The sequence below is a fragment of the Oratosquilla oratoria genome, chromosome 12 (genome assembly GCF_046742065.1).
Source record: "Oratosquilla oratoria isolate Oo_2021 chromosome 12, ASM4674206v1, whole genome shotgun sequence".
Lineage (NCBI taxonomy): Eukaryota > Metazoa > Arthropoda > Malacostraca > Stomatopoda > Squillidae > Oratosquilla > Oratosquilla oratoria.
This window is the reverse complement of record NC_134788.1, coordinates 69998686-70070774: the sequence shown is the minus strand read 5'-3', so window position 1 is coordinate 70070774 and position 72089 is coordinate 69998686. Positions and strand designations below refer to the sequence as shown.

Genomic DNA, 72089 nt, shown 5'->3' with positions numbered 1-72089 from the left:
GTCCAACGTCCGCACTATTACACTTTTCCATCAACACCTCGTTCACGTAAGCACCGCCGGATCGTGCATTCTCGCGTTACTGTCACTCGTTCGCTTGCACGCAACTGATTAACAAACCGTGCTTGTGTTTCACTCTGGTATATTGCCAGGGTGCTTGTAATTGCAGGTAATTGCAAGTATCGTACTCACTGCGCCATGTTTGGAAGCACATTTGCCTGAGGCACCAGTGAAACAGGTTGTACGATTCGTGGGTTTTGTAATCGGTGGGTTATGCGTATAGAGGACGCAAGACATGTCCCCCAAGGAGTCTAAAGTGTAACTGACCCGTGGGCAAAGGTGCTAGATGCTGTGTACTACTGCAATTGAAATAATCTTTTCATTATTATTATTATTATTATTATTATTATTATTATTATTATTATTATTATTATTATTATTATTATTATTATTATTATTATTATTATTATTATTATTATTATTATTATTATTATTATTATTATTATTATTATTATTATTATTATTATTATAATCATCATTATTATTATTATTATTACACACACCTACACACACACACACCTACACACACACACACACACACACACACACACACATACACATACACATACATGCACACAAACAAACATGCAAACGCACACTATTACGAACTGGGTAATTCAGGCTATACACCTCCACGACTCCCACTTAATACACCATGTATATATAAAAGAGATGGCAGTTGAGGACACCACATTCCATCACTAATTTTAGTTGAGGAACTTAGTTGAAAATTAAAGAAACGAATGGATAAACATAGATAAATTATACACAATAAGCGTTCGACCATTACGAACAGGGAGATTCAGCACGTCTACTATCTAGTACAGCTTCTGTATATGGAGTAAAACAACAGTTGAATGCATTGCATCCCAATGTTGGTACTAGATTAGGACAAACTGGGAGGTTGGGTGATTATTGTTGCGAGAAATGACACAACGTTTAAGAAAACTATTCTAAGCCACAGTAAGGCTGAACCAGTCAATCTGAAAATTACAGACAGTGGGCTACAAAAAAGACACCTCATGACATCGGAGAGTGCATGCATCTTGGAAGCAACCTCGTGTATCATGTGGACAACCTACAACCACATATCAGTTAGGACTCTTGTTTCCTATAGTGTAGACACAAGTACCACCAAATCTCAATCAAAGATGATAGAACACAAGTATTGAACATAGTAACATCTTAGTCAGGTACTTCGTACTTAGTATACTTGCTTTGCAAACGGGATCAAAGTAAAGCTGTAGTCGCGCTTAAGTAAAATCTTATATTGATAACTGATTAACCTCTTGCCAGAGTGTGAGACAAAGACACCCTGCGCTAAACGTCAAGGAGTATGCCTACCCTTGGAAGTAGGTTGCAGCACGGAGGTCATCGGCAGAGGCAGACCGTTCTGCGCCGATGATACATGTCAGTGTTGTTTGGGTAAGTTTCTTCAGGCCAGCGTCTTCTCTTTCTCCCATAAGATATCTGGAAGGCTGCTTTCACCACACATGACGTCAAAAGTTATTTCAAGTCCTTTCAAATATGATTACTTTGGCATCATTTCCAGCTTGTCTATATTGTCTTCAATAAATATATAATACAAACTATCAATATTAGTACTGGTACCAACAGCGCCCTTATAGATATGTTTTCAGGTGCCATGATATCCTGCATGCAATTTAAGATTACATAAAGTCCATCATTTATCCTGTATATCTGTGGATTTGCAACCACACTTAAAATAATTAAGTCATAATTTTTTGTGTATATCAACAAAGACATTATAACAAAGTTCAACTCGTATGCGTTAATATAGACTTGTAGTAAAGTGTAACGTAAAAAGAAAGAGATCAGCCTTTACAAAATTAGGTGTCGAGATTTTGTTCTAACATAGACATTTCATAATTGGCTCTAATCCGTAAGGGTACCCCCAACACAGTCCCTAAAGCCTTAGCTGAATGCTACTATGCTACTATACCTCTGTTGAAGGTAAGAATAGAAAGCCTTTTCTCTATACCAAATACACCCACCTATCCACACAGTTTTCTTCTTCATAAACATAACATCCCAGTCTATTTCTTCAGAGAATTTCTTCATTGAATGAACAATGATCATAACAACATTTATTTTTACAGAACTATCCACCTCCACAGAATCGTCTACCTCTGTAACCACATCACCCTCAACCACCACAGCTACGACGTCGACCCCTGTTGAAGGTAGGGATAGAAAGCCTTTTCCTTGTACGAGTGTCACCTACACCGATGTATCCACACAAATTTATCTCACCTCAAACATATTTTACATCTTTTAAATGAACATTACAGTGAGCACCCTGTACTTTCAATATTGGCTTGGACTTCCAAATAGGAGTTTACGAATAATACAATTGATGATTTGCTTCCCATGTCAGAATGCGAGACAAAGAACAAATGCCAAAGGGAAGGTGGAACTTGTCGACACCGCTCGAAAGATTGTGGCACAAAAGTCTTGGGTGTAGGCCAACCTTTCTGCACCCACGATAAATGCATCTGTTGCGAGAGTGAGTACACTATATGGAAGATGTTATATAGAGATGCTTTAGGATACTATTTTCTTATATCACGCTCGTACTCCTTGATCGATTCTTTACCTTCAACTTGATTAGTCTGATTTTAACGCAATGTTAAGCACAATATCAAACCAATTCTTACTGATGGTAAGACACAGGAAAAGGGCATTTCTTTTAATCTATGTCTATATACCAATAGTTTTAACTTTTTCATAAAGAAGGTAGCTAATTCAGAGGCACGTACCTATTCCCACCCATTTGACTACTCCCCTCCACCACCCTTTCTACCTCTCACATCTCAGTTCCTCATGGATGAGGGGTCACCCCTGCATCCGCCAACTGTGTCATCCATCTCATCCTCGGTCGTCCCCTCAACTTCACTTTCCGCACTTCTGCCTTCCACACCTCTTTTACTAATCTTTCATCTCTCATTCTTTCTATGTGTCCAAATATCCCAATAATCTTTCACCAGCTCTATCTACCATTTCCTTTTCCCCTCCCGTTCACATTATCACTTCCTCGTTTCCAACCTAGTAACTCCTACCATATCTCTCAGACATTTAATCTAAAACACATTAAAAAAATTCTTCTCTGCCTCTCTTAAGTTCCAAGTCTCTTCATATTCAATAGCTCTCTGAAATACTCCACCCATCTTCCCCTTACCGCTTCCTCTTCCGTCAAGATCTGTCCATCTACAACTTTTACTTCTTCTCGTCTATTGTCTCACCTCCCCTTCCTCCCTTGATTTCCTTCCTAAACATCTTTTTATTTCTTTCTGTTCGCAAGCAAAGTTGCTTGGGTCAGCAGTGAAGCAGGTTGTACGATTCGTGGGTTTATCAATCGGTAGGTTATGCGTACAGAGAAGGCACGACATGTTTCACAGGAGTCTAAAGAGTAACTAGCCCGTGGGCGAAGGTGCTAGATGCTGTAAGCACACAAAAGAGAAGGAAGCCTTTGTTGGAAGTATGAAAGGTCTTTTTGTCCGGTGTCGTCGCTGTTGGTCAGAGCACGCCACACAGCATGGCAAACCATTGCAAAGTGTGTTACTTTCCTATGTCAATGACACTTTACCACACCTGGTATCCGTGAGTCGAGGCGAGCGGCGGTGGGCGGGTGGGTTCTCGCACGATGGCGACATGAAAGAAGTCGGCAGACACGGACTCGAAGGGCTGGGTGGGGTTGTCGTCGCACAGCAGAGGTTCTTGCTGATGGCTGGGGTGCAGCACCTGGCATGGCTCGCAGTCCTCCACCGTGCTCTTGATGTCGGAGTCAATGCCGGGCAGGAATATGGCTTTTTGAGCTAGTCGCATAGAGGCTTCCACGCCGCGGTGGCTGTCGTGGAGGAAGGCAAGCGTATTCTTCCGTAGAGCGGCGGGGACAAAAATACGCTGGCCGTAGAGCATCAGGTCCCCGTCGGCAGAGAGGACGTCTCGGAACACCAGTATAGGACGACGGAGCTGGGTAGGGCGAGGCGGTTGAACGGGAACCCGGAGGACACGCAGGTAAGCAGGTAGCCGTCGGCGGTGTCCACTCGACCCGCGGCCCGGAGTTCTGGAGCGTCCTGTTGGTGTTCAGCGACGAGCCATCACCGCGAGCGCCGTCGTTGCAGGCGACAACGCTCCTGACATGCGCGGCGTCCTTGTTGCAGGCGGTCTCGTCCTCCGGCGTAGAGCGGGAGACCGGGTCTTGTGAGAGGACGTCAGGTATGCAGAGCTGCTTCCCGGGGCACCACATCGCCGTGAAGACGAAGAGCGAGAGCCTCTCCTTGAGCCGCTGTAAGCGGGGGTTCTCGACGGCGTCCAGGGTGTATGTGTTAAGGATGGGGATGAGCGGACGATGGTCCAATGTGCCATGGACCGGGCTTGGCAGTGCGATCTACGTCAGTCAGCTGGAGTGTTGCGTGACGTCAGTGTCGTTCTTTAAGTTGGTCGCGGTCGTGTCGAGGAACGCTCTACCAAGAGGCAGTGTATCCGATGGGTTGGGATGAAAGGACTCTGTTCGCTCCTCTACTGGCCCGCCAAAGCGCGTCACACGGTAGGGCTCCACTGAACTGCATTGCGCTGCACACTCCAACGTGGGCACTATTACACTTTTCATTCAACACCTCGTTCACATAAGCACCGCCGGATCGTGCATCCTCGCGTTACTGTCACTCGTTCGCTTGCACGCAACTGATTAACAAACCGTGCTTGTGTTTCACTCTGGTATATTGCCAGGGTGCTTGTAATTGCAGGCAATTGCAAGTATCCTACTCACTGCGCCATGTTTGGAAGCAAAGTTGCCTGGGGCACATGTGAAACAGGTTGTACGATTCGTGGGTTTTGTAATCGGTGGGTTATGCGTATAGAGGACGCAAGATATGTCCCCCAAGGAGTCTAAAGTGTAACTGACCCGTGGGCAAAGGTGCTAGATGCTGTAAGCATACGAAAGAGAAGGTAGCCTTTGTTGGTTGTATGAAAGGGCTTTTTGACCGGGAGCCCCGCTGTTGGTCAGCACACTATTGCATGCTCTGCTCGTCTCCAACGCCAATTACAGTATATCACACTTTACCATTTTTTTCATACTCTTCCCCCGTTTTACATCTGCCTTCTTTTTTATGCATCCTTTATCTTCTGATTTGCTTCTCTTCGTTTTTTATAATTCTCATAGTTTTCTCTCATCTTTATAACCAGTCTCTCAATGCTCGCTTCTTCTCTTCTATTGGCTTCTTCACTTCATCATCCACCACTCACTACCATTCTTTTTAATAGATTATGAAATATTAAGTAATATGTATATACGAAAGGTATTGGAAGAATTGATTATTTCTCCTTTTATACTGCTATCCCCTACTTATATATAAACCTTTATGCAGACTGCACAACGTCCGAAAGTTGCCTAAAGAAGGACGGGGAATGCGTGCACGAAGACGAGGTCGACCGCACTATGAAAGTGGTCAAAGCCAAGTGCATGGAAGGCTGTGTCTGCGTCAAACGTACTTACACTACACAAATATTAGCAGTGCTTTTCTTGAAATCTCTTTGAAGAAAATGTGCATATAAAATATAAATAGACTTTTCTTGTACATTTAACTATAATCAAATAGCTCACCATGATAATGTGTTACGTTTTCTTTTATCAGAATGTTTCCAAGACAACAAATGTCTCAGAAAGGACGGAATGTGCGTGGATCATGTCGATAATCCCCGAGACATAATCGATACTAACCTGTGTGGTAGTAATTGCACGTGCGTTAAAGGTATGTAGGGTTGACAGTTTCATACCTTTAATATGACCCACCACAATTTGTTAGTCTTGCATAAACTAACGTCGCCGACGGGGTCATGTCTACATATCTTAACTATAGATACTTCCATACATGCTATTCCAAGGGGGAATTGATTGGCCGAATACACTTTCATTAGATCCATATCAGTAACAAGGAAACCAACATGACGACATGCTTTTCTCTACTACCACCAGACTTCAGAAGCTGTCCTCAGGAAAAACCGTGTACACAAGTGGGAGGGCGATGCATAAACCGGCGTAAAGAAAAATGCAGGTTGGACGAGTATCGTGACTCGAGTCTATGCCCCAGCAGGCCCGTCTGCGTCTGCTGCATAAGTAAGAACATTTGTGTGCTCATTCGTGATGTCAATGACTTCAATTTAGTCTTGTGTTAAGTGGCCGTCACTGAGTGTCCATGATTGCAGTGATCCTTGGTATAAATGAATGAGGTATAGATTGTCATATTTTTTTTTTTGGCAGAGTGCATCCAAGACAGGAGATGCCAAGAAAGATCCGGAATGTGCGTGGGCGAGGTTGCAGATCAAGCAGATGTAATCCCTGGCGAATGGTGTCGGACCGGCTGCACATGCGTAAGAGGTATGTAGCTTTGTAAAGATTGCACATTTATTACTGTTCCGTGTTTGGAGAGCCGTGCTATGGACGAGAGTTAGAACACCACTTCTAGAAGTAATGGTCAAAACCCGATCAGGGCATTGTAGTAGTAAGGTCAAATGGTCTTAAATCTAGGTCCGCGTCCACTGTTATTTTCTTTTCCCTGTAGATCAATCCCTCCCTCCGGCTAACACTAATCCTGTTAAATTGGGTGATTTACCTAGATGAGCCAATGACCCCATTCCTCCAGCAGTTATCATGACTATACATCAAAATGAAATAAGATAGATTCATGTCTCCCTCTGAATTTCTTTTACCACTATCGTTCAACTTGTCTAGAAGAATTGTAATAGAAATATCTACTTCGACAGTACTTTCTACCACGACACAATCGTCTACTACTGTCACATCATCAACCTCTACTGCTACGAGAACCACAACGTCGACTCCTGTTGAAGGTAAGAATAGAAATACTTCTTCCTGGTTGAATAAGTGTCGACAGAAGACCTTATGGTCCATAACTAGGTCGGTTGCGAAAAAATCATCATGACAAATAGATAAATGAATAAACAAATAAAAATTGTAATGATATGAATAGTAATAGATAAATAGGTAAAGTTAGATAATAAACAAACAGGTAAGTAGTAAATAATAAGAAATTGAGAGATAATAATAAATGATAATCAAGTATATAATAATAAACATATATATAATAATAAACATATATATAATAATAAACATATATATAATAAAAAATAATATAAAATAAATGGCAAGCATTAAAGCATCTTGCATAGGTGCTTATCTAAACGAATATTAAAGATTCGAACTGAATACATTACACTGCCTCTGCAGGAAGTTTATTCCATTCATTAACTACACGGAAGTTATTTTTACCCACTTCCAAATTATATCTATTTGCTGACAGTTTGAAACCATTAATTCTTGTCGGATTTTCATTCAGTTTGAAATTTTGTCACTTTTGATGTTTTCAATTCCCTTTAGAATCTTAAAGACCTGTATCAAATCACCTCTGAGTCTACGCATGTACATGAAAATGCACACACACACACACACACACACAAACACACACACACGCACGCACGCACACACACACACACACACACACAGCAATATCTTGGCCAGGGACTTTGCACTCAGTATACTTATTCTGCTGCAAATGGGATCAAGGTAAAACTGTAGTCACGCTTAAATCATATTTTGTATTGATAATTGATTAACCTCTTGCCAGAGTGTGAGACAAAGACACCCTGCGCTAAACGAAAAGGTATTTGCCAACCCTTGGAGGCAAGTTGCAGCACAGAGGTGATCGGCATAGGCAGACCGTTCTGTGGCGATGACACATGTCACTGTTGTCTGGGTAAGTTTTCGCAGGCCTGGGCCAACGTCTTGTCTTCTTTTAAAAGATATCTGGAAGGCTACTTTCATTAGAACATTCTCTAGGCCGTTTCAAACATTAATGGCTTGGCAATATTAAAATTTTCCTATAAAGTATGTATTCTGTATTCTGTATTCTGTATTCTGTATTCATATATCGAATATTACGTCATGTCAGGTTTAGTGCATATCAACGCACACAAATGATCACAAAATTGAATTAGATTTCATTAATGCAGACTTGTAGTAAAGTGTAGAGCAAAACAGAGGAGAAAAAGATTTTGAAAAAAGAAAACTAGATAAGCCTGATTCACTTTTTGTCCAATTGATTATATTTTCTTATATGTGCCACATCTCTGGTTTTCTTCTAATTTCATAATTTTCTTCCTACAATGGAGTATACTTTTTATTGCAAGAGGGATCTTGTATTACATAATATCTACTAAATTGTCCATTGCACCAACACCAAATGATTCTATTAAATCATCCAGTATACCATGAACTAAGTCAAGGTTGTCCACATCCCACAGAAGAACTACCAACCACCTCCACGACCACGACAACGTCGACCCCTGTTGTAGGTAAGAATAGAAAGCCTTTTCTCTATATCAAATACACCCATCTATCTACACGGATTTTTTATGAACATCACATCCCAGTCTATTTCTTCAGAGAATTTCTTCAACGAATGAACAATGATCATATCAACATTTATTTTTACAGAATCATCCACCTCCACAGAATCGTCTACCTCTGTCACCACATCAACCTCAACCACCACAGCTACGACGTCGACCCCTGTTGAAGGTAGGGATAGAAAGCCTTTTCCTTGTACGAGTGTCACCTACACCGATGTATCCACATAAACTTATCTCACCTCAAACATATCTTACATCTTTCAAATGAACACTGCAGTGACCACCCTGTACTTTCAACATTAGCTTGAACTTCCAAATAGGAGTTCACGAATAATACAATTTATGATTTGCTTCCCATGTCAGAATGCGAGACAAAGAACAAATGCCAAAGGGAAGGTGGAACTTGTCGACACCGCTCGAAAGATTGTGGCACAAAAGTCTTGGGTGTTGGCCAACCTTTCTGCAGCCACGATAAATGCATCTGTTGCGAGAGTAAGTACAGTATATGGGATATGTTATATGGAGATGCTTTAGGATACTCCTTCCTCGGTTCTTTACCTTCAACTTGATAAGTCTGTTTTAACACAATATCAAACATAATATCAAGCTAATTCTTAGTGATGGAAAGACACAGCAAAATGCAACGTCTTTTCATCTGTGTCTATATACCTAGAGTTTTAGCCCTCTTATAAGGGAGGTAGATAATTCAGAGGCACATAGTACCTATTCCCACCCATTTGACTCCCCCTATTCCACCACCCTTTCTACCCCTCCCATCTCAGTTCCTGATAGATAACGGGTCACCCCTGCATCCGCCAACTGTTCTGGGTCAAACGCAATGCAGCAAGACACACTACAATCACAGCAAGGAGGCTTCACTTAATCGTCGACCCCCTCACCGTCTCCTCATGCAGAAAAAGAGAAGACAGCGAGAAATCCCTTCGGGCTGCGTCAAAATATCATTCACACATTAACACTCCCTAATCCCCATCCCCCATACCTCCTTCCCTTCCATAACAGTATGTTTCATACACAGTCATTCTCCACTCATTCCTATCTCTTGCCTTCTCCTTTCCTTGCTTAACAAATATTCCCGTCGTACTCAACGCCCTTTTAACACCATCCATCCATCTCATCCTTAGTCGTCCCCTCAACTTCACTTTCCGCACCTCTGCCTTCCACACCTCTTTTACTAATCTTTCACCTCTCATTCTTTCTATGTATCCAGATATCCTAATAATCTTTCACCAGCTCTATCTACCACTTCCTTTTCCCCTCCCGTTCTCATTATCACCTCCTCGTTTCTCACTCTATCCAACCTAGTAACTCCTACCATATCTCTCAGACATTTCGTCTCAAACACATTTAAACTTTTCTTCTCTGCTTCTCTTAAGTTCCAAGTCTCTGGCCCATACAATGCCGTCAGCACAATCACCCCTTCATACAATCTCCTCTTTGCATCCATTCCCACTTGCCTATTTCTCATAACACTTTTTAATATCCCCAAAGCATTTACTTACTTCTCTCAATCTACAATTTACCTCCACCTTCATTTCTCCCTTTCCTGCCAAACACCTAAAGCTTCTTTCTCTAACCTCTCTCTTTTTAGATTTCCTTCCAATTAACAGCCTTCCTCTAACCTTGTACACCTCATCACCTTGCTTTTACCCACATTTCCCTTCAACTTTCTCCTATCACATACCTTTCTAAACCCCATCACTAATTTCCTTAATTCCTCCTCCGACTCTGCCACGAACGCAGTGTCGTCAGCAAACAACAACTTGATCACTTCCAACTCTTCTCCACTTTCTTTAACAGTCTTCAGTTCCCTGCCCATTGCCTTGCCTTTAGCTCCCGCAGCACTCCATCCATGTACACATTGAACGGCCATGGCGACATGACACAGCTCTGACGCAGTCCCACCTTTACCTCACACCATTGGCTCTCTCCATTTTCCATTCTAACACAGCCTGTACTACTCTCGTCAAAACTGCTACACACATATTTGTCCCCTTTTCCCATGTAAAGCGAAACTATACAAGCACTTCACCAGTCCTATGAGACTCTACTCTCCCTTACACATACATTAAACAACCTCACAGCCAGTCAATTATTACTGTAACTACCTTCCTCAGACACTTCGCATGGCACCCATCTAATCCAGGAGCTTTACCTGTTTTCATCATTTTCAGAGCTACTTGCACCTTATGTCCTCCCTTTTCTTCTTCCATCACCGTCATTTTCATAGCGCCTCCCACTGCTACCACCAATCCCTCCCCATCCTCCTTCACATTCAATAGCTCTCTGAAATACTCCACCCATCTTCCCCTTACCGCTTCCTCTTCCGTCAAGATCTGTCCATCTACAACTTTTACTTTTTCTCCTCTACTTGACTCACCTCCCCTTCCTCCCTTCATTTCTTTCCTAAACATCTTTTTATTGTTTTCTGTTCGCAAGCAAAGTTGCTTGGGCCAGCAGTGAAACAGGTTTTACGATTCGTGGGTTTATCAATCGGTAGGTTATGCGTACAGAGAAGGCACGACATGTTTCACAGGTTTCTAAAGAGTAACTAGCCCGTGGGCGAAGGTGCTAGATGATGTAAGCACACAAAAGAGAAGGGAGCCTTTGTTGGATGTATGAAAGGGCTTTTCGTCCGGTGTCGTCGCTGTTGGTCAGAGCACGCCATACAGCATTGCACACCATTGCAAAGTGTGTTAGTTTCCTATGCCAATTACACTTTACCACACCTGGTATCCGTGAGGCTAGGCGAGCGGCGGTGGGCGAGTGGATTCGCGCACGAGGGCCGCAGGTCCACCATCGAGGGATGTGGCGTGACAGTGGCGGCGTCGCAGAGGGGCGGGGCCACCGGGCGGAGGTGTCGCCGATTACGCCACCAGATTCTCCCGGAGAGGGGCCGGGCGTTCTTGTCGTATCGCCGGAGCGTCTGGGTGACCCGAGCTGCGGGCGGCGATCGTACTCCTCCAAGCGCGCTTGCCATTCCACCGAGAAGGACTCCGAGTGGGCCGGGACGCATGTGCGGAAGGATCGACCGTACAGGACCTGGGCGGGTGAGTGGCTGGCCTGGGACGGAGACCGCGGTCGAACTCCTCGCAGTGGTTCTTGCCGGAAGGTGCGGTCTTAAGGATGAGGTGCTAAAACCAGGAAGGACTTTCCTGCGACGTGAAAGAAGTCGGCAGACACGGACTCGAAGGGCCCGGTGGGGTGGTCGTCACACAGCAGAGGCTCATGCTGATGGCTGAGGCGCAGCACCTGGCATGGCTCGCAGGCCTCCACCGTGCTCTTGATGTCGGAGTCAATGCTGGGCAGGAATATCGCTTCTTCAGCCCGTCGCTTGGTGGCTTCCACGCCGCGGTGGCTGCCGTGGAGGCGGGTAAGCGCGTTCTTCGTAGAGCGTCGGGGACAACGATATGCTGGCCGTAGAGTAACAGGTCCCCATCGGCAGAGAGGGCGTCCCGGAGCACCAGTACAGGAGGACGGAGCTGGGCAAGGCGAGGCGGTTGGACGGGAACCCGGAGGACACGCAGGTAACCAGGTGGCCGTAGGCTGGGTCCACCCGTGCCCGCGGCCCAGGGTTCTGGACCGTCTTGTTGGCGTTGGACGACGGGCCATCACCACGAGCGCTATCGTTGCCGGCGACATCGCTCCTGACATGCGCGACGTCCTTGTGGCAGTCGGTGTCGTCCTCCGGCGTAAGGCGGGAGACCGGGTCTTGTGAGAGGACGTCAGGTATGCAGAACTGCTTCCCGCCGCACCACATCGCCGTGAAGACGAAGGGCGAGAGCCTCTCCTTGGGCTGCTGTATGTGGGGGTTCTCGACGGTGTCCAGGGTGTATGAGTTAAGGTTGGGAATGAGCGGGCGATGGTCCGTCAGCAACCGAATGGCACACTGGACGAGATGCAGGTGCCCCTGACTTTGGTCCTAGCGGATAGCGTACCCCATGCTGTATAGGCGCGACGCATCCGGCTGCAGTACCACTAGCAGGATGGGGTAAAAGGGCGCCAGTACAGAGCTCGCTTGCCGTCGGCGAAAGCCTTGTCGTGATCCGTGGTCCAAGTGAATGAGCGCTTGGGACTCAGCAGAGGCCATAAAAGTTGAGCCGCCGCTGTTATGGCCGGAGTGAAGTCCGCCAGTTGGTTCGCCAAGCCTATGAAAGAATGTACATCGGTCAAGTATAGCCCTTACCTTGTCCTCGTCGGCGGATATACCGTCGGCGGAGAGGCGGTAGCCACAGAACCTGACGCTGGGGTTGACGACCGTGAATTTCTTCTTGTTAAGGGTGATGCCGTGGCTGCGGCATCTGGTAAGCATGTGGTGGATCCTCCGGAACTGGGCGGGGAGGCCTTCGTCGAACAGGAGGATACCATCCACCACTTTAACACAGTTAGCCACGCCTTGCAGAGCCGCGTCTCTCTGGAGGCAGTAGGTGTCACCAGGTCGTAAGGAGGGCGCGGGAGGCGGCTGACGTGGGGGTGCGCACGCCTGGCGTTGAGCACTTTTATATGCTCAGACGGTGCACACATGCGAGTTGCCCTGGTGCTCCAAAACTGTCCCCCTCGCCGACTCGTTCGAGCGCCAGTTGGTCACTACTTCCTGCAGTGACCCGGTTACGGGGAGGAAGCTGATGCGTTGTACGAGTTCCTCTTCCCCGACGGCCATGAGTATGACCGTTTTCATCTGGGCCTCCGCGCAAGCGACGGCGCCTACGGCGCACAGGTCTACCTACTAGGCCTTGTGCTTGGCGCGGCCGTAGAAGTCGTCGAAGGACTCGCCTTGCGGTTGCCTGCATTACAATAGATCACGGCGGCGAAGGACCTCGACTCGCGCGTCTCGGAGGTGGAGTTGCAGCCGGTCCAGCACTTCGTCGGCCGAGAGCAGGGTATCGTGGGGGGTGTCAAGTGAGTTCCGCAAAACCCCCTGTACGCCGAGAGACAAGCACAATCTGACTTGTGTAAGCTGTAAGTCGTGCGGCATCCTATTGACGCTGGCCATAGCGGCGTAGTCGGCCCAGCCGCGGCGCCACGACAGGAACGACTGGAAATGGGCGTCGGACTGCAACGGCGGCGAGCACGGAACCGTCAGGTTACCCGGCGGCTGAGGGGCGGGCGGCGCTCCGGTTACAGGCGAGGCCGGGACGAATAGAATCGGCTGAGGCCTCGATGGAGGGGACGTCGAGCGGGTGACGAGGGCTAGGACTTGTTGCAGGGTCTTCGCCATTGCGTCAACTTTCGCAGGGTCTTCCCTCTGTGCGTCTTGTTTCACCGCTAGGCGAAGCCCAACGTCGCAGCAGCCATCCCGCGGAAACGTCACGTTTGGTGTGAGCGTGGGCGGGGCGGGTAATTTGACGTCGCCCTCTAGCGACAAAGGTGAATCATGGACCGGGCTTGGCGGTGCGGTCTACGTCAGTCAGCTAGGGTGTTGCGTGACGTCAGCGTCGTTCTCTATGTTGGTCGCGGTTGTGTCGAGAGCGCTCTACCGAAAGGCAGTGTATCCGTAGGGTTGGGATGAAAGGCCTGTTTGTTCGCTTCTCTACGGGGCCACCAAAGCGTGTCACAGGGTAGGGCTTCACTGAACTGTACTGCACTGCACGGTCATAAGTGTGCACTATTGCGGTTTCCTTCAACACCTCGTTCACGTAAGCACCACCGGATCCTGAAGTGTCGCGTTTCTGTCACTCGTTCGCTTCCACGCCACCGATTAACGAACCGTGCTTATGTTTCACTGTTGTACGTTACAAGGGTGCTTGTAATTGCAATTAATTGCAAGTATCCTACTCACTGCGCCATGTTCGTAAGTAAAGTTGCCTGGGGAATCAGTGAAACAGGTTGTACGATTCGTGAGTTTATTAATCAGTAGGTTATGCGTACAGAAGAGGCACGACATGTCCCCAACGAGTCTAAGGAGTAACTGGCCCGTGGGCGAAGGTGCTAGATGCTATAAGCATACAAAAGAGAAGGTAGCTTTTGTTGGGTGTATGAAAGGGCTTTTTGACCGGGGGCCTCGCTGTTGGTCAGAGCACGCCATTACATCATTGCACACTATTGCATACTGTGCTCGTCTCCAGCGCATATTACAGTATATCACACTTTCAAAGTTTTCTCATACTCTTCCCCCATTTTACATTTGCTTTCTTTTTTATGCATCCTTTATCTTTTGTTTTGCTTCTCTTCCTTTTTTATAATTCTCATGGTTTTCTCTCATCTTACCTTTATGCAGACTGCACAACGTCCGAAAGTTGCCTAAAGAAGGACGGGGAATGTGTACACCACGACGAGGTCGACCCCACTATGAAAGTGGTCAAAGCCAAGTGCATGGAAGGCTGTGTCTGCGTCAAACGTACTTACACTACACAATTATTAGCTGTACTTTTCTTGAGAACCCTTTGAAGAAAATGGGTATATAAAATATTAATAGACCTTTGTTGCACATCTAACTTTAATCCAATAACTCACCATGATAATCTCTTACGTTTTCTTTTATCAGGATGTTTCCAAGACAACAAATGTATCGATAGGGACGGAATGTGCGTGGATCATGTTGATAATCCCCGAGACATAATCGATATCAACCTGTGTGGCAGTAATTGCACGTGCGTTAAAGGTAAGTAGGGTTAATTGTTTCATAACATCAACATGACCCACCACAGCTTGTCAGTAATGCATAAACTAAGGCCCCCTGCGTGGACATGTCTACGTGTCTTCACTGCAGATACTTCCATTCATGCTGTTCAAAGGGGTAACTGATTTGACCGAATACACTTTCATTACATCCATATCAGTAACAACGAAACCAACATGATGACATGCTTTTCTCTACCACCAGACCTCAGAAGGTGTCCTCAGGAAAAACCGTGTACACAAATGGGAGGGCGATGCATAAACCGGCGTAAAGAAAAATGCACTCTGGACGAGTATCGTGACTCGAGTCTATGCCCCAGCAGGCCCGTCTGCGTCTGCTGCATAAGTAAGAAAATTTGTGTGCTCATTCGTGATGTCAATGACTCCAATTTAGCCTTGTGTTAACTGGCCGTCACTGAGTGTCCATGATTGCAGTGGTCCTTAGTATAAATGAATGAGGTGTTGATTGTTATATATTGTTTTGGCAGAGTGCATGCAAGACAGGAGATGTCAAGAGAGATCCGGAATGTGCGTGGGCGAGGTTGTAGATCAAGCAGATGTAATCCCTGGCAAATGGTGTCGGACCGGCTGTACATGCGTAAGAGGTATGTAGCTTTGTAAAGATTTCACATTCATTACAGTCGCATGTTTGTACAGTCGTGTGGTAGACGAGGAGATGAGAGCACCACTTTTGGAAGTGATGGTCTAACCCCGACCAGGACATGGTGACAGTAGGGTCAAATAGTCTAGTCCAGGTCCGCTTCCACTGTTCTTTTATTCTCCCTGCAGAGCCATCCTTCCCTCCCACTAACACTAACCCCGTTAAATTGGGTGTTTTTACCTGGATGATCCCATCACCTCATACCTCCGAGAGTTATTATGACTAGAAATCTAAAAGGAAAAAGAAAACATCATGTCTCCGTCTGAATTTCATTTACCATTATGGTTCAACTTGTGTAAAAGAATAGTAATCAAAACAATTACCTTTACAGCACCATCTACATCGACACAGTCGTCTACTTCTGTCACACCATCAACCTCTACCATTATGACCACCCCAACTTCCACTGCTTTTAAAGGTAGGAGTACAATTTCTTTTCCCCGTGTATTACATCTATCTCTTACACCTATCCATTTATACAAACGCAGTCCCGCCCACCCTCACGATTTTTAGTCAACATAACTTCCACACGGTGGTATATACCGGTAGACTATATTCAGCGTCTAAATCAAATAATTGCCTGTAGTATGCAAACCGTTCTGTCGCCACGACGAATGCAACTATATTGGCAGAAGTAGTCTCCTGATTAGGAAGGGGAAAGCTTTAAGAGATCATAAAAAGAACTCAATTAAATGTCTAAAGGATTTAAACAAATTCTTTTTTCTATGAAAATGCATAAATACTTGCAATGGTTTAGGAGGCAATATAACCAAAACTAAAACAATACATGAAATCAAACCAAAATATAGTAATTGGAAAATAGAGATAAAGACCAAGTTGGAGCCATCCATGAATTTGGAACTAGATATGATTAATTGGCGAGGAATAACAAATACCACAGGAGTATTGTACTTTTTCTGTATACTACAATTAGGTAAGTACAATTACGTAGACACCCAGACGCACATCCACATGCACAAACACAAACACACACACAAACACGAACACACACACAAACACACACACACACACACACACACACACACACACACACACAAACACACACACACACACACACACACACTTACAAACTGTATGTGCTGAGCAGGTTAAAATCATTAGGAACACCTACATCTGAGCTACAGGAGGTCTACAAAACCTTCATACTCCCCCACCCTCATGTATGCCTCACCAGCCTGGTCCAGCTCACTCACCCTCACACAGAGACAAAAGTTGGAGAGGGTACAAAAGAGAACGTGCAGGATTATCCTGGGCGTGGAGTACAGCGGTTACGACCACGCTCTTGCCACCCTTACTCTATCTAGGGTGTCACAGCGGCACGGTGAGGCACTAAAAAATTTTGGGGAAAGCCTGCTTACCCACCCTAGACACCGTCACTTCCCCCCTCCCGACGCTCCACCAACTCGCCACGCCACTAGACACAGAAATAGGCTCGTACCAATCAAAGCGCCAAGGACTGACCGCTACAAAAACAGTGCCATCCCATCCATTGTGCACATAATCAACTCTATGTAAACTTGTACCGCGTATATGCTCTAAGTTTTATATTTTTAATCAGCTTTTGTAATGTATTATTCTCAGTGTACTACTGCAATTGAAATAATCTTTTCATTATTATTATTATTATTATTATTATTATTATTATTATTATTATTATTATTATTATTATTATTATTATTATTATTATTATTATTATTATTATTATTATCATCATCATCATTATTATTATTATTATTACACACACCTACACACACACACACCTACACACACACACACACACACACACACACACATACACATACACATACATGCACACAAACAAACATGCAAACGCACACTATTACGAACTGGGTAATTCAGGCTATACACCTCCACGACTCCCACTTAATACACCATGTATATATAAAAGAGATGGCAGTTGAGGACACCACATTCCATCACTAATTTTAGTTGAGGAACTTAGTTGAAAATTAAAGAAACGAATGGATAAACATAGATAAATTATACACAATAAGCGCTCGACCATTACGAACAGGGAGATTCAGCACGTCTACTATCTAGTACACCTTCTGTATATGGAGTAAAACAACAGTTGAATGCATTGCATCCCAATGTTGGTACTAGATTAGGACAAACTGGGAGGTTGGGTGATTATTGTTGCGAGAAATGACACAACGTTTAAGAAAACTATTCTAAGCCACAGTAAGGCTGAACCAGTCAATCTGAAAATTACAGACAGTGGGCTACAAAAAAGACACCTCATGACATCGGAGAGTGCATGCATCTTGGAAGCAACCTCGTGTATCATGTGGACAACCTACAACCACATATCAGTTAGGACTCTTGTTTCCTATAGTGTAGACACAAGTACCACCAAATCTCAATCAAAGATGATAGAACACAAGTATTGAACATAGTAACATCTTAGTCAGGTACTTCGTACTTAGTATACTTGCTTTGCAAACGGGATCAAAGTAAAGCTGTAGTCGCGCTTAAGTAAAATCTTATATTGATAACTGATTAACCTCTTGCCAGAGTGTGAGACAAAGACACCCTGCGCTAAACGTCAAGGAGTATGCCTACCCTTGGAAGTAGGTTGCAGCACGGAGGTCATCGGCAGAGGCAGACCGTTCTGCGCCGATGATACATGTCAGTGTTGTTTGGGTAAGTTTCCTCAGGCCAGCGTCTTCTCTTTCTCCCATAAGATATCTGGAAGGCTGCTTTCACCACACATGACGTCAAAAGTTATTTCAAGTCCTTTCAAATCTGATTACTTTGGCATCATTTCCAGCTTGTCTATATTGTCTTCAATAAATATATAATACAAACTATCAATATTAGTACTGGTACCAACAGCGCCCTTATAGATATGTTTTCAGGTGCCATGATATCCTGCATGCAATTTAAGATTACATAAAGTCCATCATTTATCCTGTATATCCGTGGATTTGCAACCACACTTAAAATAATTAAGTCATAATTTTTTGTGTATATCAACAAAGACATTATCACAAAGTTCAACTCGTATGCGTTAATATAGACTTGTAGTAAAGTGTAACGTAAAAAGAAAGAGATCAGCCTTTACAAAATTAGGTGTCGAGATTTTGTTCTAACATAGACATTTTATAATTGGCTCTAATCCGTAAGGGTACCCCCAACACAGTCCCTAAAGCCTTAGCTGAATGCTACTGTGCTACTATACCTCTGTTGAAGGTAAGAATAGAAAGCCTTTTCTCTATACCAAATACACCCACCTATCCACACAGTTTTCTTCTTCATAAACATAACATCCCAGTCTATTTCTTCAGAGAATTTCTTCATTGAATGAACAATGATCATAACAACATTTATTTTTACAGAACTATCCACCTCCACAGAATCGTCTACCTCTGTAACCACATCACCCTCAACCACCACAGCTACGACGTCGACCCCTGTTGAAGGTAGGGATAGAAAGCCTTTTCCTTGTACGAGTGTCACCTACACCGATGTATCCACACAAATTTATCTCACCTCAAACATATTTTACATCTTTTAAATGAACATTACAGTGAGCACCCTGTACTTTCAATATTGGCTTGGACTTCCAAATAGGAGTTCACGAATAATACAATTGATGATTTGCTTCCCATGTCAGAATGCGAGACAAAGAACAAATGCCAAAGGGAAGGTGGAACTTGTCGACACCGCTCGAAAGATTGTGGCACAAAAGTCTTGGGTGTAGGCCAACCTTTCTGCACCCACGATAAATGCATCTGTTGCGAGAGTGAGTACACTATATGGAAGATGTTATATAGAGATGCTTTAGGATACTATTTTCTTATATCACGCTCGTACTCCTTGATCGATTCTTTACCTTCAACTTGATTAGTCTGATTTTAACGCAATGTTAAGCACAATATCAAACCAATTCTTACTGATGGTAAGACACAGGAAAAGGGCATTTCTTTTAATCTATGTCTAAATACCAATAGTTTTAACTTTTTCATAAAGAAGGTAGCTAATTCAGAGGCACGTACCTATTCCCACCCATTTGACTACTCCCCTCCACCACCCTTTCTACCTCTCACATCTCAGTTCCTCAAGGATGAGGGGTCACCCCCTGCATCCGCCAACTGTGTCATCCATCTCATCCTCGGTCGTCCCCTCAACTTCACTTTCCGCACTTCTGCCTTCCACACCTCTTTTACTAATCTTTCATCTCTCATTCTTTCTATGTGTCCAAATATCCCAATAATCTTTCACCAGCTCTATCTACCATTTCCTTTTCCCCTCCCGTTCACATTATCACTTCCTCGTTTCCAACCTAGTAACTCCTACCATATCTCTCAGACATTTAATCTAAAACACATTAAAAAAATTCTTCTCTGCCTCTCTTAAGTTCCAAGTCTCTTCATATTCAATAGCTCTCTGAAATACTCCACCCATCTTTCCCTTACCGCTTCCTCTTCCGTCAAGATCTGTCCATCTACAACTTTTACTTCTTCTCGTCTATTGTCTCACCTCCCCTTCCTCCCTTGATTTCCTTCCTAAACATCTTTTTATTTATTTCTGTTCGCAAGCAAAGTTGCTTGGGTCAGCAGTGAAGCAGGTTGTACGATTCGTGGGTTTATCAATCGGTAGGTTATGCGTACATAGAAGGCACGACATGTTTCACAAGAGTCTAAAGAGTAACTAGCCCGTGGGCGAAGGTGCTAGATGCTGTAAGCACACAAAAGAGAAGGAAGCCTTTGTTGGAAGTATGAAAGGTCTTTTTGTCCGGTGTCGTCGCTGTTGGTCAGAGCACGCCACACAGCATGGCAAACCATTGCGACGAGCCATCACCGCGAGCGCCGTCGTTGCAGGCGACAACGCTCCTGACATGCGCGGCGTCCTTGTTGCAGGCGGTCTCGTCCTCCGGCGTAGAGCGGGAGACCGGGTCTTGTGAGAGGACGTCAGGTATGCAGAGCTGCTTCCCGGCGCACCACATCGCCGTGAAGACGAAGAGCGAGAGCCTCTCCTTGAGCCGCTGTAAGCGGGGGTTCTCGACGGCGTCCAGGGTGTATGTGTTAAGGATGGGGATGAGCGGACGATGGTCCAATGTGCCATGGACCGGGCTTGGCAGTGCGATCTACGTCAGTCAGCTGGAGTGTTGCGTGACGTCAGTGTCGTTCTTTAAGTTGGTCGCGGTCGTGTCGGGGAACGCTCTACCAAGAGGCAGTGTATCCGATGGGTTGGGATGAAAGGCCTCTGTTCGCTCCTCTACTGGCCCGCCAAAGCGCGTCACACGGTAGGGCTCCACTGAACTGCATTGCGCTGCACAGTCCAACGTGCGCACTATTACACTTTTCATTCAACACCTCGTTCACGTAAGCACCACCGGATCGTGCATCCTCGCGTTACTGTCACTCGTTCGCTTGCACGCAACTGATTAACAAACCGTGCTTGTGTTTCACTCTGGTATATTGCCAGGGTGCTTGTAATTGCAGGCAATTGCAAGTATCCTACTCACTGCGCCATGTTTGGAAGCAAAGTTGCCTGGGGCACATGTGAAACAGGTTGTACGATTCGTGGGTTTTGTAATCGGTGGGTTATGCGTATAGAGGACGCAAGACATGTCCCCCAAGGAGTCTAAAGTGTAACTGACCCGTGGGCAAAGGTGCTAGATGCTGTAAGCATACGAAAGAGAAGGTAGCCTTTGTTGGTTGTATGAAAGGGCTTTTTGACCGGGAGCCCCGCTGTTGGTCAGCACACTATTGCATACTGTGCTCGTCTCCAACGCCAATTACAGTATATCACACTTTACAATTTTCTTCATACTCTTCCCCCGTTTTACATCTGCCTTCTTTTTTATGCATCCATTATCTTCTGATTTGCTTCTCTTCGTTTTTTATCATTCTCATAGTTTTCTCTCATCTTTATAACCAGTCTCTCAATGCTCGCTTCTTCTCTTCTATTGGCTTCTTCACTTCATCATCCACCACTCACTACCATTCTTTTTAATAGATTATAAAATATTAAGTAATATGTATATACGAAAGGTACTGGAAGAATTGATTATTTCTCCTTTTATACTGCTATCCCCTACTTATAAACCTTTATGCAGACTGCACAACGTCCGAAAGTTGCCTAAAGAAGGACGGGGAATGCGTGCACGAAGACGAGGTCGACCGCACTATGAAAGTGGTAAAAGCCAAGTGCATGGAAGGCTGCGTCTGCGTCAAACGTACTTACACTACACAAATATTAGCAGTGCTTTTCTTGAAATCTCTTTGAAGAAAATGTGCATATAAAATATAAATAGACTTTTCATGTACATTTAACTATAATCAAATAGCTCACCATGATAATGTGTTACGTTTTCTTTTATCAGAATGTTTCCAAGACAACAAATGTCTCAGAAAGGACGGAATGTGCGTGGATCATGTCGATAATCCCCGAGACATAATCGATACTAACCTGTGTGGTAGTAATTGCACGTGCGTTAAAGGTATGTAGGGTTGACAGTTTCATACCTTTAATATGACCCACCACAATTTGTTAGTCTTGCATAAACTAACGTCGCCGACGGGGTCATGTCTACATATCTTAACTGTAGATACATCCATACATGCTATTCCAAGGGGGAATTGATTGGCCGCATACACTTTCATTATATCCATATCAGTAACAACGAAACCAACATGACGACATGCTTTTCTCTACTACCACCAGACCTCAGAAGCTGTCCACAGGAAAAACCGTGTACACAAGTGGGAGGGCGATGCATAAACCGGCGTAAAGAAACATGCAGGTTGGACGAGTATCGTGACTCGAGTCTATGCCCCAGCAGGCCCGTCTGCGTCTGCTGCATAAGTAAGAACATTTGTGTGCTCATTCGGGATGTCAATGACTTCAATTTAGTCTTGTGTTAAGTGGCCGTCACTGAGTGTCCATGATTGCAGTGATCCTTGGTATAAATGAATGAGGTATAGATTGTCATATTTTTTTTTTTTTTTTTTTTTTTTTGGCAGAGTGCATCCAAGACATTAGATGCCAAGAAAGATCCGGAATGTGCGTGGGCGAGGTTGTAGATCAAGCAGATTTAATCCCTGGCGAATGGTGTCGGACCGGCTGCACATGCGTAAGAGGTATGTAGCTTTGTAAAGATTGCACATTTATTACTGTTTCGTGTTTGGACAGCCGTGCTATGGACGAGAGTTAGAACACCACTTCTAGAAGTAATGGTCAAAACCCGATCAGGGCATTGTAGTAGTAAGGTCAAATGGTCTTAAATCTAGGTCCGCGTCCACTGTTATTTTCTTTTCCCTGTAGATCAATCCCTCCCTCCGGCTAACACTAATCCTGTTAAATTGGGTGATTTACCTAGATGAGCCAATGACCCCATTCCTCCAGGAGTTATCATGACTATACATCAAAATGAAATAAGATAGATTCATGTCTCCCTCTGAATTTCTTTTACCACTATCGTTCAACTTGTCTAGAAGAATTGTAATAGAAATATCTACTTCGACAGTACTTTCTACCACGACACAATCGTCTACTACTGTCACATCATCAACCTCTACTGCTACGAGCACCACAACGTCGACTCCTGTTGAAGGTAAGAATAGAAATACTTCTTCCTGGTTGAATAAGTGAATATAAAGGATTACAAAGGAGGAGCATGCCGACAGAAGACCTTATGGTCCATAACTAGGTCGGTTGCGAAAAAATCATCATGATAAATAGATAAATAAATAAACAAATAAATAAATAAATGAATAAATAAAAATTGTAATGATATGAATAGTAATAGATAAATAGGTAAAGTTAGATAATAAACAAACAGGTAAATAGTAAATAATAAGAAATTGAGAGATAATAATAGATAATAATCAAGTATATAATAATAAACAGATATATGATAAAAATAAATATGAAATAAATGGCAAGCATTAAAGCATCTTGCATAGGTGCTTATCTAAACGAATATTAAAGATTCGAACTGAATACATTACACTGCCTCTGCAGAAAGTTTATTCCATTCATTAACTACACAGAAGTTATTTCTACCCACTTCCAAATTAAATCTATTTGCTGACAGTTTGAAACCATTAATTCTTGTCGGTTTTTCATTCAGTTTGAAATTTTTGTCACTTTTGATGTTTTCAATTCCCTTTAGAATCTTAAAGACCTGTATCAAATCACCTCTGAGTCTACGCATGTACATGAAAATGCACACACACACACACACACACACACACACACACACACGCACGCACGCAAGCACACACACACACACACACACCAATATCTTGGCCAGGGACTTTGCACTCAGTATACTTATTCTGCTGCAAATGGGATCAAGGTAAAACTGTAGTCACGCTTAAATCATATTTTGTATTGATAATTGATTAACCTCTTGCCAGAGTGTGAGACAAAGACACCCTGCGCTAAACGAAAAGGTATTTGCCAACCCTTGGAGGCAAGTTGCAGCACAGAGGTGATCGGCATAGGCAGACCGTTCTGTGGCGATGACACATGTCACTGTTGTCTGGGTAAGTTTTCGCAGGCCTGGGCCAACGTCTTGTCTTCTTTTAAAAGATATCTGGAAGGCTACTTTCATTAGAACATTCTCTAGGCCGTTTCAAACATTAATGGCTTGGCAATATTAAAATTTTCCTATAAAGTATGTATTCTGTATTTGAATGTTTTCCATGTAATTGTTTGCAATACATCTACAATACAGACGAAATGCCAAAATTAATACTGGAACCCTTGGCGGCCTTATAGTTATACTTAAGAGTGATATGATACCCTGCATACATTCATTTGTGATTATATATTTATATTCAGTCCACTATTCATCCTGTATATTCGTGGGTTTACAATCATATATCGAATATTACGTCATGTCAGGTTTAGTGCATATCAACGCACACAAATGATCACAAAATTGAATTAGATTTCATTAATGCAGACTTGTAGTAAAGTGTAGAGAAAAACAGAGGAGAAAAAGGATTTTGAAAAAAGAAAACTAGATAAGCCTGATTCACTTTTTGTCCAATTGATTATATTTTCTTATGTGTGCCACATCTCTGGTTTTCTTCTAATTTCATAATTTTCTTCCTACAATGGAGTATACTTTTTATTGCAAGAGGGATCTTGTATTACATAATATCTACTAAATTGTCCATTGCACCAACACCAAATGATTCTATTAAATCATCCAGTATACCATGAACTAAGTCAAGGTTGTCCACATCCCACAGAAGAACTACCAACCACCTCCACGACCATGACAACGTCGACCCCTGTTGTAGGTAAGAATAGAAAGCCTTTTCTCTATATCAAATACACCCATCTATCTACACGGATTTTTTATGAACATCACGTCCCAGTCTATTTCTTCAGAGAATTTCTTCAACGAATGAACAATGATCATATCAACATTTATTTTTACAGAATCATCCACCTCCACAGAATCGTCTACCTCTGTCACCACATCAACCTCAACCACCACAGCTACGACGTCGACCCCTGTTGAAGGTAGGGATAGAAAGCCTTTTCCTTGTTCGAGTGTCACCTACACCGATGTATCCACATAAACTTATCTCACCTCAAACATATCTTACATCTTTCAAATGAACACTGCAGTGACCACCCTGTACTTTCAATATTGGCTTGAACTTCCAAATAGGAGTTCACGAATAATACAATTTATGATTTGCTTCCCATGTCAGAATGCGAGACAAAGAACAAATGCCAAAGGGAAGGTGGAACTTGTCGAAACCCGTCGAAAGTTTGTGGCACAAAAGTCTTGGGTGTAGGCCAACCTTTCTGCAGCCACGATAAATGCATCTGTTGCGAGAGTAAGTACAGTATATGGGATATGTTATATAGAGATGCATGAGGATACTATTTTCTTATATCACGCTCCTACTCCTTGATCGGCTCTCTATCTTCAACTTGATAAGTCTGGTTTTAACGCAATATCAAACATAATATCAAGCTAATTCTTACTGATGGTACGACACAGCAAAAGGCAATGTCTTTTGATCTATCTCTATATACCTAGAGTTTTAGCCCTCTTATAAGGGAGGCAGCTAATTCAGAGGCACATAGTACCTATTCCCACCCATTTGACTCCCCTCCACCACCCTTTCTACCCCTCCCATCTCAGTTCCTGATAGATAACGGGTCACCCCTGCATCCGCCAACTGTTCTGGGTCAAACGCAATGCAGCAAGACACACTACACTCACAGCAAGGAGGCTTCACTTAATCGTCGACCCCCTCACCGTCTCCTTATGCAGAAAAAGAGAAGACAGCGAGAAATCCCTTCCAGCTGCGTCAAAATATCATTCACACATTAATACTCCCTAATCCCCATCCCCCATACCTCCTTCCCTTGCATAACAGTATGTTCCATACACAGTCATTCTCCACTCATTCCTATCTCTTGCCTTCTCCTTTCCTTGCTTAACAAATATTCCCGTCGTGTTCAACTCCCCTTTAACACCATCCATCCATCTCATCCTCAGTCGTCCCCTCAACTTCACTTTCCGCACCTCTGCCTTCCACACCTCTTTTACTAATCTTTCACCTCTCATTCTTTCTATGTGTCCAGATATCCCAATAATCTTTCACCAGCTCTATCTACCACTTCCTTTTCCCCTCCCATTTTCATGATCACCTCCTCGTTTCTCACTCTATCCAACCTAGTAACTCCTACCATATCTCTCAGACATTTCATCTCAAACACATTTAATTTTCCTCTCTGCCTGTCTTAAATTCAAAGTCTCTGCCACATACAATACCGTCGCGCAATCACCCCTTCATCAATCTCCTCTTTGCATCCATTCCCACTTGCCTATTTCTCATAACACTTTTTAATATCCCCAAAGCATTTACTTACTTCTCTCAATCTACAATTTACCTCCACCTTCATTTCTCCCTTTCCTGCCACATGCGATCCCAAATACCTAAAGCTTTCCACTTTCTCTAACCTCTCTCTTTTTAGATTTCCTTCCAATTAACAGCCTTCCTCTAACCTTGTACATCTCATCACCTTGCTTTTACCCACATTTACCTTCAACTTTCTCCTATCACATACCTTTCTAAACCCCATCACTAATTTCCTTAATTCCTCCTCTGACTCTTCCACGAACGCAGTGTCGTCAGCAAACAACAACTTGATCACTTCCAACTCTTCTCCACTTTAACAATCTTCAGTTCCCTGCCCATTGCCTTGCCTTTAGCTCCCGCAGCACTCCGTCCACGTACACATTGAACAGCCATGGCGACATGACACAGCTCTGACGCAGTCCCACCTTTACCTCACACCATTGGCTCTCTCCATTTTCCATTCTAACACAGCCTGTACTACTCTCGTCAAAACTGCTACACACATATTTGTCCCCTTTTCCCATGTAAAGCGAAACTATACAAGCACTTCACCAGTCCTATGAGACTCTACTCTCCCTTACACATACATTAAACAACCTCACAGCCAGTCAATTATTACTGTAACTACCTTCCTCAGACACTTCGCATGGCACCCATCTAATCCAGGAGCTTTACCTGTTTTCATCATTTTCAGAGCTACTTGCACCTTATGTCCTCCCTTTTCCTCTTCCATCACCGTCATTTTCATAGCGCCTCCCACTGCTACCACCAATCCCTCCCCATCCTCCTTCACATTCAATAGCTCTCTGAAATACTCCACCCATCTTCCCCTTACCGCTTCCTCTTCCGTCAAGATCTGTCCATCTACAACTTTTACTTTTTCTCCTCTACTTGACTCACCTCCCCTTCCTCCCTTCATTTCTTTCCTAAGCATCTTTTTATTGCTTTCTATTCGCAAGCAAAGTTGCTTGGGCCAGCAATGAAACAGGTTTTACGATTCGTGGGTTTATCAATCGGTAGGTTATGCGTACAGAGAAGGCACGACATGTGTCACAGGAGTTTAAAGAGTAACTAGCCCGTGGGCGAAGGTGCTAGATGCTGTAAGCACACAAAAGAGAAGGGAGCCTTTGTTGGATGTATGAAAGGGCTTTTCGTCCGGTGTCGTCGCTGTTGGTCAGAGCACGCCATACAGCATTGCACACCATTGCAAAGTGTGTTAGTTTCCTATGCCAATTACACTTTACCACACCTGGTATCCGTGAGGCGAGGCGAGCGGCAGTGGGCGAGTGGATTCGCGCACGAGGGCCGCAGGTCCACCATAGAGGGATGTGGCGTGACAGTGGCGGCATCGCAGATGGGCGGGGCCACCGGGCGGAGGTGTCGCCGATTACGCCACCAGATTCTCCCGGAGAGGGGCCGGGCGTTCTTGTCGTATCGCCGGAGCGTCTGGGTGACCCGAGCTGCGGGCGGCGATCGTACTCCTCCAAGCGCGCTTGCCATTCCACCGAGAAGGACTCCGAGTGGGCCGGGACGCATGTGAGGAAGGATCGACCGTACAGGACCTGGGCGGGTGAGTGGCTGGCCTGGGACGGAGACCGCGGTCGAACTCCTCGCAGTGGTTCTTGCCGGAAGGTGTGGTCTTAAGGATGAGGTGCTAAAACCAGGAAGGACTTTCCTGCGACGTGAAAGAAGTCGGCAGACACGGACTCGAAGGGCCCGGTGGGGTGGTCGTCACACAGCAGAGGCTCATGCTGATGGCTGAGGCGCAGCACCTGGCATGGCTCGCAGGCCTCCACCGTGCTCTTGATGTCGGAGTCAATGCTGGGCAGGAATATGGCTTCTTGAGCCCGTCGCTTGGTGGCTTCCACGCCGCGGTGGCTGTCGTGGAGGCGGGTAATCGCGTTCTTCGTAGAGCGGCGGGGACAACGATATGCTGGCCGTAGAGTAACAGGTCCCCATCGGCAGAGAGGGCATCCCGGAGCACCAGTACAGAAGGACGGAGCTGGGCAAGGCGAGGCGGTTGGACGGGAACCCGGAGGACACGCAGGTAACCAAGTGGCCGTAGGCGGGGTCCACCCGTGCCCGCGGCCCGGGGTTTTGGACCGTCTTGTTGGCGTTGGACGACGGGCCATCACCGCGAGCGACATCGTTGCCGGCGACAACGCTCCTGACATGCGCGGCGTCCTTGTGGCAGTCGGTGTCGTCCTCCGGCGTAAGGTGGGAGACCGGGTCTTGTGAGAGGACGTCAGGTATGCAGAACTGCTTCCCGGCGCACCACATCGCCGTGAAGACGAAGGGCGAGAGCCTCTCCTTGAGCTGCTGTATGTGGGGGTTCTCGACGGTGTCCAGGGTGTATGAGTTAAGAATGGGAATGAGCGGACGATGGTCCGTCAGCAACATGAAGTGGGGAAATCCAAGCAGGTACAGTTTGCATTTGGACGCGGCCCACGTGGCAGCAAGCATCTTCAATTCAATCGTGACGTATGGGGTTTCGGCGCCCGTCAGGAACCGAATGGCACACTGGACGAGATGCAGGTGCCCCTGACTGTGGTTCTAGCGGATAGCGTACCCCATGATGTATAGGCGCGACGCATCCGGCTGCAGTACCACTAGCAGGATGGGGTAAAAGGGCGCCAGTACAGAGCTCGCTTGCCGTCGGCGAAAGCCTTGTCGTGATCCGTGGTCCAAGTGAATGAGCGCTTGGGACTCAGCAGAGGCCGTAAAAGTTGAGCCGCCGCTGTTATGGCCGGAGTGAAGTCCGCCAGTTGGTTCGCCAAGCCTATGAAAGAATGTAGATCGGTCAAGTATAGCCCTTACCTTGTCCTCGTCGGCGGATATACCGTCGGCGGAGAGGCGGTAGCCACAGAACCTGACGCTGGGGTTGACGACCGTGAATTTCTTCTTGTTAAGGGTGATGCCGTGGCTGCGGCATCTGGTAAGCATGTGGTGGATCCTCCGGAAGTGGGCGGGGAGGCCTTCGTCGAACAGGAGGATACCATCCACCACTTTAACACAGTTAGCCACGCCTTGCAGAGCCGCGTCTCTCTGGAGGCAGTAGGTGTCACCAGGTCGCAAGGAGGGCGCGGGAGGCGGCTGACGTGGGGGTGCGCACGCCTGGCGTTGAGCACTTTTATATGCTCAGACGGTGCACACATGCGAGTTGCCCTGGTGCTCCAAAACTGTCCCCCTCGCCGACTCGTTCGAGCGCCAGTTGGTCACTACTTCCTGCAGTGACCCGGTTGCGGGGAGGAAGCTGATGCGTTGTACGAGTTCCTCTTCCCTGACGGCCATGAGTATGACCGTTTTCATCTGGGCCTCCGCGCAAGCGACGGCGCCTACGGCGCACAGGTCTACCTACCAGGCCTTGTGCTTGGCGCGGCCGTAGAAGTCGTCGAAGGACTCGCCTTGCGCTTGCCTGCATTGCAATAGATCACGGCGGCGGAGGACCTCGACTCGCGCGTCTCGGAGGTGGAGTTCCAGCCGGTCCAGCACTTCGTCGGCCGAGAGCGGGGTATCGTGGGGGGTGTCCAGTGAGTTCCGCAAAACCGCCTGTACGCCGAGAGACAAGCACAATCTGACTTGTGTAAGCTGTAAGTCGTGCGGCATCCTATTGACGCTGGCCATAGCGGCGTAGTCGGCCCAGCCGCGGCGCCACGACAGGAACGACTGGAAATGGGCGTCGGACTGCAACGGCGGCGAGCACGGAACCGTCAGGTTACCCGGCGGCTGAGGGGCGGGCGGCGCTCCGGTTACAGGCGAGGCCGGGACGAATAGAATCGGCTGAGGCCTCGATGGAGGGGACGTCGAGCGGGTGACGAGGGCTAGGACTTGTTGCAGGGTCTTCGCCATTGCGTCAACTTTCGCAGGGTCTTCCCTCTGTGCGTCTTGTTTCACCGCTAGGCGAAGCCCAACGTCGCCGCAGCCATCCCGCGGAAACGTCACGTTTGGTGTGAGCGTGGGCGGGGCGGGTAATTTGACGTCGCCCTCTAGCGACATAGATGATTCATGGACCGGGCTTGGCGGTGCGGTCTACGTCAGTCAGCTGGGGTGTTGCGTGACGTCAGCGTCGTTCTCTATGTTGGTCGCGGTTGTGTCGAGAGCGCTCTACCGAGAGGCAGTGTATCCGTAGGGTTGGGATGAAAGGCCTCTTTGTTCGCTCCTCTAAGGGGCCACCAAAGCGTGTCACACGGTAGGGCTTCACTGAACTGTACTGCACTGCACGGTCATAAGTGTGTACTATTGCGGTTTCCTTCAACACCTCGTTCACGTAACCACCACCGGATCCTGAAGTCTCGCGTTTCTGTCACTCGTTCGCTTCCACGCCACCGATTAACGAACCGTGCTTATGTTTCACTGTTGTACGTTGCAAGGGTGCTTGTAATTGCAAGTAATTGCAAGTATCCTACTCACTGCGCCATGTTCGTAAGTAAAGTTGCCTGGGGCATCAGTGAAACAGGTTGTACGATTCGTGAGTTTATTAATCAGTAGGTTATGCGTACAGAAGAGGCACGACATGTCCCCAAGGAGTCTAAGGAGTAACTGGCCCGTGGGCGAAGGTGCTAGATGCTATAAGCATACAAAAGAGAGGGTAGATTTTGTTGGGTGTATGAAATAGGTTTTTGACCGGGGGCCTCGCTGTTGGTCAGAGCACGCCATTACATCATTGCACACTATTGCATACTGTGCTCGTCTCCAGCGCATATTACAGTATATCACACTTTCAAAGTTTTCTCATACTCTTCCCCCATTTTACATTTGCTTTCTTTTTTATGCATCCTTTATCTTTTGTTTTGCTTCTCTTCCTTTTTTATAATTCTCATGGTTTTCTCTCATTTTACCTTTATGCAGACTGCACAACGTCCGAAAGTTGCCTAAAGAAGGACGGGGAATGTGTACACCACGACGAGGTCGACCCCACTATGAAAGTGGTCAAAGCCAAGTGCATGGAAGGCTGTGTCTGCGTCAAACGTACTTACACTACACAATTATTAGCTGTACTTTTCTTGAGATCCCTTTGAAGAAAATGGGTATATGAAATATTAATAGACCTTTGTTGCACATCTAACTTTAATCCAATAACTCACCATGATAATCTCTTACGTTTTCTTTTATCAGGATGTTTCCAAGACAACAAATGTATCGATAGGGACGGAATGTGCGTGGATCATGTTGATAATCCCCGAGACATAATCGATACCAACCTGTGTGGCAGTAATTGCACGTGCGTTAAAGGTAAGTAGAGTTAATTGTTTCATAACATCAACATGACCCAACACAGCTTGTCAGTCTTGCATAAACTAACGTCCCCAGCGTGGACATGTCTACGTGTCTTCACTGCAGATACTTCCATTCATGCTGTTCAAAGGGGTAACTGATTTGACCGAATACACTTTCATTACATCCATATCAGTAACAACGAAACCAACATGATGACATGCTTTTCTCTACTACCACCAGACCTCAGAAGGTGTCCTCAGGAAAAACCGTGTACACGAATGGGAGGGCGATGCATAAACCGGCGTAAAGAAAAATGCACTCTGGACGAGTATCGTGACTCGAGTCTATGCCCCAGCAGGCCCGTCTGCGTCTGCTGCATAAGTAAGAAAATTTGTGTGCTCATTCGTGATGTCAATGACTCCAATTTAGCCTTGTGTTATATGGCCGTCACTGAGTGTCCATAATTGTAGTGATCCTTGGTATAAATGAATGAGGTATAGATTGTCATATTTTTGTTTTGGCAGAGTGCATCCAAGACAGGAGATGCCAAGAAAGATCCGGAATGTGCGTGGGCGAGGTTGCAGATCAAGCAGATGTAATCCCTGGCGAATGGTGTCGGACCGGCTGCACATGCGTAAGAGGTATGTAGGTTTGTAAAGATTGCACATTTATTACAGTTCCGTGTTTGGAGAGCCGTGCTATGGACGAGAGTTAGAACACCACTTCTAGAAGTAATGGTCAAAACCCGATCAGGGCATTATAGTAGTAAGGTCAAATAGTCTTAAATCTAAGTCCGCGTCCACTGTTATTTTCTTTTCCCTGTAGATCACTCCCTCCCTCCCACTAACAGTAATCCTGTTAAATTGGGTGATTTACCTAGATGAGCCAATGACCCCATTCCTCCAGGAGTTATTATGACTATACATCAAAATGAAATAAGATAGATTCATGTCTCCCTCTGAATTTCTTTTACCACTATCGTTCAACTTGTCTAGAAGAATTGTAATAGAAATGTCTATTTCGACAGTACTTTCTACCACGACACAATCGTCTACTACTGTCACATCATCAACCTCTACTGCTACGAGCACCACAACGTCGACTTCTGTTGAAGGTAAGAATAGAAATACTTCTTCCTGGTTGAATAAGTGAATATAAAGGATTACAAAGGAGGAGCATGCCGACAGAAGACCTTATGGTCCATAACTAGGTCGGTTGCGAAAAAATCATCATGATAAATAGATGAATAAATAAACAAATAAATAAACAAATAAATAAATAAGTAAATCAATAAAAAATTTAATGATATGAATAGTAATAGATGAATAGGTAAAGTTAGACAATAAACAAACAGGTAAATAGTAAATAATAAGAAATTGAGAGATAATGATAAATGATAATCAAGTATATAATAATAAACAGATATATAATAGAAAAAATAATATGAAATAAATGGCAAGCATTAAAGCATCTTGCATAGGTGCTTATCTAAACGAATATTAAAGATTCGAACTGAATACATTACACTGCCTCTGCAGGAAGTTTATTCCATTCATTAACTACACGGAAGTTGTTTCTACCCACTTCCAAATTAAATCTATTTGCTGACAGTTTGAAACCATTAATTCTTGTCGGATTTTCATTCAGTTTGAAATTTTTGTCACTTTTGATGTTTTCAATTCCCTTTAGAATCTTAAAGACCTGTATCAAATCACCTCTGAGTCTACGCTGTTTTAGGGAAAACAGATTAATATGTTTTAGTCGATTTTCATATGATTTATTTTTGATATTTGGAATCACTTTTGTAGCTCGCCGTTGTACTCTTTCTAGTAGTCGTAAGAGATAGATGTACTATTTACCTTTTAAACCTATTCATTCATTCAACCTCAGCCCACCCTTGGAGAGTTGTATATAAATATATATGTGTGTGTGTGTGTGTGTGTGTGTGTGTGTGTGTGTGTGTGTGTGTGTGTGTGTGTGTGTGTGTGTGTGTGTGTGTGTGTAAGTATGTGTGTGTGTGTGTGTGTGTGTGTGTGTGTGTGTGTGTGTGTGTGTGTGTGTGTGTGTGTGTGTGTGTGTGTGTGTGTGTGTGTGTGTGTGTGTGTGTGTGTGTGAAGTAGTTATTTAGATCGCTTTTCACATGCAACTAATACATACAATCCTTCTTTTGATAGAATGCATCCAAGAGAAGTTCTGCTCATTGAAATTTGGAATTTGCGTTGCCACAGTCGAGAACGAAGCAGACATAATACATGGTCCTTTCTGCCGACCAGGCTGTACATGTGTTAAAGGTAAGAATACTTTACTCTTATCAGAACTGGGGTACATTAAACCAAAAATAATATCAGCAGGCGCAAGCACACAAACTCAAAACTCATTCTTTTCGGAAACCCTCAAAGTTTTTATATTTATGGTACTACAAACAACACAAATCCGTATCACAAATAATTTTCCCAATGTTAATTATAAAAGGTATCGATAACACTAGAAAGAAAATATGAAATTGTACTGTAGAGTAAATGATACATATAATTGTATAAGTATTAATTATACACTAACTGTATCAATCAATCATATCAGCCACCCTGAGTCCACTGCTGAACAAAGGCCTCCTTCATAGCATTCCATGATTCACACGACCGTGCCATCCTCTGCCACGTCACTCCTGCCAACTTCTCGATCTCGTCATTCACCCTTATGTTTTGTCCTCTCCCGTCCTTCCACCACAGACATTCCTCTCTTTTGTAATGCCCCTTTCATCCCATCCATCCATCTCATCTTAGGACACCCCCTCATATTCACTCCTTCCACCTCCGCCTTCCACACTTCTTTTACTAATCTTTCTTCACTCATTTTTTCCATGTGTCCAAACCATCCTAATACTCTTTCATCAACCCTATCTCCCAGCTCCCTTTCCACCCCTGTTCTCCTCCTCACCTCCTCATTTCTCACTCTATCTAGCCTAGTAACACCTATCATACTTCTCAGACATTTCATCTCAAACACATTCAAACTCCTTCTCTCTTCCTCTCTCATGTTCCATGTTTCTGCCCCGTAGAGTGCTGTTGGTACAATCACTCCTTCATATAACCTCCTCTTAGCATCCAATTACTCGCTTCTCTTAATCTACATTCTACCTTCACCCCGCTCCTCCCTTTCCTGTCACATTCGCACCCAAGTATCTAAAACTATCCACTTCCTCCAGTATTTCACTCTTAATGCCCACTTCCAGCCTGCTGTCACTCTCTCCCTCTCCTTACTTTTACCCACATTCATCTTCAGCTTCCTTCTTTCACACACCTTCTCAAACTCTGTCACTAACTTCCTCAATCCCTCCTCTGATCCCTCTACAAGCGCAGTGTCGTCAGCAAACAGCTGGCTCACCTCCCACTTTTCTCCAATTTCTTTAATCATCTCCAATCCCCGGCCCATTACCCTTGCATTCACCTCTCGCACCACTCCATCCATGTATAGATTGAACAGCCAAGGCGACATTACACATCCCTGGCAAAGTCCAACCTTTACCTCAAACCATTCACTCCATTCCTTATTCTAACACAGGCTCAACTACTCTCGTAAAAAACTCTTGACTGCTCTTAACATCTTTACTACAATCCCATATATCCGCAATATCTCCCCCAGTGCCTTCCTGTCTACCCTGTCGTAAGCCCTTCCCAGATCCATAAAACCCCAAAAAATATCCTTACCTTTTCCTATAGCTTTCTCACATATCTGTCTTACCATAGAAATCTGATCTACACAACCCCTACCTGTCCTAAACCCACACTGTTCCTAACCAATTACTCCCTCTATTCCTCTCCTAATCCTCTCAATCAAGACCCTCCCATAAACCTTCCCAACTACACTCAACAAGCTCATCCCTCTGAAACTACTACACTCACACATGTCCCCCCTTCCCTTGTAAAGCGGAACTATACAGGCACTCCTCCAGTCCTCCGGCACTGTACCCTCTCTTAAACAATCATTAAATAACCTCACCAGCCAATCCACCATAACTTCTCTTCTACACCTTTCTTTGCTTCCTCATCCCACCACTCACTATACTTCCTTCTACTTCCTCCCGTCCTCCTTGTTCCACATATCATCTTTGCACACCTTATGACTCCCTCCTTGAACCATCCCCATTCCTCCTCCACTCCTAGTTCTACTCTATCCTTTACTCCCTCCCATTCCTCTTTCAGCCTCTTCTAATACTCTTTCTCCTTTTTTCCCATTTAAGCAGTTCACTCTAAGTACCTCCCTACCTTCTGCCCTTTTCCTCTTTCTCTACCTATTTTCCACTCTTATTTTACCTTTCACCAGAAAATGATCTGATATTCCTCCACTCTCTCCCCTTAGAACATGTGCATCCTTAACTCTTCTTACCATACTCCTGGTCACCACTATATAGTCCATTAACGCTCTATCTGCCACCCTTCCATTCACCACCCTCTCCCATGTGTACTTATGCTTGACTTTCTTCCTAAACACTGTATTTGCTATCATCAGCTCTTTTTCAAGACACACCTCGACCATCATTTCTCCACTACGATTTTTACCTGGAACTCCATACTTCCCAATCACTCCGTCTATTGGTTCATTTCCTATCCTAGCATTAAGGTCTCCCAATACAACTACATTGATATTTCTCCCTAATCCTTCTATGCACTCATTTGTATCTACCCAAAAAGCCTCCCTTTCCTCTACGCTCTTCTCACTACCAGGTCCATACGCACTTACAAAAATCCACATCTCCCTTCCCAGCTTGATGAAACCTCCTTCCACTCCACTACCCGCTTACTTATTTCTTCACTTAGTAGTATAGCCACCCCTTCTCTCCCTCGTCCCCTCTTCACTCCTGAGTACCTCCCAGCTACACTCCCAAACTCACAGTTGCCCTTCCTTTCATTTTAATTTCACTCAAAGCCAGCACATCCATCTTTCTTTTCACAAACATACTGCCTATCTCTTCCCTTTTACTTTCATCTGTACCACATCCACGCACATTAAAAGACCCAAACCTTAGGGTACTGTTTGGAAAAATCCCAGATCCTCTTTTGGCTTCACTTTTTTTTTGGGGGGGGGAATTCCCCTTTTGGGGCTACAGGTAGTAGGACTCCTAATCCCATCCCCCGTCCCGTCTTTTGTCACCTTTTATGACTCAAGTGGAAAAACTCGGTGGTAGCATTCTCTTCCCCCACCACAGGGTAGGCGAAAAAAGGAAATGAATATTCAGAGAAATGGTACAGGGCAGTAACAAAGGGGTTGGGGGACAGCATAACGGAGGGATAGTAGTAGTATAAAAGTGTCATCATTTCTCTATGAACAGAGTTTTCCTCTATCTGGTCCGAAGGGGCGCCCCATATAGACCCTAAAGTATCAACTGCATAGTACTTTACCACAATAACATGCAGCCAATACCCCCAGAAAAAAACACTGCTAAATAAGACGCGTATTCCGAACATTTTCGTCTATTTAAGACATCATCAAGGGAATACAATAAAGACAGTATATATACTACAGAAGTAAGAATATCTTAGGGAACACGGAAAGATGAATCACACAAGCCTGAGAAAATTACCAAAAGTCCTCAGGTCACAGATGGACCAAATGTCCGAGCAGGATAACATGTAATAATTTTCTTTGAAATAAAATTATCAAGCCTGTACATACCTAAGCTTAGATTGATATTTTGGTCAAAAGTTTGTTTTGTGTGGCTTGTTTCAATGATGTTCCTTTCAGTAAAGGAACTACAAGAGGTTATTTTACTGGCATTTTTCCAGTCAATTACATGATCTTGGTCCCTCACATGAACAAAAACACCACTAGACATTTGACCACTTCTCCACATAACACTGAAGGTTGCGTATACACCATTCCTTGACTGCAGTGCCAAAAATTTACATCGGACAAACTGGCAAAGATATACAAACAAGAATAAACCAACATAAATACAGTGTGAGAAGTGGTCAAATGTCCATAGACGTAACTTTACATTATTATCTTTGTTGCCCAGTATGGATGTTTAATTAATTTGACCTTTTCAACATCCATCCCAGACCGGAGGCCTTGTCCTCAGGAGGAACCGTGCGCGAACGTTGGCGGAATATGTATAAACTGGAACGAGAGAAGATGCGGGCCCAACGAGACTCCAGTTTCTTCGCTGTGCCCCAGTAGGCCCGTCTGTCACTGCTGCATAAGTAAGGGAGGCTCAGTATTTTCATGTCAAAGGAGATTTTGCTGAATGCACAATTGATCTCTTTACTGCTGACCCTGGACCAATATACAACCTCCTCTATTAATGTTTCTTTCCGGGAGGGAAATAGCTGTCGATCACGAGTCCAACACGTGATCCAAAGACCAAGTGAATACACACACATACACACACACACACACACACACACAGCAATATCTTGGCCAGGGACTTTGCACTCAGTATACTTATTCTGCTGCAAATGGGATCAAGGTAAAACTGTAGTCACGCTTAAATCATATTTTGTATTGATAATTGATTAACCTCTTGCCAGAGTGTGAGACAAAGACACCCTGCGCTAAACGAAAAGGTTTTTGCCAACCCTTGGAGGCAAGTTGCAGCACAGAGGTGATCGGCATAGGCAGACCGTTCTGTGGCGATGACACATGTCACTGTTGTCTGGGTAAGTTTCCGCAGGCCTGGGCCAACGTCTTGTCTTCTTTTAAAAGGTTTCTGGAAGGCTACTTTCATTAGGACTTTCTCTAGGCCGTTTCAAACCTTAATAGTTTGGCAATATTAAAATTTTCCTATAAATTATGTATTCTGTATTTGAATGTTTTCCATGTAATTGTTTGCAATACATCTACAATACAGACTAAATGCCAAAATTAATACTGGAACCCTTGGCGGCCTTATAGATATACTTAAGAGTGATATGATACCCTGCATACATTCATTTGTGATTATACATTTATATTCAGTCCACTATTCATCCTGTATATTCGTGGGTTTACAATCATATATCGAATATTACGTCATGTCAGGTTTAGTGCATATCAACGCACACAAATGATCACAAAATTGAATTAGATTTCATTAATGCAGACTTGTAGTAAAGTGTAGAGCAAAACAGAGGAGAAAAAGATTTTGAAAAAAGAAAACTAGATAAGCCTGATTCACTTTTTGTCCAATTGATTATATTTTCTTATGTGTGCCACATCTCTGGTTTTCTTCTAATTTCATAATTTTCTTCCTACAATGGAGTATACTTTTTATTGCAAGAGGGATCTTGTATTACATAATATCTACTAAATTGTCCATTGCACCAACACCAAATGATTCTATTAAATCATCCAGTATACCATGAACTAAGTCAAGGTTGTCCACATCCCACAGAAGAACTACCAACCACCTCCACGACCATGACAACGTCGACCCCTGTTGTAGGTAAGAATAGAAAGCCTTTTCTCTATATCAAATACACCCATCTATCTACACGGATTTTTTATGAACATCACGTCCCAGTCTATTTCTTCAGAGAATTTCTTCAACGAATGAACAATGATCATATCAACATTTATTTTTACAGAATCATCCACCTCCACAGAATCGTCTACCTCTGTCACCACATCAACCTCAACCGCCACAGCTACGACGTCGACCCCTGTTGAAGGTAGGGATAGAAAGCCTTTTCCTTGTTCGAGTGTCACCTACACCGATGTATCCACATAAACTTATCTCACCTCAAACATATCTTACATCTTTCAAATGAACACTTCAGTGAGCACACTGTACTTTCAATATTGGCTTGAACTTCCAAATAGGAGTTCACGAATAATACAATTTATTATTTGCTTCCCATGTCAGAATGCGAGACAAAGAACAAATGCCAAAGGGAAGGTGGAACTTGTCGAAACCCCTCGAAAGTTTGTGGCACAAAAGTCTTGGGTGTAGGCCAACCTTTCTGCAGCCACGATAAATGCATCTGTTGCGAGAGTAAGTACAGTATATGGGATATGTTATATAGAGATGCATGAGGATACTATTTTCTTATATCACGCTCCTACTCCTTGATCGGCTCTTTATCTTCAACTTGATAAGTCTGGTTTTAACGCAATATCAAACATAATATCAAGCTAATTCTTACTGATGGTACGACACAGCAAATGACAATGTCTTTTGATCTATCTCTATATACCTAGAGTTTTAGCCCTCTTATAAGGGAGGCAGCTAATTCAGAGGCACATAGTACCTATTCCCACCCATTTGACTCCCCCTATTCCACCACCCTTTCTACCCCTCCCATCTCAGTTCCTGATAGATAACGGGTCACCCCTGCATCCGCCAACTGTTCTGGGTCAAACGCAATGCAGCAAGACACACTACAATCACAGCAAGGAGGCTTCACTTAATCGTCGACCCCCTCACCGTCTCCTCATGCAGAAAAAGAGAAGACAGCGAGAAATCCCTTCGGGCTGCGTCAAAATATCATTCACACATTAACACTCCCTAATCCCCATCCCCCATACCTCCTTCCCTTCCATAACAGTATGTTCCATACACAGTCATTCTCCACTCATTCCTATCTCTTGCCTTCTCCTTTCCTTGCTTAACAAATATTCCCGTCGTGTTCAACTCCCCTTTAACACCATCCATCCATCTCATCCTCAGTCGTCCCCTCAACTTCACTTTCCGCACCTCTGCCTTCCACACCTCTTTTACTAATCTTTCACCTCTCATTCTTTCTATGTATCCAGATATCCTAATAATCTTTCACCAGCTCTATCTACCACTTCCTTTTCCCCTCCCGTTCTCATTATCACCTCCTCGTTTCTCACTCTATCCAACCTAGTAACTCCTACCATATCTCTCAGACATTTCGTCTCAAACACATTTAATATATTCTTCTCTGGCTCTCTTAAGATCCAAGTCTCTGCCACATACAATACCGTCGCGCAATCACCCCTTCATCAATCTCCTCTTTGCATCCATTCCCACTTGCCTATTTCTTATAACACTTTTTAATATCCCCAAAGCATTTACTTACTTCTCTCAATCTACAATTTACCTCCACCTTCATATCTCCCTTTCCTGCCACATGCGATCCCAAATACCTAAAGCTTTCCACTTTCTCTAACCTCTCTCTTTTTAGATTTCCTTCCAATTAACAGCCTTCCTCTAACCTAGTACATCTCATCACCTTGATTTTACCCACATTTACCTTCAACTTTATCCTATCACATACCTTTCTAAACCCCATCACTAATTTCCTTAATTCCTCCTCCGACTCTGCCACGAACGCAGTGTCGTCAGCAAACAACAACTTGATCACTTCCAACTCTTCTCCACTTTAACAATCTTCAGTTCCCTGCCCATTGCCTTGCCTTTAGCTCCCGCAGCACTCCGTCCACGTACACATTGAACAGCCATGGCGACATGACACAGCTCTGACGCAGTCCCACCTTTACCTCACACCATTGGCTCTCTCCATTTTCCATTCTAACACAGCCTGTACTACTCTCGTCAAAACTGCTACACACATATTTGTCCCCTTTTCCCATGTAAAGCGAAACTATACAAGCACTTCACCAGTCCTATGAGACTCTACTCTCCCTTACACATACATTAAACAACCTCACAGCCAGTCAATTATTACTGTAACTACCTTCCTCAGACACTTCGCATGGCACCCATCTAATCCAGGAGCTTTACCTGTTTTCATCATTTTCAGAGCTACTTGCACCTTATGTCCTCCCTTTTCCTCTTCCATCACCGTCATTTTCATAGCGCCTCCCACTGCTACCACCAATCCCTCCCCATCCTCCTTCACATTCAATAGCTCTCTGAAATACTCCACCCATCTTCCCCTTACCGCTTCCTCTTCCGTCAAGATCTGTCCATCTACAACTTTTACTTTTTCTCCTCTACTTGACTCACCTCCCCATCCTCCCTTGATTTCTTTCCTAAACATCTTTTTATTGCTTTCTGTTCGCAAGCAAAGTTGCTTGGGCCAGCAGTGAAACAGGTTTTACGATTCGTGGGTTTATCAATCGGTAGGTTATGCGTACAGAGAAGGCACGACATGTGTCACAGGAGTCTAAAGAGTAACTAGCCCGTGGGCGAAGGTGCTAGATGCTGTAAGCACACAAAAGAGAAGGGAGCCTTTGTTGGATGTATGAAAGGGCTTTTCGTCCGGTGTCGTCGCTGTTGGTCAGAGCACGCCATACAGCATTGCACACCATTGCAAAGTGTGTTAGTTTCCTATGCCAATTACACTTTACCACACCTGGTATCCGTGAGGCGAGGCGAGCGGCGGTGGGCGAGTGGGTTCGCGCACGAGAGCCGCAGGTCCACCATCGAGGGATGTGGCGTGACAGTGGCGGCGTCGCAGAGGGGCGGGGCCACCGGGCGGAGGTGTCGCCGATTACGCCACCAGATTCTCCCGCTCGGGAGGCCAATTTCGTAGTCCCTGGTCCTGAATCCGCACGCGTTGGCCGGCGGTCAGGTCGGGGAGGGGCCGGGCGTTCTTGTCGTATCTGGGTGACCCGAGCTGCGGGCGGCGATCGTACTCCTCCGAGCGCGCTTGCCATTCCACCGAGAAGGACTCCGAGTGGGCCGGGACGCATGTGCGGAAGGATCGACCGTACAGGACCTGGGCGGGTGAGTGGCTGGCCTGGGACGGAGACCGCGGTCGAACTCCTCGCAGTGGTTCTTGCCGGAAGGTGTGGTCTTAAGGATGAGGTGCTAAAACCAGGAAGGACTTTCCTGCGACGTGAAAGAAGTCAGCAGACACGGACTCGAAGGCCCCGGTGGGGTGGTCGTCACACAGCAGAGGCTCATGCTGATGGCTGAGGCGCAGCACCTGGCATGGCTCGCAGGCCTCCACCGTGCTCTTGATGTCGGAGTCAATGCTGGGCAGGAATATCGCTTCTTCAGCCCGTCGCTTGGTGGCTTCCACGCCGCGGTGGCTGTCGTGGAGGCGGGTAATCGCGTTCTTCGTAGAGCGGCGGAACAACGATATGCTGGCCGTAGAGTAACAGGTCCCCATCGGCAGAGAGGGCGTCCCGGAGCACCAGTACAGGAGGACGGAGCTGGGCAAGGCGAGGCGGTTGGACGGGAATCCGGAGGACACGCAGGTAACCAAGTGGCCGTAGGCGGGGTCCACCCGTGCCCGCGGCCCGGGGTTTTGGACCGTCTTGTTGGCGTTGGACGACGGGCCATCACCGCGAGCGACATCGTTGCCGGCGACAACGCTCCTGACATGCGCGGCGTCCTTGTGGCAGTCGGTGTCGTCCTCCGGCGTAAGGCGGGAGACCGGGTCTTGTGAGAGGACGTCAGGTATGCAGAACTACTTCCCGCCGCACCACATCGCCGTGAAGACGAAGGGCGAGAGCCTCTCCTTGAGCTGCTGTATGTGGGGGTTCTCGACGGTGTCCAGGGTGTATGAGTTAAGAATGGGAATGAGCGGACGATGGTCCGTCAGCAACATGAAGTGGGGAAATCCAAGCAGGTACAGTTTGCATTTGGACGCGGCCCACGTGGCAGCAAGCATCTTCAATTCAATCGTGACGTATGGGGTTTCGGCGCCCGTCAGGAACCGAATGGCACACTGGACGAGATGCAGGTGCCCCTGACTGTGGTTCTAGCGGATAGCGTACCCCATGATGTATAGGCGCGACGCATCCGGCTGCAGTACCACTAGCAGGATGGGGTAAAAGGGCGCCAGTACAGAGCTCGCTTGCCGTCGGCGAAAGCCTTGTCGTGATCCGTGGTCCAAGTGAATGAGCGCTTGGGACTCAGCAGAGGCCGTAAAAGTTGAGCCGCCGCTGTTATGGCCGGAGTGAAGTCCGCCAGTTGGTTCGCCAAGCCTATGAAAGAATGTAGATCGGTCAAGTATAGCCCTTACCTTGTCCTCGTCGGCGGATATACCGTCGGCGGAGAGGCGGTAGCCACAGAACCTGACGCTGGGGTTGACGACCGTGAATTTCTTCTTGTTAAGGGTGATGCCGTGGCTGCGGCATCTGGTAAGCATGTGGTGGATCCTCCGGAAGTGGGCGGGGAGGCCTTCGTCGAACAGGAGGATACCATCCACCACTTTAACACAGTTAGCCACACCTTGCAGAGCCGCGTCTCTCTGGAGGCAGTAGGTGTCACCAGGTCGCAAGGAGGGCGCGGGAGGCGGCTGACGTGGGGGTGCGCACGCCTGGCGTTGAGCATTTTTATATGCTCAGACGGTGCACACATGCGAGTTGCCCTGGTGCTCCAAAACTGTCCCCCTCGCCGACTCGTTCGAGCGCCAGTTGGTCACTACTTCCTGCAGTGACCCGGTTGCGGGGAGGAAGCTGATGCGTTGTACGAGTTCCTCTTCCCCGACGGCCATGAGTATGACCGTTTTCATCTGGGCCTCCGCGCAAGCGACGGCGCCTACGGCGCACAGGTCTACCTACCAGGCCTTGTGCTTGGCGCGGCCGTAGAAGTCGTCGAAGGACTCGCCTTGCGCTTGCCTGCATTGCAATAGATCACGGCGGCGGAGGACCTCGACTAGCGCGTCTCGGAGGTGGAGTTCCAGCCGGTCCAGCACTTCGTCGGCCGAGAGCGGGGTATCGTGGGGGGTGTCCAGTGAGTTCCGCAAAACCGCCTGTACGCCGAGAGACAAGCACGATCTGACTTGTGTAAGCTGTAAGTCGTGCGGCATCCTATTGACGCTGGCCATAGCGACGTAGTCGGCCCAGCCGCGGCGCCACGACAGGAACGACTGGAAATGGGCGTCGGACTGCAACGGCGGCGAGCACGGAACCGTCAGGTTACCCGGCGGCTGAGGGGCGGGCGGCGCTCCGGTTACAGGCAAGGCCGGGACGAATAGAATCGGCTGAGGCCTCGATGGAGGGGATGTCGAGCGGGTGACAAGGGCTAGGACTTGTTGCAGGGTCTTCGCCATTGCGTCAACTTTCGCAGGGTCTTCCCTCTGTGCGTCTTGTTTCACCGCTAGGCGAAGCCCAACGTCGCCGCAGCCATCCCGCGGAAACGTCACGTTTGGTGTGAGCTTGGGCGGGGCGGGTAATTTGACGTCGCCCTCTAGCGACAAAGGTGATTCATGGACCGGGCTTGGCGGTGCGGTCTACGTCAGTCAGCTGGGGTGTTGCGTTGACGTCAGCGTCGTTCTCTATGTTGGTCGCGGTTGTGTCGAGACCGCTCTACCGAGAGACAGTGTATCCGTAGGGTTGGGATGAAAGGCCTGTTTGTTCGCTCCTCTAAGGGGCCACCAAAGCGTGTCACACGGTAGGGCTTCACTGAACTGTACTGCACTGCACGGTCATAAGTGTGCACTATTGCGGTTTCCTTCAACACCTCGTTCACGTAAGCACCACCGGATCCTGAAGTGTCGCGTTTCTGTCACTCGTTCGCTTCCACGCCACCGATTAACGAACCGTGCTTATGTTTCACTGTTGTACGTTGCAAGGGTGCTTGTAATTGCAATTAATTGCAAGTATCCTACTCACTGCGCCATGTTCGTAAGTAAAGTTGCCTGGGGCATCAGTGAAACAGGTTGTACGATTCGTGAGTTTATTAATCAGTAGGTTATGCGTACAGAAGAGGCACGACATGTCCCCAAGGAGTCTAAAGAGTAACTGGCCCGTGGGCGAAGGTGCTAGATGCTATAAGCATACAAAAGAGAAGGTAGCTTTTGTTGGGTGTATGAAAGAGCTTTTTGACCGGGGGCCTCGCTGTTGGTCAGAGCACGCCATTACATCATTGCACACTATTGCATATTGTGCTCGTCTCCAGCGCATATTACAGTATATCACACTTTCAAAGTTTTCTCATACTCTTCCCCCATTTTACATTTGCTTTCTTTTTTATGCATCCTTTATCTTTTGTTTTGCTTCTCTTCCTTTTTTATAATTCTCATGGTTTTCTCTCATTTTACCTTTATGCAGACTGCACAACGTCCGAAAGTTGCCTAAAGAAGGACGGGGAATGTGTACACCACGACGAGGTCGACCCCACTATGAAAGTGGTCAAAGCCAAGTGCATGGAAGGCTGTGTCTGCGTCAAACGTACTTACACTACACAATTATTAGCTGTACTTTTCTTGAGATCCCTTTGAAGAAAATGGGTATATGAAATATTAATAGACCTTTGTTGCACATCTAACTTTAATCCAATAACTCACCATGATAATCTCTTACGTTTTCTTTTATCAGGATGTTTCCAAGACAACAAATGTATCGATAGGGACGGAATGTGCGTGGATCATGTTGATAATCCCCGAGACATAATCGATACCAACCTGTGTGGCAGTAATTGCACGTGCGTTAAAGGTAAGTAGGGTTAATTGTTTCATAACATCAACATGACCCACCACAGCTTGTCAGTCTTGCATAAACTAACGTCCCCAGCGTGGACATGTCTACGTGTCTTCACTGCAGATACTTCCATTCATGCTGTTCAAAGGGGTAACTGATTTGACCGAATACACTTTCATTACATCCATATCAGTAACAACGAAACCAACATGATGACATGCTTTTCTCTACTACCACCAGACCTCAGAAGGTGTCCTCAGGAAAAACCGTGTACACGAATGGGAGGGCGATGCATAAACCGGCGTAAAGAAAAATGCACTCTGGACGAGTATCGTGACTCGAGTCTATGCCCCAGCAGGCCCGTCTGCGTCTGCTGCATAAGTAAGAAAATTTGTGTGCTCATTCGTGATGTCAATGACTCCAATTTAGCCTTGTGTTAACTGGCCGTCACTGAGTGTCCATGATTGCAGTGGTCCTTAGTATAAATGAATGAGGTGTTGATTGTTATATTTTGTTTTGGCAGAGTGCATGCAAGACAGGAGATGCCAAGAGAGATCCGGAATGTGCGTGGGCGAGGTTGTAGATCAAGCAGATGTAATCCCTGGCAAATGGTGTCTGACCGGCTGTACATGCGTAAGAGGTATGGAGGCTTATAAAGATTTCACATTCATTACAGTCGCATGTTTGTACAGTCGTGTGGTAGACGAGGAGATGAGAGCACCACTTTTGGAAGTGATGGTCTAACCCCGACCAGGACATGGTGACAGTAGGGTCAAATAGTCCGAAGTCCAGGTCCGCTTCCACTGTTCTTTTATTCTCCCTGCAGAGCCATCCTTCCCTCCCACTAACACTAACCCCGTTAAATTGGGTGTTTTTACCTGGATGATCCCATCACCTCATACCTCCGAAAGTTATTATGACTAGAAATCTAAAAGGAAAAAGAAAACATCATGTCTCCGTCTGAATTTCATTTACCATTATGGTTCAACTTGTGTAAAAGAATAGTAATCAAAACAATTACCTTTACAGCACCATCTACATCGACACAGTCGTCTACTTCTGTCACACCATCAACCTCTACCATTATGACCACCCCAACTTCCACTGCTTTTAAAGGTAGGAGTACAATTTCTTTTTCCCGTGTATTACATCTATCTCTTACACCTATCCATTTATACAAACGCAGTCCCGCCCACCCTCACGATTTTTAGTCAACATAACTTCCACACGGTGGTATATACCGGTAGACTGTATTCAGCGTCTAAATCAAATAATTGCCTGTAGTATGCAAACCGTTCTGTCGCCACGACGAATGCAACTATATTGGCAGAAGTAGTCTCCTGATTAGGAATGGGAAAGCTTTAAGAGAACATAAAAAGAACTCAATTAAATGTCTAAAGGATTTAAACAAATTCTTTTTTCTATGAAAATGCATAAATACTTGCAATGGTTTAGGAGGCAATATAACCAAAACTAAAACAATACATGAAATCAAACCAAAATATAGTAATTGGAAAATAGAGATAAAGACCAAGTTGGAGCCATCCATGAATTTGGAACTAGATATGATTAATTGGAGAGGAATAACAAATACCACAGGAGTATTGTACTTTTTCTGTATACTACAATTAGGTAAGTACAATTACGTAGACACCCAGACGCACATTCACATGCACAAACACAAACACACACACAAACACGAACACACACACAAACACACACACACACACACACACACACGCACACACTTACAAACTGTGTGTGCTGAGCAGGTTAAAATCATTAGGAGCATCTACATCTGAGCTACAGGAGGTCTACAAAACCTTCATACTCCCCACCCTCATGTATGCCTCACCAGCCTGGTCCAGCTCACTCACCCTCACACAGAGACAAAAGTTGGAGAGGGTACAAAAGAGAGCGTGCAAGATTATCCTGGGCGTGGAGTACAGCGGTTACGACCACGCTCTTGCCACCCTTACTCTATCTAGGGTGTCACAGCGACACGGTGTGGCACTAAAAAAATTTGGGGAAAGCCTGCTTTCCCACCCTAGACAACGTCACTTCCCCCCTCCCGACGCTCCACCAACTCGCCACGCCACTAGACACAGAAATAGGCTCGTACCAATCAAAGCGCCAAGGACTGACCGCTACAAAAACAGTGCCATCCCATCCATTGTGCACATAATCAACTCTATGTAAACTTGTACCGCGTATATGCTCTAAGTTTTATATTTTTAATCAGCTTTTGTAATGTATTATTCTCAGTGTACTACTGCAATTGAAATCAACTTTTTATTATTATTATTATTATTATTATTATTATTATTATTATTATTATTATTATTATTATTATTATTATTATTATTATTATTATTATTATTATTATTATTATTATTATTATTATTATTATTATTATTATTATTATTATTATCATTATTATTATCATTACACACACATACACACACACACACATACACACACACAAACACACACACATACACATACATGCACACAAACAAACATGCAAACGCACACTATTACGAACTGGGTGATTCAGGTTATACACCTGCACGACTCCCACTTAATACACCATGTATATATAAAAGAGATGGCAGTTGAGGGCACCACATTCCATCACTAATTTTAGTTGAGGAACTTGGTTGACAATTAAAGAAACGAATAGATAAAACATAAATAAATTATACACAATAAGCGCTCGACCATTACGAAAAGGGAGATTCAGCACGTCTACTATCTAGTACACCTTCTGTATATGGAGTAACACAACAGTTGAATGCATTGCATTCCAATGTTGGTAGTAGATTAGGACAAAGTGGGAGGATGGGTGATTATTGTTGCGAGAAATGACACAACGTTTAAGAAAATTATTCTAAGCCACAGTAAGGCTGAACCAGTCAATCTGAAAATTACAGACGGTGGGCTACACAAAAGACACATCATGACATCGGAGAGTGCATGCATCTTGGAAGCAACCTCGTGTATCATGTGGACAACCTACAACCACATATCAGTTAGGACTTTTGTTTCCTATAGTGTAGACACAAGTACCACCAAATCTCAATCAAAGATGATAGAACACAAGTATTGAACATAGTAACATCTTAGTCAGGTACTTCGTACTTAGTATACTTGCTTTGCAAACGGGATCAAAGTAAAGCTGTAGTCGCGCTTAAGTAAAATCTTATATTGATAACTGATTAACCTCTTGCCAGAGTGTGAGACAAAGACACCCTGCGCTAAACGTCAAGGAGTATGCCTACCCTTGGAAGCAGGTTGCAGCACGGAGGTCATCGGCAGAGGCAGACCGTTCTGCGCCGATGATACATGTCAGTGTTGTTTGGGTAAGTTTCCTCAGGCCAGCGTCTTCTCTTTCTCCCATAAGATATCTGGAAGGCTGCTTTCACCACACATGACGTCAAAAGTTATTTCAAGTCCTTTCAAATATGATTAGTTTGGCATCATTTCCAGCTTGTCTATATTGTTTTCAATAAATATATAATGCAAACTATCAATATTAATACTGGTACCAACAGCGCCCTTATAGATATGTTTTCAGGTGCCATGATATCCTGCATGCAATTTAAGATTACATAAAGTCCATCATTTATCCTGTATATCCGTGGATTTGCAACCACACTTAAAATAATTAAGTCATAATTTTTTGTGTATATCAACAAAGACATTATCACAAAGTTCAACTCGTATGCGTTAATGTAGACTTGTAGTAAAGTGTAACGTAAAAAGAAAGAGATCAGCCTTTACAAAATTAGGTGTCGAGATTTTGTTCTAACATAGACATTTTATAATTGGCTCTAATCCGTAAGGGTACCCCAACACAGTCCCTAAAGCCTTAGCTGAATGCTACTATGCTACTATACCTCTGTTGAAGGTAAGAATAGAAAGCCTTTTCTCTATACCAAATACACCCACCTATCCACACAGTTTTTTTCTTCATGAATATCACATCCCAGTCTATTTCTTCAGAGAATTTCTTCAACGAATGAACAATGATCATAACAACATTTATTTTTACAGAAATATCCACCTCCACAGAATCGTCTACCTCTGTAACCACATCACCCTCAACCACCACAGCTACGACGTCGACCCCTGTTGAAGGTAGGGATAGAAAGCCTTTTCCTTGTACGAGTGTCACCTACACCGATGTATCCACATATATTTGTCTCACCTCAAACATATTTTACATCTTTTAAATGAACATTACAGTGAGCACCCTGTACTTTCAACATTGGCTTGGACTTCCAAATAGGAGTTCACGAATAATACAATTTATGATTTGCTTCCCATGTCAGAATGCGAGACAAAGAACAAATGCCAAAGGGAAGGTGGAACTTGTCGACACCGCTCGAAAGATTGTGGCACAAAAGTCTTGGGTGTAGGCCAACCTTTCTGCACCCACGATAAATGCATCTGTTGCGAGAGTGAGTACACTATATGGAAGATGTTATATAGAGATGCTTTAGGATACTATTTTCTTATATCACGCTCGTACTCCTTGATCGATTCTTTACCTTCAACTTGATTAGTCTGATTTTAACGCAATGTTAAGCACAATATCAAACCAATTCTTACTGATGGTAAGACACAGGAAAAGGGCATTTCTTTTAATCTATGTCTATATACCAATAGTTTTAACTTTTTCATAAAGAAGGTAGCTAATTCAGAGGCACGTACCTATTCCCACCCATTTGACTACTCCCCTCCACCACCCTTTCTACCTCTCACATCTCAGTTCCTCATGGATGAGGGGTCACCCCTGCATCCGCCAACTGTGTCATCCATCTCATCCTCGGTCGTCCCCTCAACTTCACTTTCCGCACTTCTGCCTTCCACACCTCTTTTACTAATCTTTCATCTCTCATTCTTTCTATGTGTCCAAATATCCCAATAATCTTTCACCAGCTCTATCTACCATTTCCTTTTCCCCTCCCGTTCACATTATCACTTCCTCGTTTCCAACCTAGTAACTCCTACCATATCTCTCAGACATTTCATCTAAAACACATTTAAACTTTTCTTCTCTGCCTCTTAAGTTCCAAGTCTCTTCATATTCAATAGCTCTCTGAAATACTCCACCCATCTTTCCCTTACCGCTTCCTCTTCCGTCAAGATCTGTCCATCTACAACTTTTACTTCTTTTCGTCTATTGACTCTCCTCCCCTTCCTCCCTTGATTTCCTTCCTAAACATCTTTTTATTGCTTTCTGTTCGCAAGCAAAGTTGCTTGGGTCAGCAGTGAAACAGATTGTACGATTCGTGGGTTTATCAATCGGTAGGTTATGCGTACAGAGAAGGCACGACATGTGTCACAGGAGTCTAAAGAGTAACTAGCCCGTGGGCGAAGGTGCTAGATGCTGTAAGCACACAAAAGAGAAGGAAGCCTTTGTTGGAAGAATGAAAGGTCTTTTTGTCCGGTGTCGTCGCTGTTGGTCAGAGCACGCCACACAGCATGGCAAACCATTGCAAAGTGTGTTACTTTCCTATGCCAATTACACTTTACCACACCTGGTATCCGTGAGTCGAGGCGAGTGGCGTTGGGCTGGTGGGTTTTCGCACGAGGGCGACATGAAAGAAATCGGCAGACACGGACTCGAAGGGCTGGGTGGGGTTGTCGTCGCACAGCAGAGGTTCTTGCTGATAGCTGGGGTGCAGCACCTGGCATGGCTCGCAGGCCTCCACCGTGCTCTTGATGTCGGAGTTTGAGCCAGTCGCATGGAGGCTTCCACGCCGCGGTGGCTGTCGTGGAGGCAGGCAAGCGTATTCTTCCGTAGAGCGGCGGGGACGACGATACGCTAGCCGTAGAGCATCAGGTCCCCGTCGGCAGAGAGGACGTCTCGGAACACCAGTATAGGACGACGGAGCTGGATAGGGCGAGGCGGTTGAACGGGAACCCGGAGGACACGCAGGTAAGCAGGTAGCCGTAGGCGGTGTCCACTCGACCCGCGGCCCGGAGTTCTGGAGCGTCCTGTTGGTGTTCAGCGACGAGCCATCACCGCGAGCGCTGTCGTTGCCGGCGACAACGCTCCTGACATGCGCGGCGTCCTTGTTGCAGGCGGTCTCGTCCTCCGGCGTATAGCGGGAGACCGGGTCTTTTGAGAGGACGTCAGGTATGCAGAGCTGCTTCCCGGCGCACCACATCGCCGTGAAGACGAAGAGCGAGAGCCTCTCCTTGAGCCGCTGTAGGCGGGGGTTCTCGACGGCGTCCAGGATGTATGTGTTAAGGATGGGGATGAGCGGACGATGGTCCAATGTGCCATGGACCGGGCTTGGCAGTGCGATCTACGTCAGTCAGCTGGAGTGTTGCGTGACGTCAGCGTCGTTCTTTAAGTTGGTCGCGGTCGTGTCGGGAACGCTCTACCAAGAGGCAGTGTATCCGATGGGTTGGGATGAAAAGCCTCTTTGTTCGCTGCTCTACTGGCCCGCCAAAGCGAGTCACACGGTAGGGCTCCACTGAACTGCATTGCGCTGCAAAGTCCAACGTACGCACTATTACACTTTTCATTCAACACCTCGTTCACGTAAGCACCGCCGGATCGTGCATTCTCGCGTTACTGTCACTCGTTCGCTTGCACGCAACTGATTAACAAATCGTTCTTGTGTTTCACTCTGGTATATTGCCAGGGTGCTTGTAATTGCAAGTGATTGCTAGTATCCTACTTACTGCGCCATGTTTGGAAGCAAAGTTGCCTGGGGCACCAGTGAAACAGGTTGTACGATTCGTGGCTTTTGTAATCGGTGGGTTATGCGTATAGAGGACGCAAGACATGTCCCCCAAGGAGTCTAAACTGTAACTGACCCGTGGGCAAAGGTGCTAGATGCTGTAAGCATACGAAAGAGAAGGTAGCCTTTGTTGGATGTATGAAAGGGCTTTTTGACCGGGAGCCCCACTGTTGGTCAGCACACTATTGCATACTGTGCTCGTCTCCAACGCCAATTACAGTATATCACACTTTCAAATTTTTTTCATACTCTTCCCCCGTTTTACATCTGCTTTCTTTTTCATGCATCCTTTATCTTCTGATTTGCTTCTCTTCGTTTTTTATCATTCTCATAGTTTTCTCTCATCTCTATAACCAGTCTCTCAATGCTCGCTTCTTCTCTTCTATTGGCTTCTTCACTTCATCATCCACCACTCACTACCATTCTTTTTAATAGATTATGAAATATTAAGTCATATGTATATACGAAAGGTATTGGAAGAATTTATTATTTCTCCTTTTATACTGCTATCCCCTACTTATATATAAACCTTTATGCAGACTGCACAACGTCCGAAAGTTGCCTAAAGAAGGACGGGGAATGCGTACACGAAGACGAGGTCGACCGCACTATGAAAGTGGTCAAGGCCAAGTGCATGGAAGGCTGTGTCTGCGTCAAACGTACTTACACTACACAAATATTAGCAGTGCTTTTCTTGAAATCTCTTTGAAGAAAATGTGCATAGAAAATATAAATAGACTTTTCTTGTACATCTAACTATAATCCAATAACTCACCATGATAATGTGTTCCGTTTTCTTTTATCAGAATGTTTCCAAGACAACGAATGTCTCAGAAAGGACGGAATGTGCGTGGATCATGTTGATAATCCCCGAGACATAATCGATACTAACCTGTGTGGTAGTAATTGCACGTGCGTTAAAGGTAAGTAGGGTTGACAGTGTCATACCTTTAATATGACCCACCACAATTTGTCAGTCTTGCATAAACTAACGTCGCCGACGGGGTCATGTCTACATATCTTAACTGTAGATACTCCCATACATGCTATTCCAAGGGGGAATTGATTGGCCGAATACACTTTCATTAGATCCATATCAGTAACAACATAACGACATGCTTTTTTCTACTACCACCAGACTTCAGAAACTGTCCTCAGGAAAAACCGTGTACACAAGTGGGAGGGCGATGCATAAACCGACGTAAAGAAAAATGCACTTTGGACGAGTATCGTGACTCGAGTCTATGCCCCAGCAGGCCCGTCTGCGTCTGCTGCATAAGTAAGAAAATTTGTGTGCTCATTCGTGATGTCAATGACTCCAATTTAGCCTTGTGTTATATGGCCGTCACTGAGTGTCCATAATTGTAGTGATCCTTGGTATAAATGAATGAGGTATAGATTGTCATATTTTTGTTTTGGCAGAGTGCATCCAAGACAGGAGATGCCAAGAAAGATCCGGAATGTGCGTGGGCGAGGTTGCAGATCAAGCAGATGTAATCCCTGGCGAATGGTGTCGGACCGGCTGCACATGCGTAAGAGGTATGTAGGTTTGTAAAGATTGCACATTTATTACAGTTCCGTGTTTGGAGAGCCGTGCTATGGACGAGAGTTAGAACACCACTTCTAGAAGTAATGGTCAAAACCCGATCAGGGCATTATAGTAGTAAGGTCAAATAGTCTTAAATCTAAGTCCGCGTCCACTGTTATTTTCTTTTCCCTGTAGATCACTCCCTCCCTCCCACTAACAGTAATCCTGTTAAATTGGGTGATTTACCTAGATGAGCCAATGACCCCATTCCTCCAGGAGTTATTATGACTATACATCAAAATGAAATAAGATAGATTCATGTCTCCCTCTGAATTTCTTTTACCACTATCGTTCAACTTGTCTAGAAGAATTGTAATAGAAATGTCTATTTCGACAGTACTTTCTACCACGACACAATCGTCTACTACTGTCACATCATCAACCTCTACTGCTACGAGCACCACAACGTCGACTTCTGTTGAAGGTAAGAATAGAAATACTTCTTCCTGGTTGAATAAGTGAATATAAAGGATTACAAAGGAGGAGCATGCCGACAGAAGACCTTATGGTCCATAACTAGGTCGGTTGCGAAAAAATCATCATGATAAATAGATGAATAAATAAACAAATAAATAAACAAATAAATAAATAAGTAAATCAATAAAAAATTTAATGATATGAATAGTAATAGATGAATAGGTAAAGTTAGACAATAAACAAACAGGTAAATAGTAAATAATAAGAAATTGAGAGATAATGATAAATGATAATCAAGTATATAATAATAAACAGATATATAATAGAAAAAATAATATGAAATAAATGGCAAGCATTAAAGCATCTTGCATAGGTGCTTATCTAAACGAATATTAAAGATTCGAACTGAATACATTACACTGCCTCTGCAGGAAGGTTATTCTCTTCATTAACTACACGGTTGGCGAAGTTGTTTCTACCCACTTCCAAATTAAATCTATTTGCTGGCCATTTGAAAACTTATTTCTTGTAGGATTTGCATTCAATGTGAATTTTTTTTTCCTTTTGATGTTGTCAGTTCCAATTAGAATCTTAAAGACTTCTATCAAATCACCTCTGAGTCTACGCTGTTTTAGGGAAAACAGATTAATATGTTTTAGTCGATTTTCATATGATTTATTTTTGATATTTGGAATCACTTTTGTAGCTCGCCGTTGTACTCTTTCTAGTAGTCGTAAGAGATAGATGTACTATTTACCTTTTAAACCTATTCATTCATTCAACCTCAGCCCACCCTTGGAGAGTTGTATATAAATATATATATGTGTGTGTGTGTGTGTGTGTGTGTGTGTGTGTGTGTGTGTGTGTGTGTGTGTGTGTGTGTGTGTGTGTGTGTGTGTGTGTGTGTGTGTGTGTGTGTGTGTGTAAGTATGTGTGTGTGTGTGTGTGTGTGTGTGTGTGTGTGTGTGTGTGTGTGTGTGTGTGTGTGTGTGTGTGTGTGTGTGTGTGTGTGTGTGTGTGTGTGTGTGTGTGTGTGTGTGTGTGTGTGTGTGTGTGTGTGTGTGTGAAGTAGTTATTTAGATCGCTTTTCACATGCAACTAATACATACAATCCTTCTTTTGATAGAATGCATCCAAGAGAAGTTCTGCTCATTGAAATTTGGAATTTGCGTTGCCACAGTCGAGAACGAAGCAGACATAATACATGGTCCTTTCTGCCGACCAGGCTGTACATGTGTTAAAGGTAAGAATACTTTACTCTTATCAGAACTGGGGTACATTAAACCAAAAATAATATCAGCAGGCGCAAGCACACAAACTCAAAACTCATTCTCTTCGGAAACCCTCAAAGTTTTTATATTTATGGTACTACAAACAACACAAATCCGTATCACAAATAATTTTCCCAATGTTAATTATAAAAGGTATCGATAACACTAGAAAGAAAATATGAAATTGTACTGTAGAGTAAATGATACATATAATTGTATAAGTATTAATTATACACTAACTGTATCAATCAATCATATCAGCCACCCTGAGTCCACTGCTGAACAAAGGCCTCCTTCATAGCATTCCATGATTCACACGACCGTGCCATCCTCTGCCACGTCACTCCTGCCAACTTCTCGATCTCGTCATTCACCCTTATGTTTTGTCCTCTCCCGTCCTTCCACCACAGACATTCCTCTCTTTTGTAATGCCCCTTTCATCCCATCCATCCATCTCATCTTAGGACACCCCCTCATATTCACTCCTTCCACCTCCGCCTTCCACACTTCTTTTACTAATCTTTCTTCACTCATTTTTTCCATGTGTCCAAACCATCCTAATACTCTTTCATCAACCCTATCTCCCAGCTCCCTTTCCACCCCTGTTCTCCTCCTCACCTCCTCGTTTCTCACTCTATCTAGCCTAGTAACACCTATCATACTTCTCAGACATTTCATCTCAAACACATTCAAACTCCTTCTCTCTTCCTCTCTCATGTTCCATGTTTCTGCCCCGTAGAGTGCTGTTGGTACAATCACTCCTTCATATAACCTCCTCTTAGCATCCAATTACTCGCTTCTCTTAATCTACATTCTACCTTCACCCCGCTCCTCCCTTTCCTGTCACATTCGCACCCAAGTATCTAAAACTATCCACTTCCTCCAGTATTTCACTCTTAATGCCCACTTCCAGCCTGCTGTCACTCTCTCCCTCTCCTTACTTTTACCCACATTCATCTTCAGCTTCCTTCTTTCACACACCTTCTCAAACTCTGTCACTAACTTCCTCAATCCCTCCTCTGATCCCTCTACAAGCGCAGTGTCGTCAGCAAACAGCTGGCTCACCTCCCACTTTTCTCCAATTTCTTTAATCATCTCCAAACCCTGACCCACTACCCTTGCATTCACCTCTCGCACCACCCCATCCATGTAAAGATTGAACAGCCAAGGCGACATAACACATCCCTGACGAAGTCCCACCTTTACCTCAAACCATTCACTCTCCTCATTTCTAATCCTAACACAAGCTCTACTACTCTCGTAAAAACTCTTGACTGCTCTTAACAGTTTTCCTCCTATCCCATATATCTGCAGTACCTCCCACAGTGCCTTCCTGTCTACCCTGTCGTAAGCCCTTCCCAGATCCATAAAACCCCAAAAAATATCCTTACCTTTTCCTATAGCTTTCTCACATATCTGTCTTACCATAGAAATCTGATCTACACAACCCCTACCTGTCCTAAACCCACACTGTTCCTAACCAATTACTCCCTCTATTCCTCTCCTAATCCTCTCAATCAAGACCCTCCCATAAACCTTCCCAACTACACTCAACAAGCTCATCCCTCTGAAACTACTACACTCACACATGTCCCCCCTTCCCTTGTAAAGCGGAACTATACAGGCACTCCTCCAGTCCTCCGGCACTGTACCCTCTCTTAAACAATCATTAAATAACCTCACCAGCCAATCCACCATAACTTCTCTTCTACACCTTTCTTTGCTTCCTCATCCCACCACTCACTATACTTCCTTCTACTTCCTCCCGTCCTCCTTGTTCCACATATCATCTTTGCACACCTTATGACTCCCTCCTTGAACCATCCCCATTCCTCCTCCACTCCTAGTTCTACTCTATCCTTTACTCCCTCCCATTCCTCTTTCAGCCTCTTCTAATACTCTTTCTCCTTTTTTCCCATTTAAGCAGTTCACTCTAAGTACCTCCCTACCTTCTGCCCTTTTCCTCTTTCTCTACCTATTTTCCACTCTTATTTTACCTTTCACCAGAAAATGATCTGATATTCCTCCACTCTCTCCCCTTAGAACATGTGCATCCTTAACTCTTCTTACCATACTCCTGGTCACCACTATATAGTCCATTAACGCTCTATCTGCCACCCTTCCATTCACCACCCTCTCCCATGTGTACTTATGCTTGACTTTCTTCCTAAACACTGTATTTGCTATCATCAGCTCTTTTTCAAGACACACCTCGACCATCATTTCTCCACTACGATTTTTACCTGGAACTCCATACTTCCCAATCACTCCGTCTATTGGTTCATTTCCTATCCTAGCATTAAGGTCTCCCAATACAACTACATTGATATTTCTCCCTAATCCTTCTATGCACTCATTTGTATCTACCCAAAAAGCCTCCCTTTCCTCTACGCTCTTCTCACTACCAGGTCCATACGCACTTACAAAAATCCACATCTCCCTTCCCAGCTTGATGAAACCTCCTTCCACTCCACTACCCGCTTACTTATTTCTTCACTTAGTAGTATAGCCACCCCTTCTCTCCCTCGTCCCCTCTTCACTCCTGAGTACCTCCCAGCTACACTCCCAAACTCACAGTTGCCCTTCCTTTCATTTTAATTTCACTCAAAGCCAGCACATCCATCTTTCTTTTCACAAACATACTGCCTATCTCTTCCCTTTTACTTTCATCTGTACCACATCCACGCACATTAAAAGACCCAAACCTTAGGGTACTGTTTGGAAAAATCCCAGATCCTCTTTTGGCTTTACTTTTTTTTTTTTTTGGGGGGGGGGGGGGAATTCCCCTTTTGGGGCTACAGGTAGTAGGACTCCTAATCCCATCCCCCGTCCCGTCTTTTGTCACCTTTTATGACTCAAGTGGAAAAACTCGGTGGTAGCATTCTCTTCCCCCACCACAGGGTAGGCGAAAAAAGGAAATGAATATTCAGAGAAATGGTACAGGGCAGTAACAAAGGGGTTGGGGGACAGCATAACGGAGGGATAGTAGTAGTATAAAAGTGTCATCATTTCTCTATGAACAGAGTTTTCCTCTATCACAGGCAAAATGATGTGTAGCTCTGGTCCGTAGGGGCGCCCCATATAGACCCTAAAGTATCAACTGCATAGTACTTTACCACAATAACATGCAGCCAATACCCCCAGAAAAAAACACTGCTAAATAAGACGCGTATTCCGAACATTTTCGTCTATTTAAGACATCATCAAGGGAATACAATAAAGACAGTATATATACTACAGAAGTAAGAATATCTTAGGGAACACGGAAAGATGAATCACACAAGCCTGAGAAAATTACCAAAAGTCCTCAGGTCACAGATGGACCAAATGTCCGAGCAGGATAACATGTAATAATTTTCTTTGAAATAAAATTATCAAGCCTGTACATACCTAAGCTTAGATTGATATTTTGGTCAAAAGTTTGTTTTGTGTGGCTTGTTTCAATGATGTTCCTTTCAGTAAAGGAACTACAAGAGGTTATTTTACTGGCATTTTTCCAGTCAATTACATGATCTTGGTCCCTCACATGAACAAAAACACCACTAGACATTTGACCACTTCTCCACATAACACTGAAGGTTGCGTATACACCATTCCTTGACTGCAGTGCCAAAAATTTACATCGGACAAACTGGCAAAGATATACAAACAAGAATAAACCAACATAAATACAGTGTGAGAAGTGGTCAAATGTCCATAGACGTAACTTTACATTATTATCTTTGTTGCCCAGTATGGATGTTTAATTAATTTGACCTTTTCAACATCCATCCCAGACCGGAGGCCTTGTCCTCAGGAGGAACCGTGCGCGAACGTTGGCGGAATATGTATAAACTGGAACGAGAGAAGATGCGGGCCCAACGAGACTCCAGTTTCTTCGCTGTGCCCCAGTAGGCCCGTCTGTCACTGCTGCATAAGTAAGGGAGGCTCAGTATTTTCATGTCAAAGGAGATTTTGCTGAATGCACAATTGATCTCTTTACTGCTGACCCTGGACCAATATACAACCTCCTCTATTAATGTTTCTTTCCGGGAGGGAAATAGCTGTCGATCACGAGTCCAACACGTGATCCAAAGACCAAGTGAATACACACACATACACACACACACACACACACACACAGCAATATCTTGGCCAGGGACTTTGCACTCAGTATACTTATTCTGCTGCAAATGGGATCAAGGTAAAACTGTAGTCACGCTTAAATCATATTTTGTATTGATAATTGATTAACCTCTTGCCAGAGTGTGAGACAAAGACACCCTGCGCTAAACGAAAAGGTTTTTGCCAACCCTTGGAGGCAAGTTGCAGCACAGAGGTGATCGGCATAGGCAGACCGTTCTGTGGCGATGACACATGTCACTGTTGTCTGGGTAAGTTTCCGCAGGCCTGGGCCAACGTCTTGTCTTCTTTTAAAAGGTATCTGGAAGGCTACTTTCATTAGGACTTTCTCTAGGCCGTTTCAAACCTTAATAGTTTGGCAATATTAAAATTTTCCTATAAATTATGTATTCTGTATTTGAATGTTTTCCATGTAATTGTTTGCAATACATCTACAATACAGACTAAATGCCAAAATTAATACTGGAACCCTTGGCGGCCTTATAGATATACTTAAGAGTGATATGATACCCTGCATACATTCATTTGTGATTATACATTTATATTCAGTCCACTATTCATCCTGTATATTCGTGGGTTTACAATCATATATCGAATATTACGTCATGTCAGGTTTAGTGCATATCAACGCACACAAATGATCACAAAATTGAATTAGATTTCATTAATGCAGACTTGTAGTAAAGTGTAGAGCAAAACAGAGGAGAAAAAGATTTTGAAAAAAGAAAACTAGATAAGCCTGATTCACTTTTTGTCCAATTGATTATATTTTCTTATGTGTGCCACATCTCTGGTTTTCTTCTAATTTCATAATTTTATTCCTACAATGGAGTATACTTTTTATTGCAAAAGGGATTTTGTATTACTTAATATCTACTAAATTGTCCATTGCACCAACACCAAATGATTCTATTAAATCATCCAGTATACCATGAACTAAGTCAAGGTTGTCCACATCCCACAGAAGAACTACCAACCACCTCCACGACCACGACAACGTCGACCCCTGTTGTAGGTAAGAATAGAAAGTCTTTTCTCTATGTCAAATACACCCATCTATCTACACGGATTTTTTATGAACATCACATCCCAGTCTATTTCTTCAGAGAATTTCTTCAACGAATGAACAATGATCATATCAACATTTATTTTTACAGAATCATCCACCTCCACAGAATCGTCTACCTCTGTCACCACATCAACCTCAACCGCCACAGCTACGACGTCGACCCCTGTTGAAGGTAGGGATAGAAAGCCTTTTCCTTGTTCGAGTGTCACCTACACCGATGTATCGACATAAACTTATCTCACCTCAAACATATCTTACATCTTTCAAATGAACACTGCAGTGAGCACCCTGTACTTTCAATATTGGCTTAAACTTCCAAATAGGAGTTCACCAATAATACAATTGATAATTTGCTTCCCATGTCAGAATGCGAGACAAAGAACAAATGCCAAAGGGAAGGTGGAACTTGTCGAAACCCCTCGAAAGTTTGTGGCACAAAAGTCTTGGGTGTTGGCCAACCTTTCTGCAGCCACGATAAATGCATCTGTTGCGAGAGTAAGTACAGTATATGGGATATGTTATATGGAGATGCTTTAGGATACTATTTTCTTATATCACGCTCCTACTCCTTGATCGGCTCTTTATCTTCAACTTGATAAGTCTGGTTTTAACGCAATATCAAACATAATATCAAGCTAATTCTTAGTGATGGTACGACACAGCAAAGGGCAATGTCTTTTGATCTATCTCTATATACCTAGAGTTTTAGCCCTCTTATAAGGGAGGCAGCTAATTCAGAGGCACATAGTACCTATTCCCACCCATTTGACTCCCCCTATTCCACCACCCTTTCTACCCCTCCCATCTCAGTTCCTGATAGATAACGGGTCACCCCTGCATCCGCCAACTGTTCTGGGTCAAACGCAATGCAGCAAGACACACTACACTCACAGCAAGGAGGCTTCACTTAATCGTCGACCCCCTCACCGTCTCCTTATGCAGAAAAAGAGAAGACAGCGAGAAATCCCTTCCAGCTGCGTCAAAATATCATTCACACATTAATACTCCCTAATCCCCATCCCCCATACCTCCTTCCCTTGCATAACAGTATGTTCCATACACAGTCATTCTCCACTCATTCCTATCTCTTGCCTTCTCCTTTCCTTGCTTAACAAATATTCCCGTCGTGTTCAACTCCCCTTTAACACCATCCATCCATCTCATCCTCAGTGGTACTCTCAACTTCACTTTCCGCACATCTGCCTTCCACACCTCTTTTACTAATCTTTCACCTCTCATTCTTTCTATGTGTCCAGATATCCCAATAATCTTTCACCAGCTCTATCTACCACTTCCTTTTCCCCTCCCATTTTCATGATCACCTCCTCGTTTCTCACTCTATCCAACCTAGTAACTCCTACCATATCTCTCAGACATTTCGTCTCAAACACATTTAAACTTTTCTTCTCTGCTTCTCTTAAGTTCCAAGTCTCTGGCCCATACAATGCCGTCAGCACAATCACCCCTTCATACAATCTCCTCTTTGCATCCATTCCCACTTGCCTATTTCTCATAACACTTTTTAATATCCCCAAAGCATTTACTTACTTCTCTCAATCTACAATTTACCTCCACCTTCATTTCTCCCTTTCCTGCCACATGCGATCCCAAATACCTAAAGCTTTCCACTTTCTCTAACCTCTCTCTTTTTAGATTTCCTTCCAATTAACAGCCTTCCTCTAACCTTGTACACCTCATCACCTTGCTTTTACCCACATTTACCTTCAACTTTCTCCTATCACATACCTTTCTAAACCCCATCACTAATTTCCTTAATTCCTCCTCCGACTCTGCCACGAACGCAGTGTCGTCAGCAAACAACAACTTGATCACTTCCAACTCTTCTCCACTTTCTTTAACAATCTTCAGTTCCCTGCCCATTGCCTTGCCTTTAGCTCCCGCAGCACTCCATCCATGTACACATTGAACGGCCATGGCGACATGACACAGCTCTGACGCAGTCCCACCTTTACCTCACACCATTGGCTCTCTCTCCATTCTACCACAGCCTCTACTACTCTCGTCAAAAGTACCAAAACACACATATCTGTCCCCTTTTCCCATGTAAAGCGAAACTATACAAGCACTTCACCAGTCCTATGAGACTCTACTCTTCCTTATACATACATTAAACAACCTCACAGCCAGTCAATATTACTGTAACTCCCTTCCTCAGACACTCCGCATGGCACCCATCTAATCCAGAAGCTTTACCTGTTTTTTTCATTTTCAGAGCTACTTGCACCTTATCTCCTCCATTTTCCTCTCTCATCACGGTCCTTTTCATAGCGTCGCCCTCTACTACTACCAATCCATCCCTATCATCCTCCACATTCATCAGCTCTCTGAAATACTCCGCTCATCTTCCCCTTACCGCTTCCTCTTCCGTTAAGATCTGTCCATCTGTATCTTCTACTTTTTCTTCTCTACTTGACTCACCTTCCCTTCCTCCCTTAATTTCTTTCCTAAACCTCTTTTTATTGTTTTCTGTTCGCAAGCAAAGTTACTGGGGCAGCAGTGAAACAGGTTGTAAGGTTCGTTGGTTTATCAATCGGTAGGTTATGAGTACAGAGAAGGCACAACATATACCAAAGGAGTCTACAGAGTAATTGGCCCGTGGGCGAAGGTGCTAGATGCTGTAAACACACAGAAGAGAAGTGAGTCTTTGTTGGGTGTATGAAAGGGCTTTTGTCCGTTGTCGTCGCTGTTGGTCAGAGCATGCCATTACACCATTGCACACTACTGCATACTGTGCTAGTCTCCTATGCCAATTACACTTTACCACACCTGGTATCCGTGAGGCGAGGCGAGCGGCAGTGGGCGAGTGGATTCGCGCACGAGGGCCGCAGGTCCACCATAGAGGGATGTGGCGTGACAGTGGCGGCATCGCAGATGGGCGGGGCCACCGGGCGGAGGTGTCGCCGATTACGCCACCAGATTCTCCCGCTCGGGAGGCCAATTTCGTAGTCCCTGGTTCTGAATCCGCACGCGTTGGCCGGCGGTCAGGTCGGGGAGGGATCGGGCGTTCTTGTCGTATCGCCGGAGAGTCTGGGTGACCCGAGCTGAGTGCGGCGATCGCACTCCTCCGAGCGCGCTTGCCATTCCACCGAGAAGAACTCCAGGTGGGCCGGAATGCATGTATGGAGGGGGTATCCGTATAGGACCTGGGCGGGTGAGTGGCCAGCATGGGACAGGGTGTTCCATAATTCAAGGAGACCACGGTCGAACTCCTCGCAGTGGTTCTTGCCAGAAGGTGTGGTCTTAAGGATGAGGTGCTAAAACCAGGAAGGACTTTCCTGCGACGTGAAAGAAGTCAGCAGACACGGACTCGAAGGGCCCGGTGGGGTGGTCGTCACACAGCAGAAGCTCATGCAAATGGCTGAGGCGCAGCACCTGGCATGGCTCGCAGGCCTCCACCGTGCTCTTGATGTCGGAGTCAATGCTGGGCAGGAATATCGCTTCTTCAGCCCGTCGCTTGGTGGCTTCCACGCCGCGGTGGCTGTCGTGGAGGCGGGTAAGCGCGTTCTTCCGTACAGTGGCGGGGACAACGATACGCTGGCCGTAGAGTAACAGGTCCCCGTCGGCAGAGAGGGCGTCCCGGAGCACCAGTACAGGAGGACGGAGCTGGGTAGGACGAGGCGGTTGGGCGGGAACCCGGAGGACACGCAAGTAAGCAGGTGGCCGTAGGCGGGGTCCACTCGTGCCGCGGCCCATGGTTCTGGACCGTCTTGTTGGCGTTGAGCGACCGGCCATCACCGCGAGCGCCGTCGTTGCCGGCGACAACGCTCCTGACATGCGCGGCGTCCTTATCGCAGTCGGTGTCGTCCTCCGGCATAGGGTGGGAGACCGGGTCTTGTGAGAGGACGTCAAGTATGCAGAACTGCTTTCCGGCGCACCAAATCGCCGTGAAGACAAAGGGCGAGAGCTTTTCCTTCAGCCGCTGGAGACGGGGGTTCTCGACGGCGTCCAAGGTGTAGGAGTTAATAATGGAGATTAGCGGACGATGGGCCGTCATCAACGTGAAATGAGGCAATTCAAACAGATACAGTTTGCATTTGGACGCGGCCCACGTGGCATCAAGCATCTTTAATTCAATCGTGACGTATGGGGTTTCGGCGCCCGTCAGAAACCGAGAGGCACACTGGACGAGACGCAGGTGCCACTGACCGTGGTCCTAGCGGATAGCGTACCCGATGCCGTAAAGGCGCAACGCATCCGCAGTACCACTGGCAGGATGGGGTAGAAGGGCGCCAGTACAGAGCTCGCTTGACGTCGGCGAAAGCCGTGTCGTGATCCGGGGTCCAGGTGAATGAGCGCTTGGGATTCAGCAGAGGCCGTAGAGGTTTTGCCGCCGCCGTTATGGCCGGAGTGAAGTCCGCCAGTTGGTTCACCAAGCCCATGAAGGAGCGTAGATCGGTCAAGTTGGCGGGCGTGGGGAAGTCCTGTACGGCCCTTACCTTGTCCTCGTCGGCGGATATGCCGTCGGCGGATATGCCGCCGGCGGAGAGGCGGTAGCCAAAGAAGCTGACACTGGGGTTGACGACCGTGAATTTCTCCTTGTTAAGGGTGATGCCATTGCTGCGGCATCTGGTAAGCACGTGATGGATCCTCTGGAAGTGGGAGGGGAGGTCTTTGTCAAACAGGAGGATGTCGTCCACCACTTTAACACAGTTGGCCATGCCTTGCAGAGCCGCGTCTCTCTGGAGGCAGTAGGTGTTACCAGGTTGCAAGGAGGGCGCGGGAGGCGGCTGACGTGGGGGTGCGCACGCCTGGCGTTGAGCATTTTTATATGCTCAGAGGGTGCACACATGCGAGTTGCCCTGGTGCTCCAAAACTGTCCCCCATGCCGACTCGTGCCAGCAGCAGTTGGTCACTACTTCCTGCAGTGACGTGGTTGCTGGGAGGGAGCTGATGCGCTGTACGAGTTCCTCGTCCCTGACGCCCATGAGTATGACCGTTTTCATCTGGGCCTCCGCCCAAGCGACGGCGTCTACGGCGCACAGGTCTACCTCCCGGGCATTGTCCTTGGCGCGGCCGTAGAAGTCGTCGAAGAACTCACCTTGCGCTTGCCTGCATTGGAACAGGTCACGGCGGCGGAGGGCCTCGACTCGCGCGTCTCGGAGGTGGAGCTGCAGCCGGTCCACACTTCGTCGGCCGAGAGCGGGGTATCGTGGGGGGTGTCCAGTGAGTTCCGCAAAACCGCCTGTACGCCGAGAGACAAGCACAATCTGACTTGTGTAAGCTGTAAGTCGTGCGGCATCCTATTGACGCTGGCCATAGCGGCGTAGTCGGCCCAGCCGCGGCGCCACGACAGGAACGACTGGAAATGGGCGTCGGACTGCAACGGCGGCGAGCACGGAACCGTCAGGTTACCCGGCGGCTGAGGGGCGGGCGGCGCTCCGGTTACAGGCGAGGCCGGGACGAATAGAATCGGCTGAGGCCTCGATGGAGGGGACGTCGAGCGGGTGACGAGGGCTAGGACTTGTTGCAGGGTCTTCGCCATTGCGTCAACTTTCGCAGGGTCTTCCCTCTGTGCGTCTTGTTTCACCGCTAGGCGAAGCCCAACGTCGCAGCAGCTATTCCGCGGAAACGTCACGTTTGGTGTGAGCTTGGGCGGGGCGGGTAATTTGACGTCGCCCTCTAGCGACATAGATGATTCATGGACCGGGCTTGGCGGTGCGGTCTACGTCAGTCAGCTGGGGTGTTGCGTGACGTCAGCGTCGTTCTCTATGTTGGTCGCGGTTGTGTCGAGAGCGCTCTACCGAGAGACAGTGTATCCGTAGGGTTGGGATGAAAGGCCTGTTTGTTCGCTCCTCTGAGGGGCCACCAAAGCGTGTCACAGGGTAGGGCTTCACTGAACTGTACTGCACTGCACGGTCATAAGTGTGCACTATTGCGGTTTCCTTCAACACCTCGTTCACGTAAGCACCACCGGATCCTGAAGTGTCGCGTTTCTGTCACTCGTTCGCTTCCACGCCACCGATTAACGAACCGTGCTTATGTTTCACTGTTGTACGTTGCAAGGGTGCTTGTAATTGCAAGTAATTGCAAGTATCCTACTCACTGCGCCATGTTCGTAAGTAAAGTTGCCTGGGGCATCAGTGAAACAGGTTGTACGATTCGTGAGTTTATTAATCAGTAGGTTATGCGTACAGAAGAGGCACGACATGTCCCCAAGGAGTCTAAGGAGTAACTGGCCCGTGGGCGAAGGTGCTAGATGCTATAAGCATACAAAAGAGAGGGTAGATTTTGTTGGGTGTATGAAATAGGTTTTTGACCGGGGGCCTCGCTGTTGGTCAGAGCACGCCATTACATCATTGCACACTATTGCATACTGTGCTCGTCTCCAGCGCATATTACAGCATATCACACTTTCAAAGTTTTCTCATACTCTTCCCCCATTTTACATCTGCTTTCTTTTTTATGCATCCTTTATCTTTTGTTTTGCTTCTCTTCCTTTTTTATAATTCTCATGGTTTTCTCTCATCTTACCTTTATGCAGACTGCACAACGTCCGAAAGTTGCCTAAAGAAGGACGGGGAATGTGTACACCACGACGAGGTCGACCCCACTATGAAAGTGGTCAAAGCCAAGTGCATGGAAGGCTGTGTCTGCGTCAAACGTACTTACACTACACAATTATTAGCTGTACTTTTCTTGAGATCCCTTTGAAGAAAATGGGTATATAAAATATTAATAGACCTTTGTTGCACATCTAACTTTAATCCAATAACTCACCATGATAATCTCTTACTTTTTCTTTTATCAGGATGTTTCCAAGACAACAAATGTATCGATAGGGACGGAATGTGCGTGGATCATGTTGATAATCCCCGAGACATAATCGATATCAACCTGTGTGGCAGTAATTGCACGTGCGTTAAAGGTAAGTAGGGTTAATTGTTTCATAACATCAACATGACCCACCACAGCTTGTCAGTCTTGCATAAACTAACGTCCCCAGCGTGAACATGTCTACGTGTCTTCACTGCAGATACTTCCATTCATGCTGTTCAAAGGGGGAACTGATTTGACCGAATACACTTTCATTACATCCATATCAGTAACAACGAAACCAACATGATGACATGCTTTTCTCTACTACCACCAGACCTCAGAAGGTGTCCTCAAGAAAAACCGTGTACACGAATGGGAGGGCGATGCATAAACCGGCGTAAAGAAAAATGCACTCTGGACGAGTATCGTGACTCGAGTCTATGCCCCAGCAGGCCCGTCTGCGTCTGCTGCATAAGTAAGAAAATTTGTGTGCTCATTCGTGATGTCAATGACTCCAATCTAGCCTTGTGTTAACTGGCCGTCACTGAGTGTCCATGATTTCAGTGGTCCTTAGTATAAATGAATGAGGTGTTGATTGTTATATATTGTTTTGGCAGAGTGCATGCAAGACAGGAGATGCCAAGAGAGATCCGGAATGTGCGTGGGCGAGGTTGTAGATCAAGCAGATGTAATCCCTGGCAAATGGTGTCGGACCGGCTGTACATGCGTAAGAGGTATGGAGGCTTATAAAGATTTCACATTCATTACAGTCGCATGTTTGTACAGTCGTGTGGTAGACGAGGAGATGAGAGCACCACTTTTGGAAGTGATGGTCTAACCCCGACCAGGACATGGTGACAGTAGGGTCAAATAGTCCGAAGTCCAGGTCCGCTTCCACTGTTCTTTTATTCTCCCTGCAGAGCCATCCTTCCCTCCCACTAACACTAACCCCGTTAAATTGGGTGTTTTTACCTGGATGATCCCATCACCTCATACCTCCGAAAGTTATTATGACTAGAAATCTAAAAGGAAAAAGAAAACATCATGTCTCCGTCTGAATTTCATTTACCAGTATGGTTCAACTTGTGTAAAAGAATAGTAATCAAAACAATTACCTTTACAGCACCATCTACATCGACACAGTCGTCTACTTCTGTCACACCATCAACCTCTACCATTATGACCACCCCAACTTCCACTGCTTTTAAAGGTAGGAGTACAATTTCTTTTTCCCGTGTATTACATCCATCTCTTACACCTATCCATTTATACAAACGCAGTCCCGCCCACCCTCACGATTTTTAGTCAACATAACTTCCACACGGTGGTATATACCGGTAGACTGTATTCAGCGTCTAAATCAAATAATTGCCTGTAGTATGCAAACCGTTCTGTCGCCACGACGAATGCAACTATATTGGCAAAAGTAGTCTCCTGATTAGGAATGGGAAAGCTTTAAGAGATCATAAAAAGAACTCAATTGAAGGTCTAAAGGATTTAAACAAATGCTTTTTGTCTATGAAAATGCATAAATACTTGAAATGGTTTAGGGGGCAATATAACCAAAACGAAAACAATACATGAAATCAAACCAAGATATAGTAATTGGAAAATAGAGATAAAGACCAAGTTGGAGCCATCCATGAATTTGGAACTAGATATGATTAATTGGAGAGGAATAACAAATACCACAGGAGTATTGTACTTTTCCTGTATACTACAATTAGGTAAGTGGAATTACGTAGACACCCAGACGCACATCCACATGCACAAACACAAACACACACACAAACACAAACACACATACAAACACACACACACACACACACACACACACACACACACAACACACACACACACACATACACATACTTGCACACAAACAAACATGCAAACGCACACTATTACGAACTGGATGATTCAGGCTATACACCTTCATGACTCCCACTTAATATACCATGTATATATAAAAGAGATGGCAGTTGAGGACACCACATTCCATCACTAATTTTAGTTGAGAAACTTGGTTGAAAATTAAAGAAACGAATGGATAAAACATAAATAAATTATACACAATAAGCGCTCGACCATTACGAACAGGGAGATTCAGCACGTCTACTATCTAGTACACCTTCTGTATATGGAGTAAAACAACAGTTGAATGCATTGCATTCCAATGTTGGTAGTAGATTAGGACAAACTGGGAGGTTGAGTGATTATTGTTGCGAGAAATGACACAACGTTTAAGAAAACTATTCTAAGCCACAGTAAGGCTGAACCAGTCAATCTGAAAATTACAGACAGTGGGCTACACAAAAGACACCTCATGACATCGGAGAGTGCATGCATCTTGGAAGCAACCTCGTGTATCATGTGGACAACCTACAACCACATATCAGTTAGGACTCTTGTTAACTACAGTGTAGACACAAGTACCACCAAATCTCAATCAAAGATGATAGAACACAAGTATTGAACATAGTAACATCTTAGTCAGGTACTTCGTACTTAGTATACTTGCTTTGCAAACGGGATCAAAGTAAAGCTGTAGTCGCGCTTAAATAAAATCTTATATTGATAACTGATTAACCTCTTGCCAGAGTGTGAGACAAAGACACCCTGCGCTAAACGTCAAGGAGTATGCCTACCCTTGGAAGCAGGTTGCAGCACGGAGGTCATCGGCAGAGGCAGACCGTTCTGCGCCGATGATTCATGTCAGTGTTGTTTGGGTAAGTTTCCTCAGGCCAGCGTCTTCTCTTTTTCCCATATGATATCTGGAAGGCTGCTTTCACCACACATGACGTCAAAAGTTATTTCAAGTCCTTTCAAATATGATTACTTTGGCATCATTTCCAGCTTGCTGTTATTGTTTTCAATAAATATATAATACAAACTATCAATATTAGTACTGGTACCAACAGTGCCCTTACAGATATGTTTCCAAGTGCCATGATATCCTGCATGCAATTTAAGATTACATAAAGTCCATCATTTATCCTGTATATCCGTGGATTTGCAACCATACTTAAGATATTTAAGTCATCATTTTTTGTGCATATCAACAAAGACTTTATAACAAAGTTCAACTCGCATGCGTTAATGTAGACTTGTAGTAAAGTGTAACGTAAAAAGAAAGAGATCAGCCTTTACAAAATTACTTTTTCGAGCTAAGTCTGACGCACTTTCTTTTTCTCCATTTATGATTTTTATGTCCACCTCACCTCGGATTTCCCTTCCACCTTTACACATTTTTTCCATGCAACAATGTTCGATTCTACATGGATATCACGTTTTTTATACAAGGCTAGCAGAAGAAATGTAGGAAGGGCTGTACCCCGTAAACTCATAGCGAACACCATGAACAATTTCGTAGGGTTTCTTTGTGCAAAGAAAAAGACAACTCACACTAAGATTTATCTAAAGATAGGACTGCCCTCCTTGATTAAGATTTATCTAAAGATATAAGTAGTGCCCTCCTTGACATGAATTCAAGTTTCTTGACCTTGAGACTACATTAGAACAAGAGAAGTATATTTTTTTTCACAAAATCGAATTTTATCACCTGAAAAGGAATACGTTAAGCGTTGGGAAGGTGATTATTGTTACGAGAAATGACACAACTATGGACAGTATTACTTAGCTAAGGTAAAACTGAGGTAGCAGTCTGAATTTTACAACCAGAGAGTGACACAGATGAGTCCTCATGGTATCTGAAGTTGACTGTATTTCTTGAAAACGGTCTCATATAGCACTTGGAAAACCTGCATTCAGACATTAGCTACAAGTCTTTCTCTTGTAGTGTAAACACAAGTATTACTCGTTACATTAACTAAATTTAACTTGATTATGGAAGAACTAGAGTATTAGAAAAAGCCACAGCTTGGTAAAGGACT

The 72089-nt window shown here is 45.1% G+C and overlaps 3 protein-coding genes and 2 long non-coding RNA genes across 5 annotated transcripts; 4 read left to right on the top strand and 1 right to left on the bottom strand.

Moving 5' to 3' along the window:
* The first annotated feature begins 15643 nt into the window (after positions 1-15643).
* On the top strand, positions 15644-19693 carry LOC143030502 (uncharacterized). The gene is made up of 5 exons (XM_076193651.1): positions 15644-15749; positions 16137-16223; positions 18362-18490; positions 19186-19269; positions 19464-19693. Exons 1-5 carry the CDS (start codon positions 15671-15673, stop codon positions 19691-19693), a joined length of 609 nt encoding a protein of 202 aa, XP_076049766.1. The 5' UTR covers positions 15644-15670.
* Positions 19694-28334: 8641 nt separating this feature from the next.
* On the bottom strand, positions 28335-30003 carry LOC143030501 (uncharacterized). Its single transcript, XM_076193650.1, has 4 exons — positions 29917-30003; positions 29512-29808; positions 28685-29247; positions 28335-28572 (listed from the first exon to the last, which is right to left on the bottom strand). The coding sequence occupies exons 1-4, from the start codon at positions 30001-30003 to the stop codon at positions 28335-28337; spliced, it is 1185 nt and encodes a 394-aa protein (XP_076049765.1).
* Positions 30004-32936: 2933 nt separating this feature from the next.
* LOC143030865 (uncharacterized) lies at positions 32937-38540 on the top strand. Its single transcript, XR_012966939.1, has 4 exons — positions 32937-33025; positions 34086-34202; positions 37971-38111; positions 38439-38540. It is a non-coding gene; the product is annotated as an uncharacterized LOC143030865 (long non-coding RNA).
* An 8212-nt stretch (positions 38541-46752) lies between these two features.
* LOC143030500 (uncharacterized) lies at positions 46753-50612 on the top strand. The gene is made up of 5 exons (XM_076193649.1): positions 46753-46831; positions 47221-47307; positions 49425-49553; positions 50248-50378; positions 50526-50612. The coding sequence occupies exons 1-5, from the start codon at positions 46753-46755 to the stop codon at positions 50610-50612; spliced, it is 513 nt and encodes a 170-aa protein (XP_076049764.1).
* A 4263-nt stretch (positions 50613-54875) lies between these two features.
* Positions 54876-60574, top strand: LOC143030864 (uncharacterized). The gene is made up of 4 exons (XR_012966938.1): positions 54876-54964; positions 56084-56200; positions 60005-60145; positions 60473-60574. It is a non-coding gene; the product is annotated as an uncharacterized LOC143030864 (long non-coding RNA).
* The last annotated feature ends 11515 nt before the right edge of the window (positions 60575-72089 follow it).

Bases quoted from the DNA above. Each gene is read 5' to 3' on its own strand.
- LOC143030502 (XM_076193651.1), top strand. From the start codon at position 15,671: ATGTGCGTGGGCGAGGTTGTAGATCAAGCAGATGTAATCCCTGGCAAA. The intron at 18,491-19,185 runs GTAAGTTTCCTC...TTATTTTTACAG, and splicing joins TACATGTCAGTGTTGTTTGG to AACTATCCACCTCCACAGAA. The intron at 19,270-19,463 runs GTAGGGATAGAA...TTCCCATGTCAG, and splicing joins GACGTCGACCCCTGTTGAAG to AATGCGAGACAAAGAACAAA.
- LOC143030501 (XM_076193650.1), bottom strand. From the start codon at position 30,003: ATGAAAACGGTCATACTCATGGCCGTCAGGGAAGAGGAACTCGTACAA. The intron at 29,809-29,916 runs GTAGTGACCAAC...GCTCAACGCCAG, and splicing joins CAACCGGGTCACTGCAGGAA to GCGTGCGCACCCCCACGTCA. The intron at 29,248-29,511 runs GTAAGGGCTATA...GCTATCCGCTAG, and splicing joins TATCCGCCGACGAGGACAAG to AACCACAGTCAGGGGCACCT.
- LOC143030500 (XM_076193649.1), top strand. From the start codon at position 46,753: ATGTGCGTGGGCGAGGTTGTAGATCAAGCAGATGTAATCCCTGGCAAA. The intron at 46,832-47,220 runs GTATGGAGGCTT...TTACCTTTACAG, and splicing joins CGGCTGTACATGCGTAAGAG to CACCATCTACATCGACACAG. The intron at 49,554-50,247 runs GTAAGTTTCCTC...TTATTTTTACAG, and splicing joins TACATGTCAGTGTTGTTTGG to AAATATCCACCTCCACAGAA.